Source organism: Myotis lucifugus, unplaced genomic scaffold (assembly GCF_000147115.1).
Source record: "Myotis lucifugus unplaced genomic scaffold, Myoluc2.0 scaffold_112, whole genome shotgun sequence".
Taxonomy (NCBI): Eukaryota; Metazoa; Chordata; class Mammalia; order Chiroptera; family Vespertilionidae; genus Myotis; species Myotis lucifugus.
This window is the reverse complement of record NW_005871160.1, coordinates 1,499,487-1,565,271: the sequence shown is the minus strand read 5'-3', so window position 1 is coordinate 1,565,271 and position 65,785 is coordinate 1,499,487. Positions and strand designations below refer to the sequence as shown.

Genomic DNA, 65,785 nt, shown 5'->3' with positions numbered 1-65,785 from the left:
GAGGAATCCAGGATGGGGTGGGAGGAGGGGAAAGGAAGGATATCTCTTGGCCCCTTCCTTCTGTTTTGCTAATAATTCGTTCAGATCCAAAGAGTTAACCAAAGTAAATGAGGTGATGGTAGGACGTTTGTAGGCCACAGGAGGCAGTGGGGAGTAAGAACCTGTAACTATTCTCAAAAAAACTGGAGATCTTCAACAAATAAGACCAAGTTCCAAGGCAGGTTGCTCTAATTAGGCATTTGAATCAAATATAATTTAAAGTTAGCTTGCCTGGCATGGCTCAGTGGTTTTACGTCAACCTATGAACCAAGAAATCACGGTTTGATTCCTGGTCAGGGCACATGCCCAGGTTGTGGGCTTGATCCCCAGTGTGGGGCATGCAGGAGGCAGCCTATCAATCATTCTCTCTCATCATTGATGTTTCTCTCTTTCTCTCTCTCTCTCTCTCTCTCTCTCTCTCTCTCTCTCTCTCTCTCCCTCCCTCCCTTTCTCTCTCTCCCTCTTCCTCTCTGAAATCAATAAAAATATTTTAAAAATAAAGTTAATAATAATAGCTACTGCACCAGACCCTTTATTTGAATTATTCTACTGAATCCATGCAACAATCCTATGACATGGAAATTAATTGTAAGGGACTGTGTTTGTGCTCTTCTGTCATCCCATCCCCAGCCACTACTACATAGTGGAGATGCCCAAATAATAGTGTCTCCATAAATGAGGCAATGAGTGAGTGAATCCCCACCTTTGCAAGTAAAGAACTGAGGTTCAGAGTGGGAAAGGCACTTGCCCCAGTGGCACAGCCAGTCGGTGGCAGAGCTATGATTTGAAGGTCTGCCTTCTGGAGAAGCCCATGAGGCTAACACTGCTCACACAGCCTCAGTCCCTCACTCCATCTCTGAAGACAGAAGGTGGTCTTGCTTTATCACAATGAGACATCAATGGCTAACTAATATTCTGGTGCCCTGTTACCAGATCATTTGTATCTACTGTGTAAGCCTTGTTTCTTCAAATAACAAGTCATGACTTCAGGGACACACTGATTCTCTCAGAAATGATAGACTCGGCCTCTACATTCACAGTGGAAGCTTCACTTTTAAGAACGAATCATCACTAACATTTTATTCACAGTAAACAGCTTCTAGAGAATTCCCCTAGAGAGATGATAAGCCCATAGATTAAAAAAAAAAATAATAATGCCCAGAGACTGGATCTCGTTGACCAAGTCAGGCCAGTTACTTACTTTCATGAACTCTTTTTTTCTTTTCCAGTTATAGTACTGAGAAAGTACAACTAATATAAAGGTGGTGATGGGAAGGGACAAAAGTTTCCTCTACTCTCTTATGTCTAGTGACTGGGGCCCTGAAAATTAGACTCACAAGACAGATTAACAGGAGAAAGGTTTATTATTATGCATTTGGCCTTTGCAGAAAAAAGTGAAGACCCAAACAAGTAGATGGGCCTAAGAAAATATATATATTCTTTTTAACAAAATATGATACATTGTGGAGCTATGACAAGACAAAGGTAAAGGGGTAAGGAGTTTGGGCTAGGGGTGGGAAAGTTATTAGAAAACATGGGGGAAGCTAATGGAAGGTAAGGGTTATTTTAGTAAGGTTGGTTCGCAGATCCATCCACAACACTTGCTGTGTTCTTCGTGGTCATTAGTTTTTGTTGTTTTTATAAATACATATGCCATGAGCATAGGTATAGGAAAGGAAGTATTTTGGTGCCAGCGAGAGCTTTATATATATCAACCATGCGCGAGTCAACTAGCCTTTTATATATATACTAGAGGCCCAGTGCATGAATTTGTGCATGGGTGGGGTCCCCCTGGGTGGCCTGCAGGGATCTGGCTGAAACCTGCAGTTCAACGCTGCCTGTAGCTCCTACCTGCCACTCACGCTCATCCCGGCCCCACTGTGCCTGCTGTGGGCTCACACCAAATCAGTCCTGATTGGAGAGGCTTGCACTGCCATGAGCCCTGTGCCTGGTGCCCTCCCAAGGGAGTGGTCTGCGGGATCAGGCTGAAACTGGCTCTCCAACATCCCCTGAGGGGTCTCAGATTGCGAGAGGGTGCAGGCCAGGCTGAGGGACCCCACCGGTGCACAATCGAGCTGGGGAGGGACTGAGAGAGGGCTCCAGGGTGTGTCCGGCTCATCTTGTTCAGTCCTGATTGGCCGGACCCCAGCAGCAAGTTAACCTACTGGTCGGAGCATCTTCCCCCTGGTGGTCAGTGCATGTCATAGCTAGCGGTTGAGCAGCCTTAGCATATCATTAGCATATTACACTTTGGTTGTTTGGTTGTTCTGTCATTTGGTCTATTTGCATATTACCCTTTTATTATATAGGATAGAATAAACTTGCTTAATTAGACCTGCTTTCTGATTTAGCTAAACTTTTTCCATCCCAGTGAAGCACCTCAACTTTTCTTTCAGGTAATTGTCATCAACAGAGCAGTAAATATCAACACGAAGCAGATTATTATTATAGATCATGCAGGCAGAACAAAAGGTAAAATATTTAACTGCAGTGGTGTTTGACTATATTCTGTGCAGTGGGAAAACCTGAAGTCATTTTCAAGGTCCACCATTTCTTCTTTTCAGTTGGGTCAAGTTTCTAAACTTTCTAAATTTCTGTTTTCTGGCTAATGAAAAGAAAATAGGATTCCACCAAGTCTCCTCTCTACCTATTCCAGGATTTCTGTGAGAATCAAATGAGATGAGGCACGGGAAAATGCTTCACAGACATTTGGTTAAAGTATGAAATGTTTGCACCTGGCTGTAAAGCAAGTCGTGTTCCTGAGCTGAAGAAACTGCAAGGAGGCTAGTTGCTAGGGAGAGGAAGCCGGGCATTGCTACATGACATCATTACCCGGCACCCATAGTGATCATTTCCAGGCTGGGCTGGGCTGGGCTGTGGGCCGCATTTTGTGCCATGGGGTCTTGGCAGCATCAGCTGTGATTTGGTGGGGTGTTGCTCCGGGTGGTGGCAGGGCCTGTGTTGGGGGAAGCCAAGTGTTGCTTTGTGGGCACCAGGTCCATGGTGCCGTTTCTCTATAAATGGCCAGTGCATGTCAAGGCTGCTCCTGTGTTGGGCGTCTGCCCCCTGGTGGTCAGTGCGCATCATAGAGATCGGTCGGAACATCAGACACTTAGCATATTAGCCTTTTACATATATAGATTTTAATTGCTCATTTCTTCTATCCTCTACTTTTGTAAGCGTGATTAAGTTTCTGCATATTCATAATACTTCACCTTTATTTTAGTCCCTAGTTTTCTGAAAGTTCTTGGCTTTTGAATTCCTCTGGTATTTACTTTTCCCTTTTTAACCTATATTTTTATGATTAAAAATATTTATTAATAAGCTGTTATGTGCCCATCCCTTTGTTAGGGACCATGAAGGATACAAAGGAAGTCCATCTCACTCTATTCTCTACTTTTGTAAGCGTGGTCAAGTTTCTGTATATTCATAATACTTCACCTTTATTTTAGTCCCTAGTTTTCTGAAAGTTCTTGGCTTTTGAATTCCTCTGGTATTTACTTTTCCCTTTTTAACCTATATTTTTATGATTAAAAATATTTATTAATAAGCTGTTATGTGCCCAACCCTTTGTTAGGGACCATGAAGGATACAAGGGAAGGTCATCTCACTTCTGTAGGCTTCAAGATGTGTACAATTTCATTATCTTATGGTAGTGGCTCCCAATCAATTGCCACTCATCTTTGTACATATTAGCTCACAGAATTAGGTTCCAGTCTTCTCTTTTCTTATTCTCTTTCTTCTTGTGGATTCACAATTGTTTTAAAAGCCATTTATTGTAGTTTTTAGTGAGGTCTTTGTAGAGAACAGGGTAGAATTATGTGCTCAATTTTCCATCTTTAACCAGCAACCTTTATTTTTCAACTAACGTAGAAAAATTAAATAACATTTATGCACCTCTAATAAGCCATTTTCTTGCCCACTTTCTATAGACTTTTAAAAATTTTTACTTATTTAAAAAAATTGCTCATATACTTGTTCAGAAAGACAGCCTTTCTGAAATATAGTGTTTCTATAGATCAATTTCTCTAACTGTAAGCTAATAAAATTATGTCAACAACAAAATTATGTCAAAAAATCTTAAGTAATTGACAATTTTAAAACTATCTTTTGAAAATAAAACAAAATTGAACAACCTGGATCAAAGAGAGAAATCAAAACTGAAACAGTTATATGGAAATCAACAAAAAAGGAACTATTTTATACCTAAGCCTATGCATACAGGTAGCATTATACTCAAGTGGAAATGTATAAACTTAATGCTTTTATTATTTAAAAAATCTAAAAAACATAATAAGTAGTCAATTTAAGAAACTAGAAAGAGAATAAAATAAAGAAAAAAGGATAAAGTAATGAATAAAAGCTAGAATTAATAAAATATAATATAGAAGACAATAGAAAGGAAATACTCTAAGCTTCTTTTCTAAAGAACATTGAATAGATTCAGGTTGAGATGGTGGCATGGCCTCTTCACTGGTTCACCTGCTTCCATTCTTTCCCCCATACAGTCAAAGTGATCTTTTAAAATTATAAATCATATCTTGTTGCTCTCCTGCTCAAAACCCTTTAATGCTTCCCATTGTGCTCAAATACAAGACCCCTGTCTGGGCCTCAGATCTCACCTCCTACTATTTGCCACCTTGCTCATTACACTCTACCTGGCTGGCCTTCCTGATAATCCTCAAAAACCCAATGCTTGTCCCTAAACTAGGACCTTTGCATTTCAGTTGACTCCAATGGGCATGCCCTTCTCCCAAATCCTTGCATTGTTTTATTTTTATTGATTTTTAAAACATATTTTTATTGATTTCAGAGAGGAAGGGAGAGAGAGATAGAAACATCAATGATGAGAGAGAATCACTGATTGGCTGCCTCCTGCATGCCCCCCACTGGGGATCCAGCTCAAAACTCCAGGCGTGTGCCCTTGACTGGAATCAAACCCAGGACCCTTCCGTCCACAGGCCAACACTCTACCCACTGAGCCAAGCCAGCTAGAGCCCAAATCCTTGCATTGCTGACTTCTTTCGGGTCTCTGATCAATGTCACTGCCTCAGGAAGGCCTTCCCTATAAGCAGCCCCCAACCTCAACATTCTAACCCATTACCCTGCTTTGTTTTTCTTCAACTACATATCTCTGCCTGACATATTAAATTATTTGTTTTTGTCTGACTTCCACACTAGAAAATTCTCCAAGAAGACAGACTTTTCTTATTCACTGCTCTATTCTTAGAGCCTGGAAGGTACTTGGTTCATAAAACATGCTCAAGAAATAATTGTTGGGTGAATAAGTGGAGATTGAGTTCCTTATTGTCATTTCTATGGATTGACAGTCCCTAATGGTGGGGTCTCTGATTTTGAGGTTTGAGTGGTATCACAGGTTGGGTTTCCCAGAAATCAGACCCTGAGATGGAGATTGGCATGCGGGCAGTGTGTCAGCCTCTGTGTGAGGAAGGGGAGGAAGCAGGATTGGGCAGAGGGACAAGTGGAGCTGTAGCGCAATCTTAGTAGGAGCCTCAGCCAACTCCACTGGGAATTCTGAAAACAGGTTGAGCCTTTGAAACTGTCAGAGCTTAAAAGTTGGAGCAGTGGGACAAGGCAGCCCTCTCGCTGTTGCAATCCCTTTAGACAGCTGAGGACTGGCTGCCAGCAGCACACCCAACAGCTGGGGAGTTAGTCCTTCACTTCTGAGTAGCACAGCAAGACATCACCCACAAATGGGAAAGCATGTGGTTTAATCGTAGAAATGCCAAGGAAGTCTATAGCTCTTTACCCAGGACCCTCATCATGTGGCATCTATTTCCTTGGCAACATTACAACACTCCAGGGTCTGCCAAATCCAAAGTTCTGATGGTGTGAGCACAGAGAAAATAGACCAGTCTCAGTGGTGGACTCACATGAATCCAGGTTCACAGAGAGCAATGCATGCAACTGGAGGCCAATTTATTTTACAACGAGTGACATAACTCTCACTAAAACTACAGGTGTTGGCAAAACTAGTTCATTCTTTCCAGAGCCACCTGCCTATACCATCCCAGGCTGCGTACTGCAGAACCCTAGGCCTGCCATTCCTGTGGACTACAATGTGAATGGTGCACCCCCAACCCCACAATTGTTCAGTGCACAAGTGCTGAAAAACTAGTAGTTTCATTGTTGAACATGGAATCAAAGGGAGGAGAGTCAGGTAGGGAGAGTTTAGTAGTGGTCCTCAGATGGGTTGAAGCATTCTATTGGTCTTGCCAATAGAACCACAATGCTACATGAAATCTGTTGGTCAAGTTTGAATGAGATCTTCATTTTAGTCATGTTTATAACCAAGAACAGAGGGCTCACTTCACAGACAAATTCATTGACTATTTGCATATGATAACTTAATTAAATACTAACTAAAATACGCTATAGCTTATTTTTTATATTGTTCTAATAAGACGTAAAAAGCATTTTTTGCTGCCAGTGTGGCTCAGTGGTTGAACATCAACCTATGAACCAGGAGGTCACGGTTTGATTACCAGTCAGGGCACATGCCTGGATTGCAAGCTCCATCCCATGCAGGAGGTAGCCTATCAATGATTCTCTCTCATCATTGATGTTTCTATCTCTCACTCCCTCTCCCTTCCTTTCTCTGAAATCAATGAAAAAAAAATTTTTTAAGCATTTTTGTATTTCTCAGAAAGCAACAACAAATATATGCCAATATATACTATATTCTCTTTGGTTCTCTGTGCTAATTTAAGTAATTAGGAAGCACAAACGTTGGCACTTAGTTTGATGAATGAAAACTCTAGTTCAGTAATAAAACATACAGCAGTTCAAGTCCCACTGCTATCACTTAGCAGCTTTGTAATCCAAGGCAAATTGCTTAGTCCTTTAAGCCTCAATTTTCTCATCTGTAAAATGGAAATAATAATAACCAATTCATAGAGTGCAGCTTTGAGGATGAAATAAAACTATATGGAAAAGTCATTTAAAACAACATAGCATCTAGCACATGGTACATGTTAAAAAAAATTAAATATTATTGTGTAGAATCAGAGGTTGGAAACCTTCTTCTGTAAAGGGCCAGATAGTAAATGTTTTTGGCTTCCAGGACCATGATGTCCTGTCCTGAACATTCAGCTCTGCAGTGGAGGGCAAAAGCAGCCACAAATAAAATGTAAGTGACTGGGCATGATTATGTTTCTACTAGAGGCCCAGTGCACGAAATTTGTGCATGGGTAGGGTCTCTAGGCCTGGCTGGCAATCAGGGCTGATCTGTGGGGTGACCAACAAGGTGATCAGGGGCCCCCACTAGCACCCGCTTTGGCCGGCCTGGCGCCGCCTGCTTGCCAGCCCCGCCACCCACCACTGCCCTGCCCCGCCGCCCTGATTGCCCTGCCAATCCATTGGCCGGCCCTGTCCCCCAATTGCCCAGCTGCCACTGGTCGCCTCCCTCTGAGGGGTGAGCAGCAGGGCAATCGGGGTCCCCCACTGGCACCCACCATGGCTTGCCTGGGCCTGTGGGCTGGGGGAAGCTCCTGCACTGAGCATCTGCCCCCTGGTGGTCAGTGTGCGTCATAGCGACCTGTCGTTCCACTGGTTGTTCCACCATTCGGCTGATTTGCAATATTAGGCTTTTATTATATAGGACTAGAGGCCCGGTGCACAAAAATTTGTACACTCGGGGGGGGTCCCTCAGCCTGGCCTGTGCCCTCTCGCAGTCTGGGACCCCTCGGGGGATGTCCACCTGCCTACTTAGGCCCGCTCCCTGGGGGGATTGGGCCTAAGCTGGCAGTCAGACATCCCTCTGGCAGCCCGGAGCCCTCGAAGGATGTCCACTTGCCAGCGAGAAGCAGGCCTAAGCTGCAGTTGGACATCCTTAGCACTGCTGAGGAGGCGGGAGAGGCTCCCACCACCATCGCTGTACTGGCAGCCATCAGCCTGGCTTGTGGCTGAGCAGAGCTCCCCCTGTGGGAGCGCACTGACCACCAGGGGGCAGCTCCTACATTGAGCGTCTGCCCCCTGGTGGTCAGTGTGTGTCATAGTGACCAGTCATTCCCAGTCTTTCTGCTGTTAGGGTCAATTTTCATATTACCCTTTTATTATATAGGATAGAGGCCTGGTGCATGGGTGGGGGCTGGCTGGTTTGCCCTGAAAGGTGTCAAGGATCATGGTGGGGGGTCCCGCTGGGGTGCCTGGCCAGCTTGGGTGAGTGGCTGATGGCTGTTTGCAGGCTGGCCACAGCCCCTTCAGGGTGGGGGTTCCCGCTGGGGTGCCTGGCCAGCCTGGGTGAGGGGCTGAGGGCTGTTTACAGGCTGGCCAAGCCCCCCAGCAGGGACCCTCACCCCATGAGGGTGTGGCCATCCTGGGTGAGAGGCTGATGGCTGTTTGCAGGCTGGCCACGGCCCTCAGCCACCCAAGCTCCCAGTGGAGGCTGGCTGGAAGCAGATATCTGGGATTTATTTATCTTCTATAATTGAAACTTTGTTTCCTTGAGCAGAGGCTGCAGCCAGCCAGGGCAGGCGGGAAGCTTGGCTTCCTCCATCGCCTGGGCAATCAAGCCTCCTGCTTGCTCCAGCTCTGTGGCTGCCGGCCACCATCTTGGTTGGGTTAATTTGCATATAGTCGCTCTGATTGGCTGGTGGGCATGGCTTGGGGCGTAGCAGAGGTGCAGTCAATTTGCATGTTTCTCTTTTATTAGATTAGATAAAATTTTATTTACAAAAACAGGCAGTAGACTACATTTTGCCTGAGACCAAGCATTTTGCATAGATGACTAGACTACGTGAACGGACTGATTTCTTGGCACCATAATACTATTTATGCACTACTTTTTCCATTCATTTTGTTGTGGACTCTAGAATTGATGCTTAAGGATTCCTAGAGTTAATCTGCTTCTCCTTGCTTCTTCCTTAATGAACATAAAATATCATTAGCAATAAGGGAAAAAATGGTTTCTGCCCCTTGAGAAAAATAAACTTTCCAAGTGTTCTTACTGGACTCAACATGTCCAATGTATTTGTATAGCCATTTTACATTTTCAAATGTGCTAACAGGTACCCATAATTGGGTTTAATATCTGTGCCACCACAGTTATTCTGCGTTCAGGTTTATTACCGCAGAGCTCTGCCAGTTGGGAATCTTAGCAACCAATAGGTGGTGTCCTCATTTAATATAAATACTGAATGCTCACCCAGTTGCAGCCCCTTCTAGTTTGAAAAAATAAGACCCTTTTCAAGCCTTTTGAAATAGTTACTTATATTTATTTAGGTGAAATAATTATATAAACCCCCCCCTAGAATGTCATCCCAATGGCTTTTATAAATGCATTTAAAATTACTATTTCCACTTTGGATTGGGTTGACTTGTACTCCCACTACCCTTTCCAAAAAGATATGTCCACGCCTGCCCTAATCTCTGGAACCTGTGACCTTGCATATATAATGAAGTAAAGTATCACAACAGGAGGTCATCCTGGATTTCGTAGGTGATGCATCCAATAACAAGAGTCCCTAGAAGAGACAGAAGAGAGAAGACAGAGAAAAGCCATGTGAAGATGCAGGCAGAGATGGAGTGATGTAGCCTCATTGCCAAGGATCGCTGCCAGAAGCTGGACAGGCAAAGAGGATTTTCCCCCCAGAGACTCTGGAGGGAGCATAGCTTGCCAACACGTTGATTTTGGACTTCAGATTTCCAGAACTGTAAGAGAATACATTTTTGTTGTTTCATGCCAACAAGTTTGTGTCATTTGTTATGCTAACCTTAGGAAACTAATACACAGTCCAAGTAAACAAAACTGAGCCCCACACAAGGCAGTTTAACAAAATCATGAAGTTTCCAACTCAACTAATTAATCAAAATGTTCAACCTACTAAACTGTACATCTTCTATGCATATATCATCTTGAGCATGAATGTTGATATCATTTGTGAGGCAGAATTCTATTGGAGACTTGTATTTTGATTTCCCCAAATATAACAAATATTGTCTCTTTTCTACTCCCATACGTCATTCAGGAACAATGAGGTATTCAATTTTCCACAATAACTTTTCCAAGTGCAATATTAGAAACAAAGCAGGGACCACATGGAGATAAGCACGCTTTACAGCATCTTGGAATGAGTCATTCTTGTCTTACTTATCATGACCTTGCATAGGCACTCAGCCAAATACATTCAGCAAGCATTTATGGGGTACCTACCAGTTGCCAGGCACACTGCTAAGTGCTAAGGAGGCAACGATGAATCAGGTATAGTTCTTGTGGTTTAGTTGAGAAAATCAAAGTTGACTGACAGAGACAAATAAGGAGTCAGATATGACGCATGTGATGAGTGAGAAAGCATGGTGGTGAGGGGGGCACAAACAGAGGCACCCCTCACCCAGGGGCTGGAGGAGGAGGAGATGGAAGCAGAGCTGAATCTTGAAAGCTTGGTTATCTGGACTGGAGGTCTGGACAGCGGTGCAAAGTGGTAGAAGTTAGGGTAAAGAGGTCTGGGGAACTGCCAGAGGGTCTGGATTGGGGGATTCTATTACAGAAAGGCTGGAGCTGCATCAGGGCTGCGATGGTGAAGGGCCTTGATAAGGGGTTCAGATTTCATTTTTAAAACAAACCCATTACAAGGGTTTGCATCAGTTACGAAGTGATATGATTAGATTGTTTTTTGGAAACGTTCATCTGCTGATGTGTGGGTTCTGGCTTCGAATGGGGCAGGAGTAGCAGGGAAACCAAGTTATAAGAGGCTGCTGCAGCCATCATCCAGCCATAGGGGTGAAGAAGAGGAAAAGTCTGGACAGGGTGTTAAGGGGCTAGTACTTTAGCACTAGATATAGGGGCGGGAGGAGGGAGAAACAGTATTCAAGAATCACTCTCCTGAGTTCTTGAACTCCTGACAGATTAAGGACTATCTTTTTATTCCTGTCTGTGCCAGCCCAGCCACTTGTACAAAATAAGCCTTCAATTTGTTAGTGGTTGAATCAAATTTCCGAGGTTTCTATTAGAAACTGAGGTCCCAGGTACTTTCTACGGTGTCTGGATACCCTTCACTTTCAAGTATATAAAGCTGTTATGAGAGATAATTTACTGCTCTCAGAAGGGCCTCCTGTTTTTGTTCGTCTGCCCATTTAGCGGCTTCTTACTGGATTAATGGCCTGGTACATGAATCACCGTGGCTACCTGTGCAGAATTAAGTGCCAGCCGGAGGTTTCAGGAGAGCCATCTCTGAAGCCGCGGGAGTCCCAGGCAAAGGTCAGCCACCACCAAGGGCCCCCACCCCCACCCCAGGCTCTCGCAGGGATCGATAGCATACATATTTACACTCGTTCTGTAGAAAGGCCCCATGTTTGTCTGTCTAGCTACAATCCCTAAAGAAAGTCCTACAGCACTGCCACAGCAGCCTTTTAAAATCATTTTGTGACTGACCGGAAAAGCCAAGCACGGTGCTCCTGAACTGCTGGGTACAACCGAATGGCAGACTGGCTTCCTGAAGCCACAATGCCCCCAGGGTGCTTCCGCAGACAGGCTTTTCTCCTGAGAAGAGAAGAAAAACAGAGAACTTAGGACTAAAAGCTTTGTAGGAACAGCAGAGGTAGCGACAGCCTGGTGTCATTGTGGAGAGGTGACTTGGCCCACGTTGAGCAGAGAAAGCCTCACAAAGATGATTTGAGTTGGGTTTCTAAAGACCAGAGTTAGCCAAAGTTTTGGGGGGAGTGCTATAGCGCTGTTGGCGATTTGGAGCTGGATGATTCATTTATGCTTCTCGCATGACATCCTATCTAATAAAAGACAAAAAGGATAATTAATGGTACCTCCGCTACACTTCCCATTGGCTAATCAGCGAGATATGCAAATTAACTGCCCACAAAGATGGCAGCCGGCAGCCACACAGCTGAAGCGAGCAGGAGGCTTGCTTGCTCCAGTGATGGAGGAAGCCAAGGTTCCCCGCCTGCCGCGGCCCGGCTCTATGCTCCGAAAGCAACAGCTCCAAAAGCAACAAAGTTTCAATTATAGAAGCTAAACAAACCCCAGATACCTGCTTTCAGCCGGCTGTGGCCTCAGAGCTGGAGCGAGCAGGACAGCAACAAAGTTTCAATTATAGAAGGTAAATAAATTCCATAATTAAAAAAAAAAAAGAAAAAAAGGAGAGGCTGGGAGCTTCAGTTGCCGGCCAGCCTGAAAACGGCCCTCAGCCCCTCACCCAGACTGGCCAGGCACCCCAGTGGGGACCCCCACCCTGAAGGGGGTGTGGCCAGCCTGCAAACAGCCATCAGCCCCTCACCCAGGCTGGCCAGGCACCCAAGCGGGACCCCCACCCTGATCTAGGACACTCTTCAGGGCAAATCAGCCAGCCCCCACCCGTGTACCAGGCCTCTATCCTACATAGTAAAAGGGTAATATGCAAACTGACCCTAACAGCAGAAAGACTGGGAATGACTGGTCACTATGACACACACTGACCACCAGGGGGAAGACGCTCAATGCAGGAGCTGCCCTCTGGTGGTCAGTGCGCTCCCACATGGGGGAGCTCTGCTCAGCCACAAGCCAGGCTGATGGCTGCCAGTACAGCGGTGGTGGTGGGAGCCTCTCTTGCCTCCTCAGCAGCGCTAAGGATATCCGACTGCAGCTTAGGTCTGCTCCCCACTGGCAAGTGGACATCCCCCGAGGGCTGCCAGGCTGCCAGAGGGATGTCTGATTGCCAGCTTAGGCCCAATCTCCCAGGGAACAGACCTAAGCCAGCAGGTGGTCATCCCCCAAGGGGTCCCAGACTTCAAAAGGGCACAGGCCGGGCTGAGGGACCCCACCCCCCGAGGGCACAAATTTTTGTGCACCAGGCCTCTAGTAATATAATATTTAGCATCCCTGACTCCTGTCCACTAAGTACCAGTATTCAAAATGCCCCCCAATACACAGGTTTCCAGACACTCCCTAGAATGTCTTTCCTGGATGTGAACCACCGATGGACAGCACAGGAGATTGTTAGAGGGTAATCAAATGGAGGAGACTAAGGCATGGAGGCGGGCACATGAAACTCATTCACCTACCACTGAGGAGAACTGTGATTGTGGTAGAGGATGTGATAGGAAACATTTGAAACAGCTTAAAACTGAGATCTAGCCCAGCTGGTGTGGCTCAGGGGTTGAACATTGATCCAGGAGCCAGGAGGTCCCAGTTACATTCCTCATCGGGGCACATGCCTGGGTTGTGGGCTTGATCCCCAGTAGGAGAGTATCATTGAGGATCATCATTGATGTTTGTATCTCTCTCTCTCCCTTTCCCTTTCTCTCTCTTAAATCAATCTGTGTGTGTGTGTTTGTGTGTGTATTTTAATGAGATTTATCATTACATGCTAATGACAAGTTCAAATGGCCCCAAAAGACCATGCTAAATGCTAATGATGAGGAAAATAAGACATTTTTTGGGGGGTGGGGGGGAGCGCTAGCAGCCTGACTCTGTACCTAGTTAATCAGTATCCCTAATGCACATTCTTGTTAGCCTATAACAGTGGTTCTCAACCTTGGCTGCACATTAGAATCACCGGGGAATCTTTTTAAAATCCTGATTTCTGGGCCTCATCCTCCGGAAATTCTGTTTCTTTGTTATGAGGTGAGGCCACAACATTAGTAACAAAGAAACAGAATTTCCAGAGGATGAGGCCCAGAAATCAGGATTTTAAAAAGATTCCCAGGTGATTCGAATGTGCAGCCAAGGTTGAGAACCACTGGCCTATAGTCAAGTCACTGCCCCTTCCTTAATTATCTGGTCTTGCAAGACCCATTTACCTAAATACTCACATTTTACAGAGGCCATAAGTCATGAACAATACACAACCCCCATAGGGGGTTATCAGTGCTGGCGCCAGGCCAGGCCTTTAGGTGTGGTCTCACATCCCCCATCCCAACACACAGGGCTTTTTGCAAAGCCTGCGAAAGGTCCGGAAGTCTGATCCATATTTGGGGGACAAAGAAACCAAAGGGTATAAAGAAAAAGCTTCCCCCATATTGGTTTGCTCAGGATTTGGAAACAGGCTCCCCTGAGTCACGGTACTAGTACATTTGGAAATAAATGGGTTTTTCCGTATCTCCAAGTACACCTGTGTATTTTTCGGTCACCTGGTAAATTCTGTAACACTAATGTCAGCTCCAATTAAAAAGTCAAAGGCATGGAGTGGATGGGATGTGAGCTCTGAACTCAGACCTAATTTGAATTCCAGCCTCACCATTTACTAGCTATTTCCTTGGACAACTTACTCATGTTCTCCCAGCCTGCTTTATCATTTTTAAAATGAAGATGGAATGTTTTCAATCTGATATTTAAGATATTTGAGCCCTGAAATTTGAGCTCTGTAAATCAATATGTGTTCTACCCTTCCTATCAAACTCTTTGTAAACAACTCCTCCAAATTTTGGTTGCTTGCTGTTCAAAATAGTTGGGGCTTTTGTCCTCATCTTTTTTGTTCATCAAAGTGATATTTACTAACTTTAAGTGTCCAGTTTGGTGAATTTTTGTAATTTTGCACAATCATTTAACCACCACCACAATCAAGGTTTAAAATGAATTTTCTCACCCTAAAAAGTTTCCTCATACCCATTTGTATTCAATCATCTCCCTTCACCCTGATCCCAGACAACCATTGGTCTGCTTTTTATCAGTATAGTTTTGCCTATTATGTAATCCTATATAATAAAAGGGTAATATGCAAATTGACCCTAATGGCAGAACGACTGGGAACGACCATTCACTATGATATGCACTGACCACCAGGGGGCAGATGCTCAATGCAGGAGCTGACCCCTGGTGGTCAGTGTTCTCCAACAGGGGGAGCTCCGCTCAGCCACAAGCCAGGCTAATGGCTGTGAGCTCTGTGGCGGTGGTAGAAGCCTCTCCTGCCTCCTCAATAGCACTAAGGATGTCCGACTGACAGCTTAGGACCACCTAAGCCATCAGTCAGACATCCCCCAAGGGCTCCTGGGCTGCCCGAAGGATGTTTGGCTGCCAGCTTAGGCCTGATCCCCTGGGGAGCGGGCCTAAGCCAGCAGGTGGACTTGCCCCGAGGGGTCCTGGACTGCAAGAGGGCACAGGCCAGGCTGAGGGACCCCCCGAGTGCACAAATTTTTGTGCACTGGGCCTCTAGTTTTATATAAATAGACTAATCTAGTATAGAATCTTTGTGTTTAACTTCTTTCACTTAGCATAATATTTTTGAGATGTATCTATATGGTTGTCTGTATTCATATTTCTTTCCTCTTTTTTTGCCTAGTAGCTTTCCAGTTTTATTGCTTGTTTGGGCTGTTTCCAGTTTGAGGCTATTATAAATAATTAGAGGCCCTCAGCCTGGCCTGCAGGGATTGGGCCAAAACTGGCTCTCCAACATCCCCTGAGGGGTCCCAGATTGTGAGAGGGCAGTTCTCAGGTGATGCACCCTGGAATCAGGCTCCCTCCTCTCTGGTTCCGGGTGCATCACCCGAGAACCACAGCTGCCAAGTCACCACAGCTCAGCAGCTCCTGCATTGAGCATCTGCCCCCTGGTGGTCAATACGTGTCATAGCTACCGGTCAGATGGTCGGTCGGTTGGACGGTCGCTTAGGCTTTTATATATATAGATGCTGTTACAACCATATATGTACATGTCCAGAGAAATCTGGACATATATTTCATTTTTTTGGAGTAGATATCCAGAAATAGAATTTCAGGCTTGTATGGTAATGAATCTTTAACTTTATAAGGTAATGCCATACTGTTTGCCAAAGTGACTGTATTCCCACCAGCAAAGTCTGAGAGTTCCAGTTGTACCACATCCTTGTCTACACTTGGTGTTGTCAGTCATTTTTACTTTATCCATTCTAGTGTATAGTGATATCTCATTGTAATTTGAATTGACATTGCTCTGATGACCTGTAAAGGTGAATATCTTTCCATGTGCTTATGAAATTTTTAATCAAAGTATTAATCAAATAAAATGCTAAAATGCAGTTATTCGAAGCAAGATTTGCAAACAGAAAGACTTGAAATTTATCCTTTCATAAGCACAGGAGATACCAAACAAATTAAACAATTAGCCCTCAAATGGTATACAATATAAATACTGAAATTCTGTAATTACATTTTGGAATATCTCAACTTGCAGGATGACTCATTTTTTGAAGCACCTATTTTTAATTAGATAAATTTATGTTCAGTACTGAAATGAAATGAAATTTAGGAGGCCTATAATTATACAGAATCATAAGTAGAGACAACTTATTTGATGAGGTTTTTCTTATGAAATATATGTTGAAGAAAGGTACTCTGAATTAAGGCCAAAAGGGCAGCATCTGTGAAAATATTTGAGCTGAAATATTTACACATTTCAACATGCAAAAACTTAAAATTGTGAATTAGTTTGCTAGGCTGTCTTAACAAAATACCATAGACTGGGCAGCTTAAACAACAGAAATTTATTTATTTTCTTGAAGTTCTGGAAGTTGGAAGTTCAAGATCAAGGTATCAATGGGTTTAGTTTTTTCTGAGGCCTCTCTCCTTGGCTTGCAGATGGCAGCCTTCTCACCATCCTCACATGATCTTTTCTCTGTACTTGCACATCCTGAGTGTCTCTGTGTGTGTGTCTAATTTCTCTTCTTCTAAGGCCATCTATCAGGTTGGGGTAGAACCCACCATCACAGCCTCGTCTTAATAACTTCTTTAAAGACCCTATCACCAAACACAATCTCATTCTGAGGTGCTAGGTATTAGGACTTCAACATATGAATTTTAGGAAGATGTGGTTCAGCCTATAACACTCCTCCATTTAGCAGACCAGTTTCTGACATCGCTTTTACTTGACCACCAGCACTAGTGAGGGATATATCATGAGTCAGTGTGCTCCCACAGGAAGTAAATGCCCTCTGCCTGCAATCTGGAATCACCCTTGCACTGTGTGCTTTTCCACGTGTCATCATTGACCTGCCAGGCTTCAACATCTACTTGTTTAGACCAATGATATTTATCAGACCCTGTCACATTGACATATTTTTTAAAAAATAGTTTTATTTCTTTTGTTTATAAAAGTAATATGTGCTTATTGAAAAAGAAAAAAATCAGTGGTGAAATATAAAGAAGAAAATAAGAATCACCTCCTAAAACACACCACCAAAAATAAAAAATAAATAAAAATACCAAATAAAGAAAAAAACTAAAAACAAAACAATAATAATAATAATTGGCCCAGCCAGTGTAGCTCAGTGGTTGAGGGTCGATCCATGACCAGGAAATGATGGTTCAATTCCTGGTCAGGGCACATGCCTGGGTTGCAGGCTTCATCCCCAGTGTGTTACCTGCAAGAGACAGCCAATCAATGATTCTCTCTCATCATTGATGTTTCTATCTCTCTCTCCCTCCCCCCTTCCTCTCTGAAATCAATAAAAATATTTTTAAAATAATAATAAAATAAATAAAATAAAACACACCACCCAGGAATAGCCACTTGTATGTCTAGCAAAATGTTTTCTCTATGCAAATACTTGTATGCTTTTTAATATTAAAAATTAGAAATCATAACATATACAGTTTTTCAGCTTTATTTTTTTTCTACTTTATATATTATGGTGAATGAGACATTAGGCTCTTGTCCAAGTGAAGCTGAAGTTTTGCCCAGTTTCTTCTTGAACAAAGGGATTTGTGGTAGAAAATAGGGACTGGAATAACCAGGCTGCACTCCCCAAACACACAATCACCACCACTACAACTATATCACTGCAGGATCAAATCTTGCCCACCTACCTCTTAAGACTTCGGTGGAGCAAAGAAGGAGATGAAGGAAAAATAAAGATGAAGATGAATGAAATGAAATAAAGGCTATAAAAAAGTACAATAGGAATAACTCGTTGCCACTTCTCCTTACTTCAAAAAAGTTTAACAACAGGTACAGCATAGGCACTGCCCAATCTAATGGCAACTATAAACTGCTGTCCCACCTGTATGGCTGCCATCTGGCTCAGTATCAGCCTTGTCCTTACCCCTCATCCTCCAGAGTGGACACCTTTTCCTGGAAGTAGTGAGGAAAAAATGTATTTTATTTTCTGCTGGGTTTCCTGAGAAGGCTAATGTTGGCAGCTACCCTTTCACGACTAGAGACCAGCCTATCTGAAAAAGGAGCCACCATAAAGAAAAGCAGAGAAGACACAAGACATGTAAACCAATCCTTTGACAACATTCGAGCACCTGGATCCAGCCAGACTTGAGGTCAGTAAGGCCTAGACTTTTCAGTTATATGAGCCAATCAATATTCCTTTTCTGGCTAAGAAGTAAGCTCAATTTCTGATATTAAAACTAAAGAATCTTATCGCACCCATATATTCTCCCTTTTAAAGTTCCAATGACAAAGAAGCCAGTATATGCCTTACATAGTAACAGAGAAAGGTTTGTATCTAAGAATTGAGAATAAACTTGAGGAATGCAAGTGAAGTTCATACCAATTTCCTAGGCACCAACTCCTGAAATTATCAGCCCTTGTACCCATATTCACAGCCTGCAATTTTTAGAAAAGCATGAATAGCAGCAGAAGGAGGAATTGGCCACAGGATGCATGGAGAGACACCAGTATACTTAGTACCTTACCTCTCCACTAAAAAAGATTTAGTACTAGTTGCAGTGAAGTTTCATATCCCTAAAATTCATTACATCTATTAAAAAAAGCACCATATTTTAATGAGCTATTAAAACAGTTAAAAATAAAGCCCATTTGGTATCCAATATCCTTTAGATGATCATATTTTTTCTTGTATATGTGAAGCAACAAAATTTGGTTAACTGCAATACATCTTGTAACTGATGCAGATGTCCACATTCTCCTTCACCCACTAAAATAATAAGCTACAATTTCTCTAGCCATATAATTTATAAATTACATAGACATATAACATGAAATACATTCTCTTTGTTTCTCCTCTTCGTCTTTCTCAACTGGTCTTTAATTTTAACAGTTTTTTATGAACTCTCCACAAACATTGAATGGCATGGGCATAAGAATAATGTAAAGAGAGGGTATTAACATTTATTTGGCACATGTTATGTGCCTATTACATCACATGTTATTTTATTTTATTTAATCCTGACCCTAACCTTTAAAGCAGATGTGATTGCCCCCGTTTTTCTAATAGGAAAGCCTTTTCCAAGTTTAAACAGCTATAAAATAGCTATAGTAGACACTGTTAATTGCTCCTTCATAATTATTTTTCTTCTTCTTTGCTTGTTGAGTATGCTTCTCACTAAAGAAGTTGAAAACACTTAACACACTTTATCCCAGAGTTCTCTGCTGCTAGAGCATGAGCATATGACCCAGTCTAACCAATGGGTCCTGAGGGAAAGTCTATTAGATTTTTGGGAAAGTTTCCTCCCTGATTAAAAAATAAAATAAGAAGGGCCTTCTTTCCCCCTACGTTTTGTTGTTGGATGAAGTCTTATAATGATGTCATATCTGGAGCTGCAGCAGCCTTTTTGAGGGTACAAACCTAAAGATGAAGTTAAATACTCAAAAACTCTAAAGATGATGAAAAAGAAAAGTGGTCTTTAATGATATCTTTGAACTTCTCATTTAACTAACCCTGGAAGTCCTCTCCCTCAAGACTTAGAACAGTGTCTGGTGAATATTAGACACTTAACAAACATCTATTGAATGAATAAATGAATAATTTTAACTTTCCAAATTTGTCATCATAGAAAATGAGAAAAGTATCTATCAAAGCTATATGACCTAGCAATTCCACTCCTAGGTATGTTACAAGAGAGATGAGTGTTATGTGTCCACCATAGACATGTGGAAACATTTTTATAGTAGCTCCAAACTGGAAACAACTCAAATGTCCATAAACTGGATAATGAATAAATAAATGTCAGATATTCACATATTGCAATACTACATCTCTTATATAAAAGGCCCATGGCTGTCATGACCAAACAAGTAGTGGCTCTCACGGCAGGCGGGATGGGGCATGAGCTACTAGCGGCGGAGAGCTATGAGTGGCAGAGAGCTACAAGCAGCGGAGGGCTATGAGCAGCTGAGGGCGGGGCAGTGAGCTATGAGCAGTGATGGGCGGGGCAGCCAGCTGAGGCAAGTGGAAGGGAGCTACTTGTGCACGATTTCATGCACTCTGGGCCTCTAGCAACAATATAAAAGGACAGACTATTAATATTCACATTAGCAGTTGAGGTCTATCCCAATGGGTCTTTTTCTGTAGACCTACATCGTTGGAAACACCTCAGAATAAATAGGTAGCTTCCTTTACTCACAGAACTATGTGTTAAATCTGTGGGAAGCAACTACAAGACAGCTGCTAAAACTGTGAAAGACCTAATAATCTAATGTTTTTAATCTTAGGTATTTATGTATCCTGAAGATCTGTCCTTTTCTAGGGAGTGATAGCTTAGGAATGAAGATAATTTGAACTTACTCATGTTTAGAGGGTGTCTGAAACTTAAAAACTGGGCAGATCCATCTACTCAGACCCTAACCATGGCCCTGAAGTAAATTGCTTAAAGAAATTGGGTCCCAATGATTATAGGAGGAGAGTTTTTGAAGTATGTCCATATTCAAGTGTAGATCAAAGAAGCTCAACTAAAAGAATTGTGGACTGACTGAAATGACAACTGGATTGGGCAAAAAGGGGATTAAGACTCAAACTCGGGAGGAACTAAGGCAGTGGAAGGACTCAGAGCATGTGATATTTCTTAAATAAAAATTTATTAACTTGCCGAAACCGGTTTGGCTCGGTGGATAGAGCGTCAGCCCGCGGACTGAAAGGTCCCGGGTTCGATTCCGGTCAAGGGCATGTACCTGGGTTGCGGGCACATCCCCAGTAGGAGATGTGCAGGAGGAAGCTGATCAATGCTTCTCTCTCATCGATGTTTCTAACTCTCTATCTCTCTCCCTTCCTCTCTGTAAAAAATCAATAAAATATATTTTTTTAAAAAAATTTATTAACTTTAAATAATTGTGCCTATGTTACAAATAATAAAAACCCTTTATACTTAAAAAAATATATTCACATTAGCATAGACAAATCTCACAGACATAATATTCAGCAAAAAACAACATGCACACAAACTACATACCATTTGATTTCGTTAAAGTTCAAGAACAGGAAAAACGAATCCATGGTGATACAAGTCAGTGGTGGCCTTTGTGACAGGGGGCTGGTTATTGAGGGGATAGGGCCTGAGGGACTCTCCTGGAGTTATGTGACTCAGAAATACTCTCCTGGAGTGTGGATTTTTCTATCAAAAGTGCCTAAATAGAGCAGAAAAGACTTTATGTACTAGTATAAGGATAGTCATTGCAGAATTTAAATTAGTGAAAAACTGGAAACAACCTAATTATTCAACAGCATATAATTAAGCACATTATAATACACATATTCAATAGAATATTATGCAGCCATTAAAAAGTATGCTCACAAAAGCTGATGATATAATGTTCAATGAGGTAAAATGGAATTAAAATTGCAAATACTTTAAGAATACAACCATGAAAAAAAAATTTAAGCCTGTAGAAAGAAAAAGCCTGAGAGAGTTTGTATGTAAAGACAATTATCAGTGTCTGCTTCTGAAGAATGTGATTCAGCAAGTGGTTGTAGGAGTTGGGATGTGTGTGGGAGTGGGGAGCAGGGAAGTGGGCCAGTAGGAAGCAGACAGGGACTTTCATTTTTTGTTTTATGAACTCTGTATTTGACTTTTTTTTTTTACAATGAATATGCATAATTTTATGATAAAAATTTTAATTCATTAAAAACAACTGGAAGGAAATTTATAAAATGTTAACAATGCTTGTCTTTGGATAATGGGATTTGGGAGATTTTTTAAATGATTTCTTTCACTTTTCTATAGTTTCAGATTCCTATGATGAGTACATGTCTTTAAAAATTATACATATATATATATATATATATATATATATATATATATATATATAGTTTGTTTGTTAATCCTCACCCGAGGATATTTTTCCATTGATTTTTAGAGAGAGTAGAAGGGAGAGGGAGAGACAGAGAGAAACATTGATGTGAGAGAGACACATTAATAGGTTGCTTCCTGCACCCACCTGACCAAGGTACATGCCCTTGACTAGAATTGAACCCGGGACCCTTCAGTCTGCGGGCCAACACTCTATCCACTGAGCCAAACTGGCTAGGGCTTAATATATTTCTATTGATTTCAGAGAGGAAGGGAGAGGGAGAGAGAAATAGAAACATCAATGATGAGAGAGAATCATTGATCAGCTGCTTCCTGCACCCCCTACTGAGGATCAAGTCTGCAACTCAGGCAAGTGCCCTGACTGGGTATTGAACCGTGCCCTCCTGGTTCAAAGGTCGATGCTCAACCACTCAGCCATGATGGCCAGGCAGCACATGTTTTGTTTTTTTGTATATTTTTTTATTGTTGATAGTATTACAGATATGTCCCCCCATTTACCCTCTTCTTCCAAGCCTCTACCCCCTCCCCCAGGTCTTCACTACCCTATTCCCCTTGTCCATGGGCTATGCATATAAGTATATAAATTCTTTGGTTTATCTTTTCTCATCCCCACAACCTCACATCGAGGTTTGTCAGTCTGTTCCATGCCCTCATGTCTTTATATCTGAAAAAAACTTACTTCAATGAGATGATACATTTGAAAGCACACTGTAACCCGTGAAGTGCTTCCGTTATAAAAGTGGTTGTGTTACTGTTGTGAAACAGTGGATGTTGGCAATGCCATTTGTCAGGGCAGAGGGCAGGTCCTCTATCCAGCCACCCAAGGGCTCAAGTTTTGCCTTGGCTGCCACCTTTGGAAGGTAGGAGGGAAGCTAAGCAAACACCACCTACACACTTAGAACAAGTGTAAATGCTTGAGAGTTTTTCTGGTAAACCCGCAGATGTTAGATTAGAAAAGTATTTCTTGTGGTTGTGCTTCTCAGCCCAGGCTACACATTAGAATCACCTGGGGAAGTTTCTTATACTCTCCCATCCCCAGAGATCAGAATTCAATTGCTTGGGACGAGGCCCAGGCAGGAGTATTTTTAAGACATTTCCCAGTTAATGGTAATAACCAGAGTGTTGAGTGATGCCTTTGAGTGATTCTGTGGATGAGTTCTCTATGTCATGTGCAGGCAAAAGTTCCAAAACTCCTCTTGAAAGTTTAACTCTCTAACCAAAAATCAGGTAAAACACTGTTTTCCTCAAACCAAACTGAGTTTTTGGTGTGGTGTTTTTAAGTAAGAATTTTATATATATATATCTTTTTATTGATTTTAGAAAGAGATAGAAACATCAATGATGAGAATCACTGTTTGGCTGCATCCTGCATGCCCCCTACTGGGGATCAAGCCCACAACTCAGGCATGTTGCCCTGGCCAAAATCGAACCGTGACTCCTGGTTCATGGGTCAATACTGAACCACTGAGCCACACTGGCTGGGCTTAAGTAAGAATTTTAATCACCACTCCTATATTTATAGTTTACACAGTGTACTCATGAAGATAATCTCATTTGATGATCTCATTGAACTGTATGTACACTGCTAAGAGGTGTAACCACCTAGACACTTCTGGGAGGTAAGTAGGCAGAAATCATTATTTACATTTTTCCCAGGAGAGAATTGAGAGGGAAGAGTTCATTAGTTTCCCAAGACCAAATAACAGCAAACTTGAACTCGAGTACTCCATTCTTCAACTATAAAGATCTCATTATGAGAATTGGCTTATATCTTTGAGTCACCAATGATACTGCACTAGGACAAAAGATTTAAAAAATTATCTTGCCTGCCTTTTTTCCCACTGTACCTTCAGAACCTAGAAAGCAAAGTGAACATATTTTGTGTCTGTATTATGCATGAAATTGTGCCACCCTATAATACTGCCAAGGACAGGCCTGGACACATAAGTAGATATTTAATGAAAGAATGAATGACTATATCCTCCAAGATAACATTACCCCCATTTGTCTAAGTCCTTTCAGGCTGCTATAATAAAATACTGCAGCCTGAATGGCTTATAAACAACAGGCACTTATTTCTCACAGTTCTGGAGGATGGGAAGTTCAAGATCAAGGCGCCTACAAATTCAATGTCTGCCAAAGGCCCACTTTCTGGTTCATAGACAAAAGTCTACTCCGTGTAACCTCACAGGACAGAAGGGATGATGATCTCTCTGGGATCTCATTTATAAGGGCACTAATCCCATTCATGAGGTCTCCACCCTTGACCCCTAATCACCCCCAAAAGCCCCACTTCCTAATACCATCACATTAATGGTTAGGATTTAACATATGAATTTGGGGGTAGGGGAGAGAAACAAAAATTCAGTCTATAGCACCATTTTACAGAAGAGGTAACTGAGACTCCAAGGAGAAAATACATGCCCAAGGCAACAGAACTCGTAAGAGACAAAACTGGAAGGAAAAACAACTCAGAACAGCCAACCTTGTACTCCTACCCACTATACTAAACTACCAACTGGTTGTAGTTTTTAAAGACCAAGCCCTAAGGATGACAGCCTCAGAGATAGATAATGTATGAGAAAACCTTCTCTAGATATGGCACACAGATAGTATAATAGGAGGGATATTGAAGAGGAGTTGGCAGCAGTGATTTGCTATTATAGGGTTCTATTGAAACAATTCATTTTACTTAAGATTTATACTTCCAAAATCCTTAGTCTGACTAATGACAACCTTCTGAAATGATTATAAAAAAGCAAAATCATTTTGCTTCCTGAAGAATTCATATAATATAGAATATGACAGATTACCATAGTCATATACTTAGATCCAAAATTACTAGATACAAATAAAGGAGAGCTGGAGAGACGAGATCATACATGCTTTTAATCAGGAAAGAAAAAGATCTCTCTAATCAATGTCTTGCAAAAACCATTAACCAAAGTCCTAAACTGAAGCTCAAATAATTGAAAAATGAAAATGATCCATCTACTCATGACAGGGAGATTGTAGTCCTATAAAAATGTTGAATGCACATATGGATGAAGCGGGTTGACATTGCCATTTGGTAATTGGCTAAATAACAGTCATAAACAAATGGAAGAAATAACTAAGTTGAGAGCAGAAGTCAGAATTTTCCCCATCAGTTTCAAGAGACTATGACACATTCATCCAGAATTTTGAAGCTTCAATCATTAGTTATGTGGATTAGAACTGACAATGGTGAAAGTCATTACAATTCATCCATTCATTGTCTGTCTGTCCATCTATCCATCCACTGGGTTTAACCACATAAAAATGCCATTATTTGGTTACTTTTGACTTAGACGAAGGGCAGCTTTATATACTTCAATGTAAAATATTTAATTTATACTTATTGAACATGCTACCATGTTCAACGCACACACTATGTGGTGTTGTTGGGGTAAGGGTTGTATAAGAAATACTCTCTATCTCCTCTATGGGAAAACACATACCAACAACTATTTGTAAGAGAGCTGTGAATGTACAAAGTGGTATAGGATTACATTGATATGTATGCATAGAAAGAACACACAACAATTTGTCAGTTGGTATGTGGTTGGTGGGAGTTTATTATTTTTCCTTTTGCTTAGCTCTACTTTAACACTTTTTTGTCAATAAAAATGTGTTATTTTTGTTGTTAAACATTTTTTGAAAATGTACCATGGGTTTTTCAGAATTGAAAGCTTTTACTAGATATGATTAAGATAAAGAATTTAAAAGTTAAAATAGATGAAGCAACATAGATAAAATAAGAAGTGATAGATTGTATACACAAACAGACAATGGCTAGACCACTTACAAAAAATAAAACTCTAACCCCAAATCTGCAGCCACCAGCCTGGGAAACCAACCTATTATTTCAATCAACCAACCCAGGAAGCTAAAAAATAATCTCAGTAACAACTGACCCCAAACAGCCAGGACTTGATGAATAACTAAGCTTCCCTAACTTTTGTCCCCACTTCATACTTACAACCAGACAGAGCCCAATATGCTCCCCTAACTAATCACATAAGATAACCCACTTCTAGTTAGCCCACCTCCAGCTTCCCCAGGCCAACAGCCTCCAATCAGAACACATCCAAAGATTTCCCTTTGTTTCCCTCTAAAACTTTTCGACTCTTCTACTTTGAGTCTCTGCCAAAGCACAAGTGATGGTGGTTGACTCCCTTACCATAGCAAGCTCTAAATAAAAACACCTTGCCCGTTCTCATTTGATTGGTCTTCATTTATTTCTACAGAAGAGGAAGAGAAATGACTCAGGAATTAGCTTAGTACACAGAATGCAATGACAAAGGCATATACATTTATGAAAAATAAGCATTATAGCAATTCTCCATACCCGACTGATCACAGGGACTAGCTGGGTTCTGATTAAGCCCAAGGAGATGAGGTTGTTTTACCTCTATTTCCTTCTTCACATCCCCTTCCAGCTTACGTTACCCCCCAGCTCCTTAACCTGAAAAGGAAAATCTTCTAGAGCCATCATATTGCTTCTGTTTGACCTTTGAAGGTTGAGTCAGAATCAGGAAGACCTGGAAACCAGATTTAATCACTAGAATACTAACTCCATGAGGGAAGGGAATATGTCTATTCAGACCCTCTCCATGTGCCCAGTTGAATGACTGAAATAAACACATGGATACATCCAGGGCATAAGCACCATGTAGTACCTGCAAGAAGACAACTCAAAAGACGAGATCAGATTAAAAAATCTATCTCTTCCCTTAAGTTCCTGAATCAAGGCACAGTCAGAGAAAACCTGATTCAGCACACCAAATGTGGCCCAAATAGACAGAGGGACCAAAGATCGGGGTCATCACTCCCTAGTAATTTGTCCTATGATGCTTGGTGCTTACTTGGATACAGCTACATTTCTAAACTCCATCTTCCTCTTGTGCTCACTGGATAGTAAACATGGATCGCTATTAATAATAATTTCCCACTGCACGTCCAGAACAATCCATCCAGAGAAAATTGGAACTTCTTCTTTGCTGAGGTCCGGTCCCATCAATTTGATGCTCATTTTATAGAAAGGCCATTGAGCAAAATTAATGTACCCAAACAAATAGAGTTTGTCCTTGTAACTGATTCAGAGTATGACAGGAAACAAGAGGGCTGCCGTAATAGCTTCCTCTGGGAAATTTATTTTCAGAACATTGAGTTATTTTCTTCTACTCTACCAGATTTCATTAAAGTCTCTTTTTAAAAGAGAGAAGGAAGAAAAATAAAACTTAGTTGTCTGTTTTCATAGAAATCACTTTGAGATCTAGCCCCATTTAAATTCACTTGCTATTGTCCAAGTCAAAGAGTATTATAATCTCAGGGTTATTTTACTTCTTCCCATTATTAATTTCCCCCCATTTTCTTCACACTGCCCCCAGAATGTTTTACTTCCACCCTTTTAACCTGAAGAGGAAAACCTAGAGCTACCATATGCCAGAAATGAAGGAGCCTGACTGAGCCTCTTTAAAATACTACTATATCTTGCCACTAGATAACACTTTGGACTGTTATCCAAAAACTCTGGTCATCTTTTTCCTGCATGTAGACAGATCAATGATGGTACCAGCCTCACTCTCAGTCACCAGAAGAGAAAATAAATGCTTCCTCCATGTGATCTGTCTGCCTCTTGGCCCTGCTGTCACAGCTGATTGGACCTAAAAACAGCCAGTTCATGGGCTAACCTGTGAAGGCATGAAAACCATGCATGAAGTTGGAAAAGGGTACATACTGTGTGATTCCTACTATATGACATTCTGGAAAAGGCAAAACTATGCAGTCAGGAAAAGAAGCAGTGGTTGCCAGGAATTAGGGAAGAAGAAGGGATGAACACATAGAGCACAGAGAATTTTTAGGGCAGTGAAAATACTCTGTATGATACCACATGGTGGATACATATCATTATACATTTGTCCAAGCCCATTGAACGTATAACACCAAGAGTGAACCTAGCGTAAACTATGGACTTTAGGTGAAAATGACAAGTCAATGTAAGTTCAGGGATTATGATGAATGTACCACCTGGATGTGGGATGTTGATAGTGGGGAGGCATGCATGTGCAGGGACAGGTGGTATATAAGAAATCTCTGTGCCTTCTAATCAATGTTGCTATGAACTTAAAACTTCTCTAAAAAATAAAATCTATTTAAAAACAAAACAAACCAGGCATGAAAAGCTGTATCCAAACAGGAAAAAAAAAATAGTAACAAAAGAAGCCAACCAGAGTGCCTTGGTCAGAAAGTAGATTTGGAAAATACGAAGAGAGTCCGTTTGGTGGCAGAAAGAGACACTGAAAACTTCCAAAGGGAAGGTATGAGTCCACGTTACTCTTAAGCAGCCAGGAAGGCAGGTGGTGGGTAGCAGCAGGAAAGGAAGAGCAGAAAAGAATGGAGCAGAGCTGAGTCAGCAGGATGGCAAGAAACCTGGGGTCACTGGCTGCTGAGAGGTAAGGTGGGAACCTCGTTCCTGGTCAGTGTCCCGCAGGCTCTGCAGGAGGGCAGTTCCTGTACATGAGTTTCCTATCATCCTGTGTCTACTTAAAAAACACAAAACCCTATTGCAGGAACCCGAGTCTGCCTCTCTTGGTAATAGAAAAGAGCTGAATACACACAATTTGAAAACTCAACCTCACCACATCTGGTGGATCTTAACCTTCCTGCACAAAAGGGAGCAGCAAAGCGGAGAGGAGCCTGAGGTCATAGGCAGGAGCCATGGCTTCTAATCCAGCCCTGCTACTAATCTGCATGGTAATCTTAAGTAAGGAGCTCGTTACCTCTAAATCTATTACTTCAACCAGGAAGTAGAGTTGGACCAGATGCGTTCACTTGGTAACCATTAATTGAGTGCCTGCTATGCGGCAAGTCGAGTGCTGGCTGACGGGCATAACAGTGAACTAAGCACAGTTTTTGCTCTTCAGTCTTATGTTCTAGTTGGTAAGGAGGTAAGTAGATGATTATAAAATTGTATAATGTTACTGCTACATTTAGAGAATTCATTTGGGGTTAATGAGGAGGGACACCAATCCTGGTTGGTGAAGGCGGCCCTCACAGAAACCTTGCTGGGGACAATGAGTCCCTCTCCGGATGAAGGAAGGGCATGAAATGGCCAGGCAGGGAAAGAAAAGAATGGTCCATGTGATGGTAATTTTATGTGTCTACTTGATTAGGTTGTATTCCCAGTTATTTGATCAAACACTAATCTAGGTGTTACTATGAAGCATTTTGGAGATGTGGTTAACATCTATAATCAGTTAACGTTAAATAGCAACCTGTACTTCTCCATATAGTTCTCAGCATGCTGTACTGTCTATAACAGTGATGGCGAACCTATGACACGCGTGTCAGAGGTGACACGCGAACTCATTTTTTTGGTTGATTTTTCTTTGTTAAATGGCATTTAAATATATAAAATAAATATAAAAAATATAAATCTTTGTTTTATTATGGTTGCAAATATAAAAAAATTTCTATATGTGACACGGCACCGGAGTTAAGTTAGGGTTTTTCAAAATGCTGACACGCAGAGCTCAAAAGGTTCGCCATCACTGGTCTGTAAGTTCCATTCCATCATGATCTCTCCATGAGGTTAAGAACCTTGAGATCTTTGCTGATTTCTGTAAGTTGTTCTAGCAAGTTAGAGAGCCAGAGGGTCCCCAAATTCGTAACCAGTTGGTCATAAATGGGGGTGGCAGTCTTATGAAGGATGGACCCCTTAACTTGTGGGATATGTGCTAACTCTGGGTAGTTAGTGCCAGAATTAAATTGTAGTACACTAGTTGGTGTTGGAATGCCTATCCTGAATCTTCCAGTGGCTCCTGCTCCATGGTGCCAAAAACCTGAGGCCCCAGCAAAGACTGGATCTGAAATACAGTTGGCAAAGCCTCCTCTACGAAGGCCCATATGGTAGCAGCAATGCTTCATGTCTTTTCTTATTAAAGGAGCATTATTTTAAAAGTGATGGTGATACTGGACATGGTGTTTTTCGGCCTGTGTTAGGATGTTCTGAATACATAGTAGTAGGTATTGTAGAGCGAGGTTGTGAGAGTGATGACAAGTTTCATGTAAAGATTTTGCCTTTTCTAAACCCTGATTACTATCAAAGAATACATTCCTAAGGAATATTCCATGGGAAAAAATTAAAGAAAATATCTGTGAGAAATACTCAAGGCAACAGAGCCTTACAATTCAAAACCGAGACGTTGACATAGGGTTATATCTTAACATGTTCGTGTGAATTTTAAAAAATCTGTTTTGGCTGGTTGATTTGATAACAAAGCCTGGCTTTGCCAATTAATTTTTAAGTTATACATACAATGATTGAGTCAAATCTGTAGTTCCAAGGTTTTAAAAGTATATACTTAAAGCTCATGATAAAAGAAATAATTTTAATAAATAATATTGTATTAGCAAAAGACTTATGGAAATGTTAATATCTTTATTTTCTCAACCCTGAGTTAAAAAAATAAGATGCCTTGAAATGAAAGATTTACAGTATAATTATTAATAATTTGATGTCTTTAAAAAGCCTTTTGGTATACTTCCCAGATATTGAGAAAGTGAATAACTCAAACAAAGGAGGACATAAATGAGGTGCCTGATGATAAGTCATAAAAAATCTTTAGTGATAGAAGACTATGTGATTTTTAGCATTTATCTTGGAAGAAGATTAAAACTTTGAGTGACATTGCTATTACAAAATGTTTTTCACATTTACCTATTTATTTGGACAGATTTTCTCAGTGTTTATGTCTATAAAAACAAACTATGAAAAAAACTAATGATGAATCTTGTCTTATCTAGCAATAACTAATATTCCTCTGCTAACATTTGAACTACTGATAAAAATATAGCAACATTCATCTCACCAAAAGATGCATCAATAAAATATGTCATAGAAAGTTATATTGGACTAACCTTTTTATGGATAAAATTAGAAACTTTGGACACAATGTAAGAATAGTTCCAGTCATGTACCACATAACATTGTTTTGGTCAATGATGGACCACATATATGACAGTGGTCCCATCTACAGGCAGTCCTTGGGTTATGTTGGACTCGATGTATGTCATTTCGTAGTTACGTCACCATCTCCCATTTACAGTATTTATTAAAAAAAAGTTCCGTCATTTCGACATATGTACATATGTGCTTTATGTTTTTTATTATTTACTTACCACAAGTAAAGGTCAGGAATTGTTATCTTTCTTTCAAATTTTTTTTTTACTTTTTCACTTCATTACTGCTGTGTATGTGCTCCATGTGAGTGATGTAGGTGCTTATGTAGGTGGGTTCCAACTTACGGCGAAAATCACATTATGTTGTGCCATAGGAACGGATCTCTGAGGACCTACTGTATATATATAAAAGCTTAAGCGACTGTCTGACCATCCGACCATCCGACCATCCGACTGGTAGCTATGACGCACACTGACCACCAGGGGGCAGATGCTCAACACAGGAGCTGCCGAGCTTCAGTGACTTGGCAGGTGCAGTTCTCAGGTGACTCACCGGGAACCAGAGAAGAGAGAGCCTGATTCTGGGGTGCGTCACCCAAGAACCACCCTCTCGCAATCTAGGACCCTTCAGTGGATGTCAGAGAGCCGGTTTCGGCCTGATCTCTGCAGGCCAGGCTGAGGGACCCTACCGGTGCACAAATCCATGCACCAGGCTTGTAGTAAGATTATAATGGAGCTGAAAATGCTATCACCTAGTGATGTTATAGCTATTATAACATTGTAGTGCAATGTCTTATAGTTGCCTACAGTATTCAATACAGTAACATGCTGTATAGCCTTGTTGTAATAGGATGTCATTTAACCTCGGTGTGTAGTAGGCTTTTCCATCTGGGTTTGTGTAAGTGTACTCTATGATGTTTGCACAACAATAAAATTGCCTAATGAGCGTTAGCTGGTTTGGCTCAGTGGATAGAGCGTCGGCCTGTGGACTGAAGGGTCCCAGGTTCGATTCTGGCCAAGGGCACATGCCCAGGTTGCAGGCTTGATCCCCAGTGGGGGACGTGCAGGAGGCAGCTGGTCAATGATTCTCTCTCATCATTGGTGTTTCTATCTCTTTCTCCCCCTCTCCCTTTCTTTCTGAAATCAATAAAAATATATTAAAAAATAAAAATAAATAAAATTGCCTAATTGATGCATTTGTCAGAGCATATCCCCATTGGTAAGTAATGCATACTTATACTTGAAGGCACTAGAAAGTAATCAAAAGCCAGCTGGCAATAATTGAAGAGATGGCCACTCTTCGAAGAATTGAAATATAATGAGTATAATTTATGCTCATACATCTTTCCATCTGAGAGTATTACTCAGTTTACACTGTAAAAGGCAGCTGGAACTCAATCAAAAAGCCACCGTCTTAATGGCTTAACGAATTAAAGGATGAACTTGGGGCTTCTGCAGCAGCTAGAAATTGAGGCAAAAAAATCCCGGAAAAGAGGGAGGAACAAAGGGAGAGCGTTCCAAAATTTATACATACACTCTGCCCAAATCCTTGGTTGACCAATTAATGGGATGATATAAATTAATAAAGAGCAAAAGTTGAGGCACTAGAAAACAGAAAATCAATGGTACAAGAGGTAGGTGTTTTTTTTAAGATTAAAAAATGTGATAAACTTTTAGCTAGATTAGCCAGAAAAAAAAAAAAGGAAATGCCAACTACCAATATCTGAACAAAAGATAAGGTCCTTTCTTTCGTGGACTTCTAAGGGCTAAATGTTTACAGTCATGTGAGGAAAGGCACAGGTGGACTGTGGCAAACGCTGTGGGAGAAATCTACAGTGGAAAAAGGCCGACATGGAATGGAGAGGGTATTCCAAGGCAGTAACTGAACTCTGCCCCAAGAGCTCCATGAAGGGCAACCTCAGCCTTCCCCACCCGTCCTCCCCAACGCTCAAAGCAGGGGAGGTTTCTTGTTGCGTGCCGCGCCCCGCCCACCAATGCCCGCGCCACGCCCACCGACGCCCGCGCCACGCCCACCAATGCCCGCGCCACGCCCACCGACGCCCCGGCTCTTACGCGGCAGGCGTAGGCGCGCGGCGGGGCGGGACCACCCAGGGCGGGAACCTGCCCCGCCGCAAGGTAGTGAGGTGGCTTCAGTCCGACCCAGCTGCTCCCGTGTCCCCGCGATGCCGAGGCCAGATCCGGACACCCCGCCTCTCTGAGCGGGTCTCGGCGCGGAAAGCACAGAGGGGGGCCATGGCGGAGTCCCCCGAGCCCGGGCAGTTGGCGGCCGCGGGCGGCGCTCTCCTGGACGGCGAGGACGAGGAGCGCGAGCCGCTGCTGCCGCGGATCGCCTGGGCCCAGCCGCGGAAGAGCGCCCCGGGGACCGCCGTGAGGATGGTCGAGGCTGCCGGGAAGGAGGGCGCGGCCTCTCTCAGCACCATCGACCAGGACGTGCTGTTCGGGCCCAACGACTCGCCCCGCTGTTCCTCCGTGGACTTGGGGCTCCCGAGGAGCTCGCCCACCCTCACGGACTTCGGCCGCTCCCTGGGTTCAGGTGGGACTCGGCTCTCCCGTTCTCCCCGCGACCCCCCCAGGCCTCCGGTGGCCGTTCCGGCCCCCCCCCCCCCCCGCGCCTACCCCCGGCTCGGTTCTCCGTGTCACACTAGCACTTGTCTGGGAGGGAAGGCAGGTGGCCGGGCATCCCGCCCGGGACCCAGGCCGGGACCGGCCGCTGCTCGGACCTGGGCGCCTTCCTGGCCTCTCTCTCCTGCTCCCGCGCGTGCTGCCCCTTTCCCAGGGGCTGTGGGCGGCTTCGCCTAGCAGTGGTTCTCAACCTTCTGGCCCTTTAAATACAGTTCCTCATGTTGTGACCCAACCATGAAATTATTTTCGTTGCTACTTCATCACTGTAATGTTGCTGCTGTTATGAATCGGCATGTCAATATCTGCTATGCAGGATGGTCCCAGGCGACCCCTGTGAAAGGGTCGTTGGACCGCCAAAGGGGTCGCGACCCACAGGTTGAGAACCGCTGGACGGGCTGTGGTTGTTCCCAACTCTGATCCCCGAGCCCTCCCTGGAGAGTGAGCCTAAACGTTTAGAATCAGACACTGAAGGAAGCTCGACAAACACCGTAAAGTGACCTAAGTTGTTGGCTCAAAGTTTGGACTTGAGTTTTGGGTTAAGAACCCTGAACCAGCAGGAAAGTTCCCCGAGTTGGGAACTTGCAAGATGGTGCGGTAAAGGATGCCCCGTTGCCCCTGGGACGCGTTTCGAAAGCTTTTGCTGTTGAATGTTACTGTTATTGTGACGTTGGCCAGAGGGGGCAGAGGCCGTTAAATTTCTGTACCTACTCTCTCTCCTGCCGTGTTTTTTTTCTTGCGTCATTTTCTATTTACCTGAAGAAGAAGAAAGCATTTTCATTATTAAGCGGACTGACAGCCGCAGGTGAAAAAGCAGGTAACTGAAATGAGGTTGAAAGTTAGTAAAATGTAGGGACCCTACTGCAGGCACAGATATTCATTCATAAAGCAAGTTTGGGGGCATGTCGAGAGTAGACTGGTAAGAGTCCTAGCTAAAGATGAGACAAGCTGGCTTGTAAAATTGTGTTAACACCTGTGTGCTAGTGGTTAGGATGGTTTACATGAGACAGTGTGTGCACTAGGCCTGGAGTATCGCTCCATACAGGAGAGCTTAAAAAAGTAAAAATAGTTTTCATTAATACTGCTGTTTTTCCGGAATCGTTAGATTTTACCTCTGCTGCTGCTACTACATTAATGGGCCTTCTACATTATGAAGAATTTTAGATAGAATAGGTCAGTGGTCGGCAAACTCATTAGTCAACAGAGCCAAATATCAACAGTACAACGGTTGAAATTTCTTTTGAGAGCCAAATTTTTTAAACTTAAACTATATAGGTAGGTACATTGTTATGAACTTAATTAGGGTACTCCTAAGGCTTAGGAAGAGCCACACTCAAGGGGCCAAAGAGCTGCATGTGGCTCGAGAGCCGCAGTTTGCCGACCACGGGAATAGGTTATTTAAATTGCAGTTGAACTTAAGAGTCAACATATTCTAGATCAGTGGTTCTCAACCTTCCTAATGCTGCGACCCTTTAATACAGTTCCTCATGTTGTGGTGACCCCCAATTTGTTACAAGTTGAACATAATTAAAGCATAGTGATTAATCACAAAACAATATGTAATTATATATGTGTTTTCCAATGGTCTTAGGCAACCCCTGTGAAAGGGTCGTTCGACCCCCAAAGGGGTCACGACCCACAGGTTGAGAACCGCTGTTAAATAAATCAGGCCTAAGGGAAGCAGACTTTCCAATTCAAGGGTTATACTAACCATAAAGCTTTAGCAAACTGGTTCGGAGGTGCAGGTCGGCTATCATCATAACGTTAGCTAATGGATGCATTGACAGTACAGCATTTAACAGAACAAACATGAAGTTGGAACCGCATCACAAATGGACCCACATTGACCTAGCTACACTGGTAGTTGGGTATATATTACGTAGAATCCAGTCTGTGAAGTAACTTAAGACCCGTGTGGTTAGCTTGCCTTTTTCTACCCCAAAGTTACCTGTGTAGCTATATTTTAAGAGCCTAAAACCTTAAAAGTGCATTTATTCTGTGAAAGTGAGGTTTTCTAAGTAATATTAAGGCTAGGAAAAGTAAAAAGGGGGATAACATACTAGTATTCTAAGTACGTTTATCCCCCTTTTTACTTTTTAAATGGTAATAACTTCTATCACAGTTTATGGTTTAAGATCTTTTTGTGTATACTTCATTAAATCTCACTATAGCACTGCAAGTTAGTTATTCACCCCCGTCCCTGTCATGAGGATTGAAGACGAATAAAACTGTACTGACTAGTAGTTATAGAACCTCAGAGGTCAGCCACAGTTAAGTATCCAGGAAGTGGTAAAGCCAGGCCTGAGCCTGGTTCTTCAGGTCCTGCATATTTTTTCCATTTTGCTGTGCATCCCCAAGTGTTATAAAATAGTTACTTTTGGTTTTTTATTATGGAGGTCTTATTTTAATGCATTTAAAAGTAGTTTGGAATTGTAAAAGTTATTTTACAAATTTTAAACCAGTCTTCTAAAAAATTTATGATGGAGTAATTTAACTAGATTTTTAAGTTTAGTTATTTTTCAGTGAGTACGTTAACTTCCTTTGTCCTTTCCATCCATTTTCCACGAAGCCACCTCTTTAGTTTCAATAAATTCTTGCCTGTAGATTAATAGTAGCATAATTTATGACTATCCTGTTTATGTAATTTGTGTACTTTAGTGAAGGATGTCATATATCTCATCTTTAACAAGGCATTTGACAAAGTCTAGAACCAGCATAAACCAGTGTCGTTGGATCAGTGTCAAAGTAGAAGGATTAGTGTCATTCCTTGTTCTAATTGTCATTTTAATCAGTGAATTGGAGAGTAATAAAGGTGGTAATAACTAATACCTTCATAACAGTAAATGCAGGGTATCCTATATAATAGGGTAATATGCAAATTGACCCTAATGGCAGAACAAACACTACCAGTCACTATGAGGCGCACTGACCACCTTTTGGTCCCCTTCCTCAGCTGGCAGGCTCTGATCGCCCAATGGCGAACAGGGAACTGGGGGTGGGTGGCGGGGAACACGGGTGGCACCAGACTGAGGCCCCCACCCCATCAGTCGCCCCACACACAGAGGGCAACCTGCAGCGGGGGCAGGGCCACCGGGTGGGAGGAAATGGCCAACCTCTCGGTTCCTCCCCCTGGCTGGCAGGCTCCAATCACCTGATGGCAAACGGGAACTGGGGGTGGGTGGCAGCGAAGGGTGGGGCCAGCTGTGGACAGCCGGGGAAGATGGCCCTGATCGCAGGCCAGGCCTAGGGACTGTACCCGCGCACGAATTTCATGCGCCAGGCCTCTAGTAGTTCTATATACATCATATATTACTCATAACCGACCCTATGAAGTGAGTACTATTTTTTATTCTCATTTTAAGGAAGCAGAGACAGATGAAGTGACTTCTCCAAGGTCCCAGTTAACACATACGAGGAGCACATACCAGTTTTGTTAGAGAGCCTAACAATTAAGAGAACAGTGGTAGAATTCACAAAGAGCTACTAAAGTAAAAGCAAATGTGTGTTTATAAGCCATTAAATGATTCATGGTGGCTGATAAATGTAGGAACAAAATAAAATCATTTAAAAGTAAGGACACATTTTTATGTATTATAGAAGTGAACACTTGAAACCTATATGATCTTATTAACCAATGTTGCCCCAATAAATTTAATAAAAAATAAATAAAAGTAAGGAGAAAAGATGAGAATGGGAAATAAGGATAATAAATTACATAAAATGAAGGCTGGATAAGTACACAAAATGCACATCAGGTATTTGATGAAGGCAGCCCACAAATTTGATTTTCAGATTACCGAGCAGCCAACTTGAGAGAAATATAATCACTGAGCCCATACAAGTTAAAACAAAGATTGAACAAAAACAAAAGTGACAAATGATAACCTATCATGTATTCTCTTGGAGAAGAGACTATATGTTTGAATAATACCTTTGTAATAAAAGTGATTGATTTTATACTATTCCTTATAACTTCCCTCAAGCCCATTTCAATAGAAGTAATTCTAAGGGGTGGTGCTATCAGTATTTCTGGATCTAGATTCAAGACGCTGATAATTTGGCTTAATTTAGAAGAAGTTATTAGAAAAGTAGAAGTTCTATGTGTCTGATCAATTCTCCATAACTGAGCTTTTTTGAAAGGTAGTAAGCAATTGTGTGTTGGAGATTATTCCAGTAATAAGAATAAATCTATTCTTTATTTTCCATTTATTGCAGAGATTCAGCATTCATGAAATGTTTGAGTGCCTACTGGGTACTAGTAGAAATGGAGGCCTTGGGAAATCAAATGGATATCTGGTCATCAGCCTTGTCCCCTGTAGCTTTGTAGCCTAATGGAGGAATTGGTCAATTAAAACAAATAGTTTTAATAGATGAAATCAGTGCTTGGATGGGGCAAGCTGAGGGTTCCATTAAGCTATGCCCTAGATTTTAGGGTCGTGGGAAGACTTAGCTGAGGAAGTTGCATCTCATATGAGAACTAAAGGATGAATAGCACTGAGGCAGGGTTCAGGTCACCAAACTTGTGAACCTAATAATGATTACTCTAGCACCTAAATAATACATTTATTCAATTCAGTATTAAGTATCATCTCTTCAGGGATACATAGTGAACAATAAAGACAAAGTTCCTTGCTTCCTTCTTAGGGATTTTCATGGGGTAGATAAGAATTATTTTGAATTAGCGTATCAATTGTATAGCCATGACTGAAATACTTAGATGACTTTTTTAAAATATGGAATGCTTCACGAATTTTTGAGTCATCCTTGCACAGGGGCCATGCTAATCTGCATTGTTCCAATTTTAGTGTATGTGCCGTCGAAGCGAACACAGATGACATTCTTTTAAGTAAGATAAATATACCCCCTAGAGTAGACCTTTTTGTAGTATTTTTCTTAGCACAAACATTTAAAAATTAGTAAATAACAGTATTATTTCTGTCTGAATTAAGGCAAATTTTAAATTAAGAAAAGTTTATGTTTTGAATTTTTATAATCTTGGATGCATATAATAGCAATTAATTCATTCTGTAAGTGTGTATTTAGTGGCTATTATGTTCCAGGAACTTTAAAAGTGCTGGACATTGTCGGTGAAAAATTCTTGTCTTCTTGGAGCTCACAAATAAGTAAATTATACGTTAAGTGATAAGAAATTAAAGTGGAGGTTAAGGGAGATTGGGTAGCATCTTGGGGACCATTATAAGGACTCGTACTTTTTCTTCAAGTGAGACAAGAAACCGTTGTGCTGTTTTGTACAAAGGAGTGATATGATCTGATTTATTTTAAAAGGATTGCTATAGCTTCTCTGTTGAATATGAAAAGGGCATGGGTGAAAGGAAGACTAGTTAGGAGACTTGTAATAACATAGGTGAGAGTTGATAATGACTTGATTCACGTGGTGGAAATGGAGATGGTGAGAGGTGGTTGGATTCTGGATATTTATTAAAGGCCAATCTTCTGATACAGTAACATTGGGAATTTATTGCTGATGGATTGGATGTGGGGGGTGAGAGAAATGATCCAGTAGAGAGGGAAATTTTGATGCAGGGATGAATTACTGAAGAAATGTTCTGGAGTAGTCCCTAAGATAGGGTCTAGTACACAAAGTGGAAGAGTTGATCTTAGAGCTTGGACAGTTCACTGTAGTGGTAGATGAATGGATAGGACGTGGGTGGGTATACGTGGTGCTGAGGGCTAATGATAATTTTTCTGATTGCTTCTCTTTTCTTAGTGAAATAGGAAGCTAGATCAACTGCTGAGAGAGGAGGTGTTGGGAATTTGAGGAGAGGAGAGTATGTTCAGAACAGTGGGAGAGTCTATGGACCAGGGGAGTTGCCTTAGTTCAGGCTGCTATAACAAAATAGCATAAACTGGGTGGCTTAACCAACAGACATTTACTCCTCTGAGTTCTGGAGTCTGGGAAGTCCAAGATAAGGGAGCCAGCAGAGTCATATTCTGATGAGGGCTCCTCCCTCGCTTGCAGATGGTCACCTTCTCATTGTATCCTCACATGGCAGAGGGAAAAGGAGAGAGAGAGCTCTGTGCACTAATCTCTTTATGGAGGCCCTATCCTCATGACCTCATCTAAACCGAATTACCTCTGAAAGGCCAATCTTCTGATACAGTAACATTGGGAATTAGGGTTTCCTAAACAGCATGATACCCACCTGAAGTTTGCGGTGATGGATTTCAAGTGAGACCAGGCATTGTGTTTGTGTGTGTTTCTCTTGTCAAGTTCAGCTCTCTGAACCTAGGCTTGGTGAGCTGACAGTTGGGTTTAACCAGGATTGGGGGTTTTCCAGGTGACCTGATGAGAGCAAAGAGAAAGAGAGTGATTATATGATGATTGACCCTAATTTAAGCTGACCAAGGAGGGAAATAAGGGCATAAAGGAGGTGAAAATCAGTGGAAACATGCTAGGTCACTGCTTTGTAGGTCTCAGTGAGGTGGACGAATTTGGGGGCTCAGGGTACCAGAGAGAGTGAATTAGGAAGATAAAAGGTGCTTGAAATTTTAAGTATGGAGAGAGTATAGGTATTGGTAATAACAAATCTAAGGTGTGACCTTGCAGGTGGAGACTTAGGTAGAATGGAAAACAAAATCACTGAAGAGAGGAGTTCAGAGTATTGTGCATAGTACTGTGATTAATCCAATAGGGATCTTGTGTTCCATGTGTCATTACCTGAAGCTTAAAGAGAAGTGGGGGTAGAGAGGGGAAAAGGGATGATCAAAGCAGCCTATATAATAATTATATTTTTATACTTTCATGTCCTGGTGCTATTAGCCTGATCCAATATTATAGGTTCATATCATGAGCATTTTCTTAGCTGGTCTTTCTTCTTCTTCATGTGCTATATTAACATTGATTTTTCTCAATGCAGTAAATGTTGGTTCTTCAGAGTTGAATTCATTCTTGGATGATCCAGGATTTGCTGATACTGTATCGAAAGCAGAGCAAGCAATAGAATTTGGAGTTCTTCCAGAAAGAATCTCTCAAGGTTCAAGTGGAAGTTACTTTGTGAAGGATCCTAAGAGGGTGAGAATTTCACAAACTTAATACATATAACATAAATTTTGGAAAACACTAATTTAAATGTGAAGTGATTGTGAGTTTCTGAAGATATTTTCTTAATAAATCTGATTGCACCTTCTTTTTAGAAGTAAAGATCAGGTTTTGTGGGTGTGTGATTTTTTTTCTCTATTGTTTTAACATTTGGTTTCAATCATTTATTGAAATGATTGAAATCTACTCACTTTCAGCTGTAGATTTATTGAGTATCATAAGTCCTTACCTTACAGTAGTCTATAACCCTATTAGCCAAGCAAAGTAGAAGTTTAAACTTTCAAAATCTGTTTAATGGCATTTCCAAGTTGCTTGATTTTTTTCAAAGATTTATTTTACGCTAGGAATATTTTTTCCTCACATTACAACCAGAGAAGGAGCCTGGGAAGTTTGAAGTTTGAAGGCATTAGAAAGTGAAATGAATCAAAGTATAATTCTAGGGCAGAAAAGAGAAGCTGATATGGGACTTTGTTCCACTTAGTCTAGAATTTTTCCAGTACGATGTTATCATTTATAAAAACTTTCTGAATGATGCATAGCCAGCAGTTCCTTTTTTTAGAAGGAATAGAGATTATAATTTCATCCAGATGTTTTTTTGCAAAGATCCAAGTTATATTTAAAATAAAGTCTTCTTTGAGCTTTAAGTATATAGGTAATGTCAATCTCAATCTTTATTCCAAGTTTGATTCCTCAATTTGTTCTTGTTGACTTTCTTACTAGTGGTTTAGACTTTTTGCATTATAAAGCAATTACATACTTAAAATTATAGTAAGATTTTTACTTCTTATCTAAGGATAATTCAGCCCCTACATTTAATATGAATATATTTTATCAGACCAGTAGTAAAGAGAGACTATTAGATTTCCATGAGCAATTTTTTTTTAAATGAGAAAATTTACTTAAAATTGGTTCATAAAAAAATAATTGGAAAAAAGATTAGGGTCAGAGAATCTGACAATATAGATGTTTACTAATAGCCTGTCATTACCTTCATATTTTATCTTTGTCACCTGTGTAGAGAACACATTTTGTCATTAGATTTATTAATTTAACATGATTGAATGCCTGCATGTGTCAAGTACTGTTCTGAGTTCTTGGGATACAGTTCTAAGACAGTTCCTGCCCTTTTAGCATATACATTAAGTGGGAAAAGTAGGTAGTAAACAAAATAACATAATTTGGATATTTAACAGATACTGAATAATAACTGTTTGATCTAGATCAGTAGTTTTCACACATTTTAAAATCAGTGGAATCTTTTAATAAGTTGGAAGGCCAGTAATATAAAACAGGAGGCATGGAAGTCTATCTGGTTAATTGTCATGAGGTCTTGGAGCCCTGGCCTCACCTCCCCTCTCACCTTCCCCAGGGTTTCTCAAGAGCACAGTTTGAAAACCACTAGCCCCAGGGATTATTGATTTTAGACTGTTGAATGAGAATGAATGTAAAAATGTGATTGGAACTAAATCCCTTAATATCTAAGGGTTTTATGTCCAAGTCTGTGTTGGGAAGATTTATCAGAATGAACTTTATGGATTATTATCTCTATATTAGAAGTCTAATAAAATTTTCTACTTTTTTCCCCTATAGAAAACTATTGGTGTGTTTAAACCCAAATCGGAAGAGCCTTATAGTCAACTGAATCCAAAATGGACCAAATATATTCATAAGGTCTGCTGCCCTTGCTGCTTTGGCAGAGGCTGCTTGGTTCCTAACCAGGGATACCTTTCTGAAGCTGCTGCCTCCCTAGTGGATGAAAAGCTTCATCTGGGCATTGTACCAAAAACAAGGGTAAAGGAGAATTTGTTTTTAAGCATGGACTTTGGTTCTCTGAACATATTTCTAATGATAGAGCCTAAAATTGAACTCCCTTTTTTGGTAATTCAGAGTCATGAGGGACTAACAAATCGATTCTAGTGTAGAGCCACTAAGTGCTCAAGGGAATGAATGTCTCTTGCACACATGAGCTGAGGTGATGCTAACAAAAGAGGAAAAAGAACTAGTTTTTAAAAAGCAGGTAAAGATCAGGGATTTAGAAATTCTGTTAAAGGTAGAGATAACTAATGTGCTCAAAAGACTGTTTTTCCTTAGAAACTTCCTCAAAATATTCATTCCTAATTGTACATTTCAAGACTGTTACTTCTTTCTCCCACTGGCTAATTTTAGGCTGCTTCTCTCAGAGAGAAAGATGTGCCATTTAATTGACTGCAAAATCCCTTAGCCTTTCTATTTTAGATTCTCTGAGGCATTTCGTATAGGATTAAAATTGGCTAATTTATAGTATTCAAGTGAGTTTCATAATGTATATGAATATAAATACTATTATGCAAATTCTGATAACTATTTTTCTAAACCATATGTTTCTAGGTGGTTTGGCTTGGCAGTGAGACATTTAACTACAGTACAATTGACCGTGCAAAAGCTAGAGGCAAAAAGTATGCTTTAGAGAAAGTGCCAAAAGTAGGTAGAAAATTTCACCGAATAGGACTCCCTCCAAAGGTAAGTTACTGTGATAAGCTTTATTTGGGGGCCAATTCAGCACCTATTACCTGAGCTCCATGTGCTAGGTATTGTGCTGTGGGCTGCGGATAGAATAGTAAAGAAAACAATTTTTTCATCTTCAAAGAGCTTTATAGTAAAGAAGCAGTCTCAATGCAAAATAGTAAGTGCCGGGAACTCAGAATAGAGGAGGGATATGTAACCCATTTTGGAGGATTAGCGAATGTTTGCAAGAGGAGGTTGCATCTATAGCTTTATAAAATAATGGCTAGAGCACAGATTCAGAGTCAAACTTAGATTTCACTCCCAGCCTCTCTATCAGTTAGCTCTGAGACCTGAGGCTAGTTCCTTACTCTCCTAGCCCCAGTTTCTATAAAATGGGGGAATGATCGAACCTACTTCTTAGGGTTGTGAGGATAAAATGAAGAGATTTCTGTCAAGTACTTGGTATAGTCCTAGCACATACAAAAGTAAATGGTAGTAACTATGTTTACTCACTACATATTAGCTTTTGATTTTTCTTACCACTTTTAAATAAAACTAAGGGATGATTAGCAGCTAGCTAAGCAACGGTGGGAAGGGTTAATGAGAAAGGTATATTAGAAAAAGATCTAGGGGTTTTTTGTTTGTTTGTTTGACTTGCAGTTTTGTTGTTACAGCTGTGCATTTATCTAGATCAGTGGTTCTCAACCTTCCTAATGCCGCGACCCTTTAATACAGTTCTTCATGTTGTGGTGACCCCCAATTTCATTGTTACAAATTGAATATAATTAAAGCATAGTGATTAATCACAAAAACAATATGTAATTATATATGTGTTTTCCAATGGTCTTAAGCGACCCCTGTGAAAGGGTTGTTCGACCCCCAAAGGGTTCGCGACCCACAGGTTGAGAACCGCTGATCTAGATAAAAGAATTCGAATAGAAATTCATGGTCAGTCTAACTTATTTTTAAAATTGTACTCCAAGTAAGCAAGGAGTTGGAAAATTTTTACAAAGCCTGTTACTCCTTGGATATGCTGAAATAAATGTGACTAAAAAAGAATATTATTTACATATTTATGACTACTAGGACTTAATTATCAGTGCTTTAGAGAAAACCTTTAGGAAATCATTAAAATTTCATGCCAACAAGAAGACCATAAATTGTTAAGAAAGGGTAAAAAATAGATTTTCTTTGTGGTGATTTGTTTGTATTTATGAGGCCAACTAGGTCACCCCTTATCTGTGTGTTGTGTGCTATTTATTTACTTATTTATTTATTTATTTATTAAATATGTTTTTATTGATTTCTGAGAGAGGAAGGGAAAGGGAGAGAGAGAGATAGAAACATCAATGTGAGAGAAACATCAATTGGCTGCCTTCCGCATGCCCCCACTGGGATCGAGCCTGCAACCTGGACATGTGCCCTGACTGGGGATTGAACTAGTGACCTCCTGGTGCATGAGTCGATCGCTCAACCACTAAGCCACACACAGGCTGGGCCGTTGTGTGCTATTTAAATTTGTATCTCCTTTAATGTTAACAACAATAATTTTAGTGGTAGAAATGCTTTTTATCCTAAAATAGCTGCTATGCTCCTTGAACATTTTTTATGTGCTATGTATTCTTTATGTGATTATTTAGCATTAGTGTGTAAAATAGTGTTCTTGATAAATATGGCTTATCTAAATTAGTGTTAACTCTTCTATTTTTCTTGTTGTGTTTATATATTTTATGATACTGCTGAGAAATTTAAAAAATAATCCCTTCGTTCTTGTACTTTCTTTTCTAACTATAGTTCTTAAAATTATAGATTGGTTCCTTTCAGTTATTTGTTGAAGGTTACAAGGAGGCCGAATTTTGGCTTAGGAAATTTGAAGCTGACCCTTTGCCTGAGAATACTAGAAAACAATTTCAGTCGCAATTTGAAAGATTAGTGATTTTGGATTACATCATCAGAAATACAGGTATTAAAGTTCTCTCATTTGTTCAGTCAAATCTTGTTAGCTTTCCAACTGTATTCAACTCCTGTCATCCAAATCAAAGACATAAGGTTTTGATGCAGAAGTCTTGAGGCCACTTTTTCTTTATCTGCCTTCAAAAAGAGAGATGCAGTCGGTCCTGACCCGTTTGGCAGAATTGGAGATCCTGATTCAAAGCAGGCTCCTGTCCTGGTGATCATGATCAGTTTCTATCCATAGTGTGGTGTTTCTTGGCAGCTGGACAAAGCCAGTTATCAGAAATGCTGTCTGCATAATATGAATAATTAAAACTTGATTGTATAAATTATTTTAGATGCTTATTTTGATTGTAGATAACTTAGTATAGCCTATAAATACATTAAACTCTTAATTTTTTATGCACTGGAAGGGAGCAGTGATGTAGGTAATGTAACACAGTGGTTTCCAAATGTGGTCCTTGGCCTACAAGGTCAGTGTTATGTGGGGACTTGTTACACGTGCATCTTCTAGTAGCCCACCCCAGACCTACTGGCACAGAAACTGCATGCCGGGGCCAGAAGTTTGTATTTTAACAAGTCTTCCAGGTAATTCTGCTGCACTCTGAAGTTTGAGAACCACAGGTTCAAATAGTCACTCATTTATATTGATTTCTCAAAAAATAATATGTACTTTTCTAGATTTAAAATCTTAATTAATATGGTTTTAGGTTAAAGTTAAAATTAGTGTAGAGTCTAGAATACTCGTGTATAGACATTAGGTGAGAGTATTACCATACTCTTGGTAATGGGGTTAGATGCTTTTTCTTTCTAAGGCAGAGAAAAATTATCCCTGATTTTAATAACCTTGATTTAATAGCTTTGACCATCATTGTATCTACCTCATAGAGTCGTTATGAGAATTAAATGAATTAATATATGTTGCCCAACCTGTGTGGCTCAGTGGTTGAGCGTATGAACCAAGAGGTCATAGTTCAATTCCTTGTCAGGGCACATGCCTGCATTTCAGGCTTAATCCCCAGTAGGGGGTGTGCAGGAGGCAGCCAGTCTATTCTCTATCATCATTGATGTTTCTATCTCTCTCTCCCGCTCCCTTCCTCTCTGAAGTCAATAAAATATATATGCATGTTAAGCACTAGCAAAATATCTGGCACAGAGTAAATGCACATAAATGTTAGCTAACATTTTTTAATTTGGAACATTTTTGTTGTGTTAATTAGAGCTTTAATATATAAATATATGTCACAGATAACCAATGACAGTTGAAAATCAAGAAGTGACTGACTATATTTTTCCCCTTGATATTAAGCTATGATACCCATTAAAAAAAAGTAACAGATTTTTGTTTTGTTTTGTTTTATTTTTGCTGTTTTGAAAGACAGGGGAAATGATAATTGGTTAATCAAATATGAAAAGAAGAAAAATGGAAAGGAAATTAAGGTAAGGAGACTTAAAAAGAATACATACATATATATGTGTACACACACACAATCAATTTCTGTAAAAGATTCCTTGAAGTTATTCTTCATAATTTTCTCATTTCCTTCACTCAGATCCTTGGTTTTTATCTCCTTTTTCTGTGTTTTATTTTTCTTCATCTTTTTTCTTTTTTTCCCTTGTTTATACTAGTATTTTTAAAATTCTATTCTTTTTAAATATCTCCATGCAACTTTATTTTTTTATGCTGCATTAGAATAGAATGATACCATATTGGTACCATACTTATTATAGAGCTTGAGAATTTTTTGTAGGACCAGTTTTATTTTGCTTTTATGTAATAAAGGCTTCTGGTATTTTAGGTCATGTTTATATATTACTAATTCACTTCTTTCTCTGAGTCTTATGAATCATTATTAGGACATATAGTACTATGGAATATGTGTGCTTTACCTGTGCATCATATACATTGAACTTAAAAAAATGTACTACTTATATAAGAATCTGGGTTTAGTGTACACATAATGGACTGCATAGACCCATAATACCATCAGAAGGATAGAATTTAGATAAGTTTTTGTCGACTTTGACAAAAGTTTTAAATATTTACATAATTTTAAATACTTGGATAAGAGATATTTTCAGAATAGTTTTACTGGTTTAAAGCAGTCTATACATTTGAGAAAGTTCCAACTAGTTAAAAAAATAATTCCTCCAATACTTATAATCTGTGTTCTCATCACTTAAAGCCATGGCATCACTCTAGAAAGTTTCTATTTTTTTAGTGTTTATCAAAGAAATTTAAAACTTCATAGTCATAGTACTTAGCAATAAAAAGAACAAACTCAATATAGGCAGTAATGTGGATGAATCTCAAAATCCTGCTGAGTGAAAGAAGCAGTGAAAGAAGCTGCACACAGCCCTAGCCGGTTTGGTTCAGTGGATAGAGTGTCAGCCTGCAGACTGAAAGGTCCCGGGTTTGACTCCGGTCAAAGGTACATGCTTGGGTTGCGGGCTCGATCCCCAATAGGGGACGTGCAAGCGGCAGCCGATCAATGATTCTCTCTGTTTCTATTTCTCTCTCCCTCTCCATTCCTTCCTCTCTGAAATCAATAAAAATAACAAAAAAATAAAAAACTGAGTGAAGAATTTTAAAAAAATTAAAAAAAAAAAAGAAAGAAACTGCACACAAAGGGAACATACTGTCTGATTCCAGTTTATAAAACTCCAAAGAGAGCAAACTCAATTCCTATGGCAGAAAGCAGACTGTGATTGCCTGGGGTGGGTAGCGGGAAGGAGGGACTGCAAAGGGACACAAGGAACTTTTGGGTGAAGGTTTCACATCTATTAGTGCTTAACAAATTGTACACTTAATATGTGAAGTTTATATTATGTGTGACTTATACCTCAATAGAGTTGTAAGCAGAAAAAATGATAGAAATAAAAATAAATGCCAGTTATAGCAGAAATGGGTTTAAAATACAGACTTAAATATACATATTTATATTGGTATATCTTGAGCAATTAGATTTTACTGAAGACTTCATTATTTTACTGAAGACTTCATTATTTTGCTTTTAAGTATTTTGTGCATTTTCAGTGAGATATTTGATATAAACTAAAGGAAATAAACCTTTACTCTAATACTTTTAAATTTTTAAAAATATTTATTTAATTTATTGGGATGACATTGCTTAATAAAATTATATAGGTTTCAGGTGTACAATTCTATAATAAATCATCTGTATATTGCATTGTGTGTTTACCACCCCACTTCAAGAATCCTTCATCACCATTTATTCTCCCTTTACCCTCTTCACCTACTGCTAACTCCCTTTCCCTCTAGTAATCATCATACTGTTGTCTGTGTCTATGAGGTTATTTTGTTTGTTTGTTTGTTTGGTTGGTTGGTTTTTTGTTGTTTTTTTTTGCTTAATCCCTTCACCTTTTATACCCAGCCTCCCAACCCCTCTCCCCTCTTGATAGCTGTCAGTTTGTCCTCTAGCTATAAGTTCGTGTTTTTTTTTTTTAATTTATTTTTTTTATTGCTTAAAGTATTACAGAGTATTACATATGTCTCCTTTTTTCTTTCTCCTCTTGACCTTCCCCTGGCCTCCCCTACTCCCCAGTGTCTTGTGTCCATTGGTTATGCTTATATGCATGCATATAAGTCCTTCGGTTGATCTCTTACACCACCCCTTCACTCCCCCCTACCGCCAACCCTCCCCGGACTTCCCGCTGTAGTTTGACAGTCTGTTCAATGTTGCTTTGCCTCTGTATCTATTTTTGTTCATCAGTTTATAATGGTCTTAATTATCCATAAATGAGTGAGATCATGTGGTATTTTTCTTTCATTGACTGGCTTATTTCACTTAGCATAATGCTCTCCAGTTCCATCCATGCTGTTGCAAATGGTAAGAATTCCTTCTTTTTTATAGCAGCATAGTATTCCATTGTGTAGATGTACAACAGTTTTCTAATCCATTCATCTGTTGATGGGCACTTAGGCTGTTTCCAGATCTTAGCTATGGTAAATTGTGCTGCTATGAACATAGGGGTGCATATATCCTTTCTGATTGGTGTTTCTGTTTTCTTGGGATATATTCCTAGTAAGTTCATTTCTTTTTGTTTGTTAGTTTATTTTGTTCATATTCTACATATAAGTAAAATCATATGATAACTGGCTTATTTCACTTAGCATAATACTCTCCAGGTCCATCCCTGCTCTTGCAAAAGGTAAGATGTCCTTCCTTTTCACAGCCAGGTAGTATTCCATTGTGTTAATGTACCATGGCATTTTTCTCACTCATCTACTTTTAATTTTAAAATTATCAAATTTACCTTTTATTATTTTACGTAGGCCACTTGATAATGGCAACTGTCTATCTTTAAATAATAGGAAGTACTCTTTAACACATAAACCTTCTTGCTCCTGAAGTCTTTGTTTCTGCTATAGAGGAATATAGAAGTTAGGAATGGCCTAGGTTCTGTAATCAAGAGTTTCTTGAGGTTCCTTCTACTGGACCTTATTATACTTAGCTATAGTCTTTGGGCAGTACTGTTTAGAAATGTTTTGTATTTTAAATGAATTATTTCTATGGGCCCCTACAAAAGACTAGGTTTTAATAAGGTAACTTATTGAGTTGTTTAAAATGTCCATATTTTGTAACTTTCATACATTTAAGCCAGCCGTGGGCAAACTATGGCCCGAGGGCCGGATCCGGCCCGTTTGAAATGAATAAAACTAAAAAAAAAAAAGACTGTACCCTTTTATGTAATGATGTTTACTTTGAATTTATATTAGTTCACACAAACACTCCATCCATGCTTTTGTTCCGGCCCTCCGGTCCAGTTTAAGAACCCATTGTGGCCCTCGAGTCAAAAAGTTTGCCCACCCTGATTTAAGCAATGCATTGAGCAATAATTATCCAGAAAAATACATCTTTTTAAAATATATATATTTTTATTGATTTCAGAGAGGAAGGTAGAGGGAGCGAGAGATAGAAACCTCAACGATGAGAGAGAATCATTGATCAGCTGCCTCCTGCTCGCACCCCCTACTGGGGATGGAGCCTGCAACCTGGGCTTGTGCCCTTGACCAGAATCAAACCCAGGACCTTTGATTTCACAGGCCGATGCTCTATCCACTGAGCCAAACCAGCTAGGGCCAGAGTAATACTTTATGTCTTAATAATTCCAAGCCCTCTTCCCTAAAGAGGGGGGAAAAAACAGACCATTACTACCTAAATTTGTAATATAAAATTTTTCACTAGTGATTTGAAATTCTTACTGATTTTTAAGACAGCCTCTGCCTTTTAATGGTGAATTTGAACTTTCTGGGGACTTATTTTTTATATAGACTCTTCAGATAAAGTGTATTTAAACCTCAGTAATTACTATAAATACTTTATCTGTTGAAAATGTTTATATACATTTTTTTATCAACAAACCATTTTTCTTCATTTTAGGAAGCAGAATGGGTTGATGAGAAAGAATCGCTTATTAAAGTAGCTGCAATTGATAATGGTCTAGCATTTCCTTTTAAACATCCTGATGAGTGGAGAGCATGTGAGTATTTAGAACCTTCTGTAGGTTCTCTAATTACCCTTTTTCCAGAAAAGGAAGGGAACAAAATTTATGATCATTAAACTGGCAGAATAAAAACCAGGTGACATATCATTCATTAGGACTTAATTTTAGGCACTAGATGCAGAGATGTGTGCTACATGGGACTTACCATGTATTTTCACTTATCTTTAGTTAACTGTGTCTGGTTTTGATTTTTTGGCTTGTGTTAGCATTGTAAAGTAACTTTGATAGCTTTCCAAATTTAAATATATATATGATAAATATATATATTATCTATATGTATAAAAGCCTAAGCGACTGTCTGACCATCCGACCGGTAGCTATGACACGCACTGGCCACCAGGTGACTTGGCAGCTGTGGTTCTCGGGTGATGTACCCAGAACCAGAGAGGAGGGAGCCCGATTCTGGGGTGCGTCACCAGAGAACTGCCCTCTCACAATCCAGGACCCCTCGGGGGATGTCGGAGAGCCGGTTTCGGCCCGATCCCTGCCGGCCAAGCCGAGGGACCCTACCAGTGCACGAATCCATGCACCGGGCCTCTAGTATATAAATAACATGGTAATTATCTGTTTAATACTTTGGTAGAGCTTTATTTTAATGTTTTGGGGAACATTCACTGATAAAACAATTTAAGTCTTAGCTCCCTCCCCCTTTTTTTAGTGACTGGTGCTTTAACTGTCTTACCAGTCTCTACTGGTTTGGTTTCTATGTCTCAAAAGTCTGGTTTCTGTGTCTTCTTAAGCCAGTTTTAGACATGTTTATTTTGCTTAAAATTGTCCATATATTGAGTTGAGATTTATGGGTATAAAGTTTTTTATATAATTTTTTTATAAATAAGAAAATTTCTCTGTTTTACTAAGTATTTAGTGGTGAATTGTTGTCTGGAATTTGCCTTAAAATACTTGAGGATAGATGAAACCAATTTTATAGAAATTTGGGAATAATTGAATTGGGTTATTCAGAATATGGGAGCTCATAGTACTAGTTTTTTTTCTATCTTTGTATATGTTTAAAATATGTGTAATAAATTTTAAAAGTAATCTCGGTATCTATGACTATGCCTCTCTTAAATTTCTACTGTTCATTAGTAGCCTTTTTTTCTTCATTAGAGTTACCAAAGATTTGTCTATTATAAAATATTGATCAAATTTTCAGTTTATTTGCTTTTGCTTTTTTGTTGATAATTTGTTTTCCATTGTTATTTTCTTCTGTATTTATCCTATATTGCTTTCCTATATGTTTTTCTCTAGGTATCATTTTGACTAAGCCATAGATTGGGCATGCTGCTCTATTATTCTGCTTTATAGATTCATACTTTCAGATTTTCTTTAAATTTTTTTACACTTTTTTTTTTTTTTTTAGAGAGGAAGGGGGAGAGAGAGAGAGAGAGAGAGAGAAACATCAATGATGAGAGAGAATCATTGATTGGCTGCCTTCTTCACTCCCCACACTGGGGATTGAGCCCACAACCCAGGCATGTGCCCTTGACTGAAATCAAACCCAGGACCCTTCATTCCGCAGGCCGATGGTTTATCCACTGAGCCAAACCGACTAGGGCCAGATTTTCTTTTTGACAGGAGTAATTTAGAAGTATTTTGTTCGATTGTAAACTTTCTAGATCAGTTGATTTTTTTAAAAAACTGTCCATTGTTATTTTCAAGTTTTCTTACTTTTTGATCTGTGAATGTGTCTGGTGAAATCTACTTTTTGACACTTGTTAATAATTTCTATGTAATCTAATATATGGCCAATTTGAAGGACTGTATTTGAAAAGAATGTGTTTGGGCACAATTAAAGCTTTTTAGTTGTTAGTCAAATCATATTCTTGACTTATTTTTTGACTATTTGATATGTTAATTTTGGAGAGAAAGTTAAAGTTCATTGTGATTGTGATTTTGTCAATTTCTTACATTTCTATACAGTTTTTGCTTTGTATTTCACATTCCTAATGGCCCAGCACTTTATTTTGCCTGTGGTTTGTTCTTTTATCAGTGTGAAATATATCCTGCTTTATTCCTCTTACGGTTTTTTTGTCTGTTGCAACACTGGTATACTTTATTTCTTTTTATTAGCATTTACCTGGTATTATTCTATACTTCTATTTTTAACGTTCATTATTTTGTTTTAAGTATATGACTCATAAACATCACTTAGCCAGATATTTTTTAACCTAGCCTGAGATTCTTGTAATAGGTACACTTAATTCTGTAGCTTATCTCAATAAACTATTGATATTTTGAACTTTTACTGCCATCTTATTTTTTTTACCTTAAATTCCAATTATTTCTTTTTTTCCTGTTTTTATTGAACTGACCTGATATGTCTTCGTTTCAGTTATTTTTCTCTAATGATTTGGAATTTGTATACATATTGCACTTTAAAAGTGTTAAGTTAAAGTTACCTACAATACATGTGGGAAATTTTATCAAACACACAGTTGGGGATTGAGGGTCTTTGAACTTGAAAGAAGAAATAGTATTGAGGATATAGTTTTTAAACTGTCACCTTGGTAGTGGGAGTCATGGTGTTGTTTGCTATTACCCAGGGAAATCATGGTGAACAAACCATCACTAGGATAATTCAAAGTACGTAAGTATTCAGTGTTTCATGGTTGTTCTGTAAATGAACAAGAAAAAAGGAGTAAGGATAGAATCTGAGGGAGTGGTGACATTGAAGAAGAAAAGCCATCCTAGGAGAGAAGTGACTTAAAAGACAGAAGGTAAACTTTGAGAGTGGTATCTCCAAAGGCACATTAGGAAATCAGGAGATGATCGAAAACAGTGCTATGTGATACAGAGACATTAAGTAGATGAGGACTGCAAATGGACCTTTGGAGAGGCTCCCATGCGATCACTGGTGGGAGAGAGTGATAGTAAAATTGTGGGGTAGGGATTGGAAGTAGAGTCAGGAGTTAGAATAAAGGCTTTTCTTTTGATGTAATTGATGAGGGAACGATAAAAAGGAAATTGGATATAACTTCAGGGAGATACGCAGGAAACTGAATATGCACTCTTACTGCTTTACAAATCTTTTAGTCCTGGCTGTGGAGATAATGGTCCTCTTGGAAGAGAACTACAGTTAGCTGGGAATGGTGGGTCTTTTATCCCTTAAAGCTACTCACCTATTTACCTACTGATGGTTTAAAATTTTAGAAGATCATGGGGTGTGTGTGTGTGTGTGGCCAATTCCTGATGATTTGTGGCTGGAAGGGCAGGGAGACCTCAGCCAACAAGTTTTTGATCTAGAGCTCTAAACAGATTATAGCTATCTCTTAATTTCCAAACTTAGGAACCAGAGATTCAAATATATGTATTTATATAGGGCTGTTTGAAATAGACTCATATCAAAACTCTTATTCTTTAAAACCCAGAAACCTAACTAGGTAAAACCTTGTGTTTTGTTGTCTGAATTGAAAATCCACACTTGGAATCTGAGTAATCTAGATAGCAAAGGATAATTGTTCTCTGACAACTTCTCTCTCCTGTCTGTTTTTTGTTTGTTTGTTTTTTGAGAACCTGGGAATTGTAGGAAAAGAACCAGGATATACAAAATAAAAAAACAAAACAAAAGAACTAGGATAAATGTGGGTCAAAATACACCCTTTCCCCCTCTGATTAGAAACCTTTTTTTCTATTAGATCCATTTCACTGGGCTTGGCTTCCTCAAGCAAAAGTTCCTTTTTCTGAAGAAACAAGAAACTTGGTTCTACCAAGTATTTCTGACATGAATTTTGTGCAAGATTTATGTGAAGATCTCTATGAACTTTTTAAGGTAAATAAATTTTTAGTTTTAATTATTACAGAAAATGAAATCTTAAAATAAAAGAGGTTTTCTCGATAGAGTTAATTTGTAGTTTACTGTTTTTGGTATCACTTCTTGCAGTAGAACTTGACATAACAGAAAGAAATTAGCAGTTTTACTCTTACTCTGCAGGAACATAAATTTGTGAAGTTACACTTAACTGTGAGTATTCTTGAAATGAAACTTAAAACTTGAGAAGTTACTTCTTCAAAAGTTGAATATTTAAGTAATGACTCTAAAAATTATAACAAATGTTTGGTGACCTGTAATAATCTACTTCTTTCAAAAAAACCTAAACTCATTGGCAGTGGTTCTCAACCTTCCTAATGCCGCGACCCTTTAATACAGTTCCTCATGTTGTGGTGACCCCCAATTTCATTGTTACAAATTGAACATAATTAAAGCATAGTGATTACTCACAAAAACAATATGTAATTATATATGTGTGTTCCAAAGGGGTCACCACCCACAGGTTGAGAACTGCTGGGCTAGAGTGTCATTTTAAATCCTTCCTGGAACAAGTTAGAGTATAAATAAACTATTCTTATCATTCTAGGGGTATATAAAAATACCTCAGGTAAAAACTTTCTAATGACCTTAGGGGCCAAGTTGAAAGAGTTCATTTGTTTTCAAATATTTGATTCAAAGATCTTGAATTTTGTAATTATAATGATTTTTTTTTCTTTTCTGTGATAGACTGACAAAAGATTTAACAAAGCCACTTTTGAAAGTCAGATGTCTGTGATGAGGGGCCAGGTAGGTCACTTTTTCACAAGCTTGCTAAGAAAAAAATTCCTCTTTGAAATACTAATCAACTTTTTTCTCCATTGTGACCCAGATACTGTTTTATGCTGAACCAAAATAGCTCAGATGATTAGAAATGAAGTTGATTTCAATAGTATCTTTCCTCTATTGTCTTGTAAATTAGATACCACTGACTTTATTGTATTTTGTTTAGTTACCCAGAACCCTACTGTGAATTCTTTGTCTTTATTTTGGTAACTATCAGTATTTTCCTGATTGTTATCTTTTCCCTCCCAATTCCACCTTCTTAGAGCACTGGTGCCTTTTGATTATTTGTCTCATAGTAGAACGTGTTTGGCCTTTGCAAGAGCAGTCAGTAAATAACCATGTCACCAAGGTTGAGCACTGATTGGGGCATAAAAGTACTAATTGTAACTCAGTCATCTCACCCCTTCTCACCTCCTCTAAGAAGAAATACAAGATATTAGGTCCGCTGCTGTGGACCTGTAGGCTGGGCTGACTGACAGATTACAATGGGTCTTCTACTCTGTTAGTAGTATTTAAATTCCAAAAGGAAGACTTGAAATGAAAATAAATTACACTGTAAACACTGTCTTTTGGTGACTTGTTAAATTAACTTTTTCTTCCTAAAATATACATTTAAGCTGGCTGTTTGCTGCATCCCTGGGGCAAAAAGACGAGTCTAGATTTTGCACTGACTGTTATATAACTTTAACAAATAAATATAATTAGCCCTAGCTGGTTTATCCCAGTGGTTAGAGCATTGGCCTGTGTATTGAAGGGTCCCAGGTTTGATTCTGGTCAAGGGCACATGCCAGGTTGCAGGCTCGATCCCCAGTAGGGGGCGTGCAGGAGATAGCTGATGATGATTCTCTCTCATCATTAATGTTTCTATCTCTCCCTCTCCCTTCCTCTCTGAAATCAATAAAAATATATTTTAAAAAGTAAAAATAAAGGAATAAATATAATTAAATTAGATAATCATTTACTCACCAGTTGGTTGAGCTGGTTTGATTCCTGGTCAGGGCTCATGCCAGGTTTCGGGCCCTGGCAGCGTGCTTACCAGAGGCAACTGATTTATGTATCACTCTCACATCGATGTCTCCCTCTTCCCCTCTCCCCCTCCCCCCTCCCCCCTCCCCCCTCCCCCTCACCCTCCCCCTCTCCCTCTCCCTCTGCCTCTCCCTCTCCCTCTCTGTAAAATCAGTAATAACATTTAAAAGAAAGAACTGTAAGTTAGGCTGGACAGTGGGGTGCGGTTTACTCAGTGGATGAAGAGTCTGGAGCCTCACAGGGATGTTTCCCGTAATTCAGGCATGAATGAAGGGCTTAGATGATCAGTGGCTATAATTATATTGCAGTGTTACCATCCCAACTATTTTTGAGCTAAATTTTCAAGCATTAATAATTATGCCTGAATTTGACCTTTTTTGCTGGAAACAAATTAATTTATCAGTATGCTCCATCTTCTGGCATTGTCATATCCTTAAATATATATCTTTATCGTAGGAATAATTTTAAAAAATAAAAGCTGTAAATAATTTTGTAAGCTTTTTAAGTGTTGATTAAAGTTGGTACATGAGGAATTTAAATTTTAAAATTTATCTGAAAAGATATAGAGATATTCCATTACTGAATGTGGTCTATTAAAAGATATACCAGTCTCTATCTGATTTTTATTTATTAATATCCTATCTCATTCACAAAGGAGTTCTAGTATTATACAGATGTGTATAATAAAATAGAAAAATCACAGGATCAAGATAGGGGGCAAGAGCCTGGCTGGTGTGGTTCAGTGATTGAGCTTCAGTTGACCTATGAACCAAAAGGTCAAGGTTTGATTCCTGGCCAGGGCACATGCTGGGTTGTGGGCTTGATTCCCCAGTGGGGAGCGTGCAGGAGGCAGCTGATCAATGATTCTCTCTCATCATTGGTGTTTCTATCTCTCCCTTTCCCTTCCTCTCTGAAATAAAAAATATATATATATTAAAAAAAGAGATATGGGGAAATAAAAAATAAAATAATGCCTTTATATGTTTTAATTTAACTTAATTTTTTTTTATTTGATTTTGACTTATTTGAAACCAGAAAGAGCAGGGCACCTGACCGTGTACATCATTATGTAGCTCTCTAGTTTTAACTGTATTTTTTAAAATCTGGTGTGAAAAATCAGGTAGTATTTTTATATTCTAAAATAAATCAGTGCTTAATGAAACAGAGACTTAACAAACAAAAACAAATAACACTAACCTATGTTCCAAACAACAGAATCATCATTTAGCTATTTCCTTAATTGAGTCAAATTACTTGTGTTATTTCTATCACTTGTTATTATCCCTTAAATCCCTCTTTTCAGTTTTGCCAATTAACTATGATTTGTACTTTGTACAACCAAGTCTTTTGCCCTCGTTTATACTAACTCTTTAGTTTTATACAATAATTAGTGACATGCTCTAATTCTTCACATAAAGATGTGGAATGGGCCCTGGCCGGTTTGGCTCAGTGGATAGAGCGTCGGCCTGCGGACTGAAGGGTCCTAGGTTCGATTCCGGTCAAGGGCATGTACCTTGGTTGCAGGCACATCCCCAGTAGGGGGTGTGCAGGAGGCAGCTGATCAATGTTTCTCTCTCATCGATGTTTCTAACTCTCTATCCCTCTCCCTTCCTCTCTCTAAAAAATCAATAAAATATATTTTAAAAAAAAGAAAGATGTGGAATGGAACTCAAAACTAGAATGAAGAAATTTCTTTTAAAATCTAGGCTAGTAATGTTTAGGAAAGTTAAAGATAAACTGTGTTTTGAATTTTACATTAAGTAGCAGTAGGGCAAAATGTTTATTTTTTCCCTGTGCCAATATGGAACACTAGACCTCAGAAAATATTAGAGAAAAAAAAAAGTGGAACAACAAAATAATGTTTCTCTCAAGTCAATCACTAACTTAAAAAGTTATTTATTTATTTCAACCCTATTTCCAGTACTGGTGTACTTTCCATAAAACGTGAGCTTTCCAAGAGAAAGCCCTCGCCCTAGCCGGTTTGGCTCAGTGGATAGAGCATCGGCCTGTGGACCAAAGGGTCCAGGGTTCGATTCTAGTCAAGGGTACATACCTTGGTTTCAGGCTCCTCCCTGGCCTGGGCCCTGGTCTCTATCTCTCTACCTTTCCCTCTCACTTCCACTCTCCCTAAAAATCAATGGAAGAATATCCTTGGGTGAGGATTAACCAAAAAAAAAAATTAAAAATAAAAGAGCGCTCCTTTTTCCATGCTTCTATTTTTGCTTGAAAACATGTATAAACTTCTTCCTTTTCCTAGTTTATGTTTCCTACTTAAGAGTTAGCTCTTAAATCTTTATTTTAAATGGCTGCCTTCTCCAATTCTGTAACCCACTTGCCCACTGGCCATGCATCTTGCTTTTTCATGGCGCTTTTGTCTTCTAGTACATTGTGTAATTTACTTATTCATAATGTTTATCGATTCCTTCTCCTGCTAAAATGGAGCTCCATGAAGGCAGGGATTTGGTTTGCTTTTTTAGTGTTGTATCCCAACACTAGAACAGAGTCTACCATGTAGTTTGCTTGCAGTAAATGTATTTGTTGAATGAATGGATAAGGCAAGTATTTAGTTTTAAAACCAGACTATTTAGACCAGTATTTGTTTAGGTTCTATGCCAAGAATGTGTTTATTCAGTCTCTGATTTCATTCTTCTTGGACATTCTAGAATATTTTAAAGGTACCAGTTGGCAAAAGTTATTTAATTTTAAATTTGTGCACTTGTGTATATATATGTGTGTGTGTGTATGTATAAACATACATACGTCCATACAATATATATTTAAGGCCGTTACCCTCATCATAATCTATTGAGCGTAAACAGATGAAATAAAAATTATAATTATGAATAAATGGTTAAACTAATGTCAGTGAACTGAAGGGTTTTTATCTTTTTTGAACTGGTGAAAATATCTCCTTTTCACAGATCTTAAACCTGGCCCAGGCTTTGAGGGAAGGGAAGAGTCCTGTCCAGCTGGTACAGATGCCTTGTGTGCTTGTGGAACACAGTCCAGGGAGAGCGAAGGGTCGGATTTCCCAGCTCAACAGTTCCTTCACCCAGACCTTCCACTGCAGGAAGCCTTTTTTTACCTCCTGGTAGCACATATAAGAGAACAAACTGTTGGCATCATTGTGTTGTTAAAATGCTTCAGTTGCCAAAGCCTCAAGTAATACAAGTCTTTAAAAGGTTATGTTTTGAATGTAATCAAAAGTTTACAGTTTTTGTCCAAATATTAAATTCTTATTTCAGGGAAAAAGTGCCATATCTCCTATGTAGTATTTTTGTAGGAAAACTTGTACTTTGTTGTTGAAGTTAGTTTAAAAGGTAATTTCATGGTTTACACATTCTGAAATGACTATAATTACTTTAGAATTCCAAATAGAAAAATAAGGTACTTGCTGACTTTGAATAAAATAACTTTTTATATACTTTTTAAACATTGAGAAGAATGTTTGTGTTAACTCTTCTTACATTATAAAGGCCTTTTGAGTGTAAAACTGGTCTTCTGAACTCTAATCGATTAGTTAATAGAAAAACAGGTAAGAATAAAGCAATGCTGCCTTAATTAAAAAGCTGCTATTTTAGAACTTGAATAAGTGCCCCTAAAGTGACCAATGTGAGGGACCAGAAAAGTATATCTTGGTTAAGTAATAGATGACCATTTTCTTTTTTGTACTTAAGACTATTTTTGCTCAATTATATAACTATAGTGAGAAAAAGATCTAAAGATATCACCTTTAAAAAATGGAAACACTCAACTGAGACTTGAGGGAAATTATACAAAATTATAGTAGATTCATAATGTTTTTGAAATTCCAAAGTAGCATTAAAAATTCGTTTTTGTTCTTTGCATCAGATCAATTACATAATAAATTAGTACTACCCCAAAATACTAATCTTGTTTAATTTAGTACTTTGGTTAGTATTAAACTTCACTGAAAATTAAACCATACCTCAAATTGCATGTCGGATTGTATTTTAGGGTCCTAGGACATAAACTATTAAAAAATAATAGTAGTGTGCCCAGTGTGTGTGGCTTAGTAATTGAACATTGACCTATGAACCAGGCGCACAAGGTTCGATTCCCCGTCAGGGCACATGCCCCGGATTACAGGCTCGATCCCCAGTGGGCAGCATGCAGGAGGCAGCCGATCAGTGATTTTCTTTCACCATTGATGTTTCTATCTTTTTCTTCCTCTCCCTGCCTCTCTGAAATCAATAAAAAATATATATATTTAAATAACAGTAGTGTTTTAAGAGACTTGAAAATCTCAATGTCATAATTACAGGCAAATTTAGAATATCAGCCCTAATTAAAGTGGACCATAACAGAGGTAATCACAAAATCATTTATATTTGATTTTACATATCAATATATCTGACATCATGGGAATTTGTAGCACTTATAACTCACCAAGTGATTTAAATTAAGATGAACCCAATGTGAAGATGTAGTTCCAAAGGAGCAGAAGTTTCATTCTCTTCTTCAGGCTCCAAACAAATAACACCACCTCTTGGACTAAACTGGGTGGTTTGTGGTCGTGGCCATGATGAGTGAGAATACTGCTGTCCAAGTAGAAATGTTCTCCTACCTCCACCCACCCTTCATCATCGAAAGGTTGAGGTGATGGAAAACTGGAAGCTTAAAGCCCAAGCTACTACCTTTAGATAAATACTACTAATTGAAATGTGCCTTGAAGATGTGTTCTAAAAGAACTAAGTTGTTATGATGTAAGTACTGCTTTCATAACACGGTTGTTTTCAGTATTTTGAGAATTGCTATATTAATTTTTATAATGAAAACTTTAGTAAATTGCTACAGTTTTATATCCTAAAATTAAAACAGTGTGTAAATATTTTTTAAAGGTCTGATCAGGCCAGAAAAGTTAAGTTGAAATATTTAAGATGTGATTTTAAGTCAGAGTACATTGGTTATATTTTGTAAATTTTCATGAACTTAATTGTTATTTAAATGTTGTGTTAATTTTTTCAGTGAGTATCTTATAGTGTCAAATGGTAGACTAAAGGGAATAAAAACCATCATTGTCTTAAGGCGAGATTTCTCTGGGTGTATATATTGAATATTTAGAAAGTTTGTGAACACATTTATGTTTGTAAATGATGACAAACCACCATTTTCTTGCTTTAGATCATAGTGGTATAGTTAATTCTTTGTAATTCTAAAAGGTATATTTAACTGGAACCTTTATAATTGGAGACATTTTAATTTTTATTTAATTATATGCTGCTTATTCTCCCCCAAATTTGGCAGCAATTGAAGACTGTGGAAACATGGTGTTTTACAGACTTGAAAACAATTTGAGTCACAATTTATTTTTAAACATTTAAAAAACTATACTAATGGAATTAAAACTTTACTTTAAAATGCTGGTGACATGCTACTTGATCAGATTACGTTGCAAGTCCTTTACGATATGTGAAGGGACAGGCAGCATCTTGTTTTACAGTCTACCTTCTCTCCCAGAGGTGCTGGGGCGCCTGTGCAGAGTGGTGGCAAAGACTCTCAGTGTCCTCTGTTTTCAAGCCTACGGTGCAGTTAGTTTGGGGCCATGTGACTGCATTCTGACCAGTCACAGAGCTTTGGGGACAAGTGATGTGTGACTTTAGATGCGGCAGTAAAACTCACTGCCATCAATCAGTGGTCATGACTGAACAGTCTCCCAGCTTCCTGCTTGGCTGTAAACACACAGTTTGCAAAATGGAAACAGCGGGGACCTCATGAGGCACTGCTTAGAGAGGAGAGCCTGCTGACTTCATTGGACTGACATGAACAAGAAATAAATGTATGTATTTAGTCACAACACTTGAATTTAGTCATTACTAAAGCATAATAGTCTGTCCTGTCCTGGGCATTATAATGTAAACAGAAAAATATAAATCATTTAAAAATAAAAAATCAATTATAGGAGGCATGATGACAGCAGCAGTGGGTCTTCTTTTAATCTCCCAAATCCCCATGGAGCTATCCTATAGCAAAAGAAAAAAAAAAACTCAGTGGCCCCATCTTCACTAAAATTAGGTGCTGGACTGTCCCTGTGAATCCTAGAATCTGACTAAAACCATCAATAGCAACAGGATCATGTGGGAACAAGAGCTTTGAGGAGCAAGCAGAGAAAAAGTAAGGGAGAACTTGTGATGTTTGTAAGAGCCAAAGAACCCAGAATTTGGCAACATGTACTCAGCCCCAAAGGAGGAATCCACAGTAGTGGTGGCAAGCTCAGCCTGTAGATCCAAAAATCACAATCACAATTGGGAAGGGGCTGTCCAGCAATAAATTACTGTATCCTAGTAAAAGGAGCTGCAGAAAGGTATGAGGGTGCTAGGGCAACCTGGGTCTTCAGGGTTCTCAGGAAGTATCGCTGTGAGCGCACATAGGCCTGCACCAGGGGAAACTATTGGCTATAGAACACACATTGACAAGGGAAGGACGCTGAGGGTAAAGGTGAGAAGGTTCAGACACTGAATAGAACAGGACCAAATAAAACAAGTCAGAAAATACCAAAGAGAACACAGAAAACCGTATTATCTAATACTGTTTAGTAACTTACAGGAGAGAGAACCCTAGAACCACAAAACGGAAATTCCTGGCTCACCTCACCTACACAGGAATCTTTGAAAAGTATAGATAAGAAATGTTACAGTTGGGAGAACCAAGATGGCGGCATAGGTTAACGCCGGAGTTTGCTGCCTCGAACAACCACTTCAAAAATACAACTAAAAGACGGAACGGACATCATCCAGAACCACAGGAAGGCTGGCTGAGTGGAAGTTCTACAACTAGGAGGAAAGAGGAAACCATACGAGACTCAGAGGAGGCGCAGTGCTGAAGTGAAATACTAAGGTGCGGAGTGCATGTGGAGCGGGCCAGCGGCGGAGGGCGCGGTTGTTGTTTTCAATCGGGAGGGAGTTTCAGACTCTGAGCTCCAAATCCGGGCGAGTCTCTAGGGACCCAGACTCAAACGGGAGAAGCGGGAAGGCAGCTTTCTCTCCGAGGTTTGCAGCGGTTGCAGAGCCGCTGGGGACGGAACTGAGAGCAGCCATAACTGCTCGCTCCGTCCGCCCTGTAGATCCCCGGGGACCCGCCCCACCCAAGCCCTGCACAGAGGCATTTGCCGGATAGCCTCAGGCAAAGGCTAGATTAGCACCGCCCTAGAGATTCAGCACAGAAGCTCTCCCGCTGCAGACACAGCTGACTCTCATAGCCAGTTAGCCTGGAGGTCAATTCACCCCCACCCCCCGCCCCCTGTATTGCCGACAACAATCAAGGCTTAACTACAACAAGACTGCGCACAAAGACCACAAGGGGGTGCACCAAGAAAGCATAAAAAATGTGGAGACAAAGAAACATGACAGAAATGGAGGATATAGAGCTAAAAAACACACTTTTAAGGGCTTTCAATAATTTGCTAGAAACTGCCGATAAACTTGATGAGAGCCTCAAGAAATCTAATGAGATCCTTGATGTTGTGATAAAGAACCAACTAGAAATTAAGCATACACTGACTGAAATAAAGAATATTATACAGACACCCAACAGCAGACCAGAGGAGTGCAAGAATCAAGTCAAAGATTTGAAATGCGAAGAAGCAAAAAACAGCCAACCTGAAAAGCAAAGTGAAAAAAGAAGCCGAAAATACGAAGATAGTGTAAGGAGCCTCTGGGACAGCTTCAAGCGTACAAACGTCAGAATTATAGGGGTGCCAGAAGATGAGAGACAGCAAGATATTGAAAACCTATTTGAAGAAATAATGACAGAAAACTTCCCCCACCTGGTGAAAGAAATGGACTTACAGGTCCAAGAAGCGCAGAGAACCCCAAACAAAAGGAATCCAAAGAGGACCACACCAAGACACATCATCATTAAAATGCCAAGAGCAAAAGACAAAGAGAGAATCTTAAAAGCAGCAAGAGAAAGAAAGTCAATTACCTACAAGGGAATACCCATACGACTGTCAGCTGATTTCTCAACAGAAACTTTGCAGGCCAGAAGGGAGTGGCAAGAAATATTCAAAGTGATGAATACCAAGAACCTACAACCAAGATTACTTTATCCAGCAAAGCTATCATTCAGAATTGAAGGTCAGATAAAGAGCTTCACAGATAAGGAAAAGCTAAAGGAGTTCATCACCACCAAACTAGTATTATACGAAATGCTGAAAGGTATCCTTTAAGAAGAGGAAGAAGAAGAAAAAGGTAAAGATACAAATTATGAACAACAAACATGCATCTATCAACAAGTGAATCTAAGAATCAAGTGAATAAATAATCTGATGTACAGAATGAACTGGTGATTATAATAGAATCAGGGACATAGAAAGGGAATGGACTGACTATTCTTGGGGGGAAAAGGGGTGTGGGAGATGGGGGAAGAGACTGGACAAAAATCGTGCACCTATGGATGAGGACAGTGGGTGGGGAGTGAGGGCGGAGGGTGGGGTGGGAACTGAGAGGAGGGGAGTTTTTGGGGGAAAAAAGAGGAACAAATGTAATAATCTGAACAATAAAGATTTAATTTAAAAAAAAAAAGAAAAATATAGATAAACCATGTCACTTAAACATGACTAATACGCTCTTAAAAAACACACACAGGATAATCTGTTTAACACACCCACAGAAAATGAAGATAGCCCAGAAACATTTACAGAGGAAAATAATGTTTTTTAAAATGCTAAAGGATATTCAGAAATGATAGAACCTAAGAACAACATAACATCAAAATTGGGAAAGTTGAAAAATGAGATAGGCAAGCAACAGGGAGAAATAAAACAAGAGCTAACAGCTCAGGAAATTTTAGAGTTAAAAATATGTTTCAGAAATAAACTAGAAGTAACATGACAAGGAGGCCTGCTTTCATTGCTCCTGTTCAGTATTCTGTAGAGCCAGCCAGTGCAGTAAGGGCAGGGAAGAGGTAAAAGGTATGAGGGTCAGAAAGTAAGAAATAAAAAATGTCATTATTTACAGATGACATAATTACGCATGTAGAAAGTTCAAAATAGTCTGATAACTCTTAGAATTAAAAATTGAATTTTGTAAAGTTTATATACCAGCAACATTGGTTAGAAAAAGAAAATTTTTAAAGATACCATTTATAGCAGCAATAAAACATCAGATTCAATCAAAGATATGCAAGATTCTTACACCAAACTGAGTATTGAGAAAATTGCAGTAAATACGGATGAGATGCCCACAGTGGTCGGTGTTTTTCAAACTCTGTCATTTTCCATGTTTCGATTATTAAAAGAACTAGAGGCCCAGTGCACGAAATTCTTGCATGGGTGTGGTCCCTAGGCCTGGCCGTCAATCAAAGCACAAGCGTCAGGCATGGAAAGGCAGATCCCATCACCCCCGCCCCCATGTAGCCGGCGAGAGGTTGCAGCCCCCCACCCACCACTGGTCACTGCCCCCTGGTGGTCAGCACACATCATAGCAAGCGGTCGAACTTCCAGTCTCCTGGTTGAACTCCCGGTCCAACGACCTCCTGGGGAGACAATTTGCATATTAGGTTTTTATTATATAAGATAACCTTCCTTAGCCAATTTGGCTCAGTG

The 65,785-nt window shown here is 39.7% G+C and overlaps 1 protein-coding gene, 1 non-coding gene and 1 pseudogene across 6 annotated transcripts; 2 read left to right on the top strand and 1 right to left on the bottom strand.

Annotated features, from left to right (window-relative positions):
* The first annotated feature begins 20,186 nt into the window (after nt 1–20,186).
* Nucleotides 20,187–20,315, top strand: LOC111826948. The gene has a single exon (XR_002830396.1). It is a non-coding gene; the product is annotated as a small nucleolar RNA SNORA18 (small nucleolar RNA).
* Nucleotides 20,316–33,045: 12,730 nt separating this feature from the next.
* PI4K2B (phosphatidylinositol 4-kinase type 2 beta) lies at nt 33,046–61,534 on the top strand. Of its 5 annotated transcripts, none has more exons than XR_002830388.1 (11): nt 33,046–33,491; nt 40,456–40,610; nt 42,228–42,428; nt 43,005–43,136; nt 44,931–45,084; nt 46,453–46,514; nt 50,480–50,579; nt 54,239–54,372; nt 54,487–54,564; nt 55,099–55,158; nt 59,142–59,199. XR_002830388.1 is itself a non-coding variant. In XM_014459657.2 (11 exons), the coding sequence occupies exons 1-11, from the start codon at nt 33,191–33,193 to the stop codon at nt 59,313–59,315; spliced, it is 1,503 nt and encodes a 500-aa protein (XP_014315143.1). In that variant the 5' UTR covers nt 33,046–33,190; the 3' UTR covers nt 59,316–61,534. The 5 variants fall into 5 exon arrangements, 3 of the variants coding, with proteins under 3 accessions (XP_014315143.1, XP_014315144.1, XP_006093330.1); XR_002830389.1 differs by having other exon boundaries at nt 54,484–54,564; XM_014459657.2 differs by having other exon boundaries at nt 54,535–54,564; nt 59,142–61,534.
* Nucleotides 38,305–38,404, bottom strand: LOC111826946 (annotated as a pseudogene).
* Nucleotides 61,535–65,785: the final 4,251 nt, after the last annotated feature.

Bases quoted from the DNA above. Each gene is read 5' to 3' on its own strand.
- PI4K2B (XM_014459657.2), top strand. From the start codon at position 33,191: ATGGCGGAGTCCCCCGAGCCCGGGCAGTTGGCGGCCGCGGGCGGCGCT. The intron at 43,137-44,930 runs GTAAGTTACTGT...TTAAAATTATAG, and splicing joins GAATAGGACTCCCTCCAAAG to ATTGGTTCCTTTCAGTTATT. The intron at 45,085-46,452 runs GTATTAAAGTTC...CTGTTTTGAAAG, and splicing joins TTACATCATCAGAAATACAG to ACAGGGGAAATGATAATTGG.